The sequence below is a fragment of the Triturus cristatus genome, chromosome 10 (genome assembly GCF_964204655.1).
Source record: "Triturus cristatus chromosome 10, aTriCri1.1, whole genome shotgun sequence".
Taxonomy (NCBI): domain Eukaryota; kingdom Metazoa; phylum Chordata; class Amphibia; order Caudata; family Salamandridae; genus Triturus; species Triturus cristatus.
In genome coordinates, this window is record NC_140593.1 from 220,123,080 (window position 1) to 220,195,168 (window position 72,089).

The window sequence follows — 72,089 nt, forward strand, 5'->3', positions numbered from 1 at the left end:
AATCTACTAAATTACAAGGGTTGTCCATAGGGCCCCACAGAAGGTGTCTTTTGACTGGCAAATGTATACTTGTCAGTCTCTTAAAACTGCAGGCCATGTGACATATTTAAGTGGGTAATCTCATTAAGGTGACCAGAAAATTGTCCCGAGACGCAGCGTGTTGAATTATCTCAAGTCCACATACCCTATAGGAAGGTGTCACAATGATTGTATGATGCCATCATTAATGTCATTAATTATGTCATTTGAGATGTTATCAGTGATGTCATTAATGATGTATTTTAACATGTCATGAGTAATGTAATGTCTGAGGTCATAAGTAGTACATGGTGGGGGCTCAAGTTATAGTTAGTTCAGTAAACTATAACTGCTGAATTTCAGTAGTTTCTGTTACAGTTTTAGGTGGTATTTTTGTGGTATTTCAGTACCTAAATAAATAACATCACTGTAACCTTTAAATTTATTTTTATTTAATTTATAGGGGTTTTTAACGTAAACTAAAATCATATTACAATGCTTAACATAATGTCACTGTAACCATGTTTTTCTGTGAATTTCTGAAGTTTCTGTTAATATTTGTTTATTTTAGTGAATTTCTGATGTTTTTTTTATCACATTCATCGAACTCCCCTGCTAAGAACAGCTTTTGACCATGAGCAGTGGTGGGTTGCTTGCAGGGCCTACCCAACCCCTGCTGTGGATGGGAGGTTGGCAAAAGGGCATGGCCTACAGCCACACCCTGCAGCCAACACCCTGCTTGAGGCCAATCTCCTGCCATGCACAGCCTTTGACCACGTGTGGCATAGGGTTGGTTTCAGAGCCTAGGCTGCGACCAGGCCCTGCGCCAACTCCCATAGGAGACCAACTACCCACCATGCACAGCCAACTCTCTGTGGATGCCCACATCCCTTTAGCTTGAGGTGAACCCCCTGCACGAGGCCAACACCTGGCTACACACTCCCACCAAGCCATGTGTCTAATCTCCCACGAATGGCCAACACCTATCAGGTACAGCTTTCACCCAAAAACCAGTAGGAACTCACTCCTCACCAGCCAGGCCATGTGGCCAACTCTTACGGGAGGCTCGCCCCCTACTGCGCATGGCCTTCTGCTGTGTGCAGCGGGTGTTTGGTTGCAGTCAGGTGCTGCAACAAAAAATAACAGATGCCAAAACTCTGTCACAAATGGCCTTGGGCTGTGTGTAGTGTAGAATTGGCATCCAACCACGCACGGGTGCCAAACCCCTACAGCGCACAACTTTTGGCCATGCACAGCATGGTTTTGGCTCTTGAGGTTGGGTCCCTCTGGGCCCCTTCCCCACACCCAGGCCACTACCCTTACCCCTTATATGTTGTTTAGAAAATTACTTGATGGCTGCAACACTTTTCTTGAAATTGCAGCCAGCCAATCAGAGTACTCTATAGTGGTGGGCGAAAAATTCTGCTCCGCCGGTGGAGTTTGCTGAGTTTTGCTCTGCGCTTAGCGCGGAGTTCCGCAAAGCTCTGTAAAGTGATGCAGAGTGGTGATTTGTCTCTCACATGGATTGCCAAAGTTAAGTTGGTGAGGGAGAAAAATCAGGTGCCTGACCTCCTCCCAGCGAGATTTTACAACGACGACGGTTGCAACCGCTCGCATTGAGCAATCTGCAGCTCGCATTGAGGAAGCTGCCTTTCAAGTACAATATGTATTTGAGTGGCAGACAGAAGCAGCGCGCTTTGGCACAACAAGTAGTGCCTTTTTACGATGAAAAATCAATGCGAGCAGCGCGGCTTACCACACTCTGTGGAGCGTGGCAGAGCTTTTTCAGCACTTTATGGAGTTTTGTGGAGCAGAACTTTACCCAGGCCTAGTACTCTGTACCAGTCCCCGGTACGGTAAAGGTTGATTGGGGGAAAAGCCCTCTCAGCCAATCAGAACCCCTTATTTTTTTAGTTTACATTGCAGCAGGACTACAGTGGGACTCCTGTAGGACCAACTATCCAGATATTACCATATTTAACCCCTTCTTGATCACCTGTGCACATTTTGAAACATACATTTCTCATACACTACTGAATCAATTTACATCAAAAATAAAAAGCACAATTTCTGAGTAAAGTTCTAATTTTCGGCCTAATTTGTTATAATTCTGTTAAGCCTTTTTTCTATATTGCATCCGAAAATTTCCTATGAGAATTAGCATCAGAAAATCATGTTTTGGAACCCCCTTTGTTTTGGCCCCTGCTTCATAGATTGCCTCAGAACGTTCCAGTAAGAAGCTGAGGTGATTAACTTTTTGGGGGGGAAACTTTTGTGGCAATCTGTCAAACATGCCAAAGTTATTAACAAAATAAAAAACGCTCTAAATATAGAAACGCTGAGCTAACTAAAGCTACACAGTTGCAACCGCCACTGTGTAATTAATATACATATATATATCTATATCACTCTAGATGTCTTGCCGAGCTAATGCAACTGTCTTATTCAATTACTGATTTTTCAGTGCATGAACATGATTATGGCAGTCTGAATCTTTGTTCCTGGCACATGGATTTTCTTTGTTCCTGGCACATGGATTTATGTTTCATACATGATTCTGAATGTTGACAATGAGGGGATTGCTTTTACATCCCAAATCGTTATCGCCCAATGTGGTACACGAAAATGTTTGTCACTGCTTTGAACTGCAAACTTTGATCTTGCAAACCAAAGATGCTAATACGTTGATAGACCATTGTGCTTACATTTTCTCATAAATTAGTGACAAACATGTCAAGCAGTTCAAACTACGAAGAAGTCAATGTTTCTACCCATAAACGTAATGAATGCCATAGTATGCACCAGAGCAAATAGTTAAAAATCATTTATGTAGCCTTCTTGAAACCACTAAATGGGTAGCGTGGATCAAGTACAATCCTTCAAGGAATCAGCTAGTTGTAGGTGTAGACACTCTCGGCAGTCACATGAATGACTGACTGAGATGTGTGCAATGAGAATGCAATCTCTAACTAGACTAAATGAACACTAAGCTGACCATCCCTTTCTTCTTGAAACGCTCAGATGAGATGTGCATGGGTTGGAACAGCTCCTGAAAGTGTAGTTTGGATTATCTGGACTGATCATGTTCATTGTCTTGAAAAGACCGCTGAAATGTATCAAGTTGTTTGTTCCTCTACAAATGTATTGCAAAGCCAAAATCTGTTTGCAATGTGTTGACCACTTTTTGTACTCACTGTTCAGCATGTGTTGGATGCCTTTGCACTGAGACTTTATGTAATAAACTGTTGTTAAACCCACAATAGTTACATATTGAGTATGCTTTTGATGCCTTTGACCAAATAATACAACGCCACAGGTGTAACAATTTTAATCCACCTAGTCAATTCATTGTTTTTTTTCTTTGAAAAAATGTATCAAGTGAAAATACGGGATTGCTTTCCTGTTCATTCCACAGCTAGGCGCTTTTACGTTCTCGCCAGAGACAGCGCATGTGCTGTCACATATGAGACATTTTGTTAGTTTAGGGAGGGCTTAGAGCCCTCTCGCTACTTACCATTGGTTGACTTTATCATCACTCTCGTTTGCTGGCTCCTCTTTGGTCAGCGCGTGCCAGCTTCTCTTCTTCTTTTTTTGTTAACACAAATTTTATTCAATTTTTAATTAATGCATAAATATATGATGATCAACAGCAGTTACATCAGGTGAGGTTTCGAACACAGGCATAAATTGCCAGGATTGGTATCAGTGTTCATTTGACTGATAATCATTACAGGTGATCTTATACAGGCAGGTGTGAAAAGAAAGGCTTGCATACAGTAATCAGGATATACATTTTAGGTAAGTAAGTTTTAGACCCCTAAACTTGTCCCCTCACACACCCCTCTCCCACTAAACATAAATCCCTCCCAAGAAAAAAGAGAAACATCAAAACAATGCTGCTGTGATCTTGGTATCCACCCTAGTATACATCCCTGCAGGGGGATCAGTCTGGGGCAGTAATGGTAGAGCGAGGGGGGGGGGGGTACAGAATCAGTACAAGACATAGTGCTTAAATGTACTCTGGTGCCCAGGCAAAGAGGCACAGGCAGAGAAAACTAAGAGGAAGGGAGCCCCCAACAGTCCCTCAACCCAGCTTCCCTTCCTCTTAGTATGTTTGTCCCTTCCCTGGAGATTGGCCCAAGTGCTGCTACCTTTGCCACAGTGTGTTCTCCCTCTGCTCATGTGCTTTCTGAGGTACTCTTTAAATATTTGTGTTACTTGTCCTGTTTTCGTTGGGAAACATCCATTACAACGCAGTCATTACAACGGCCTACCTTTACAACGCAACTGTTACAATGCAACTGTCTTTACATTGCATGCTATTACAATGCATGCCATTACAACGCATGTCACTACAATGCATACCATAACAATGCATACCATTACAACGCATGCCATTACAACGCATTATAAGGTAAGTACTGGAGATTTTTTTTGTATTTAGTAGTATTAGGGTGGGTACGGGTTTTGGGGTACTTGGGAATTTTACCCCTACACTAGTCAACACTTTCCCTACTGCTGCACTCACTAGAGTGGGAATAGAAAATGATACCACAACACTATCCAACACTTACCTTACTGTTGCCCTAAATGTATTATGCGTTGTAATGGTATGCGTCGTAATGGTATGCCTTGTAATGGTAGTTTGTAAAAATGCATTGTAATGGCATGCGTTCTAAAATTATGCAATGTAATGGTAGTTGCGATGTAAAGACTGCGTTGTAAAAGCATGTGTTGTAATTGCATGCGTTGTAACATCATATATTCGTTTTTGTTGCTTGCCTCTTCATCATTTTGCTTGCCCTCTCATCGTTTTGCTTGCCCTGGTGTCGTTTGCTAGCCCCGTCGTTGTTTCTTGGCCCCTGTTGGTGGACTTGCCTTGTCCCCGTCCCACTAAAAATAAAAAGAACTATGACATGGTGGCGTCATAGCATTTTTTTGTTGCTTGCCCAGTTCCTCCTTGGTTTTTTTTTAGCCATGTTGAATAGTATTGTACATCAGAGTGGCTTCTGAGCATCATGGCTGAAAGTTAAATAATGCATCATGATGCGGAGCACTGCTGCGTCATAGTGCCTTTTTTGTACATTACAGCCATGTTGCACAGCAGCCGCCCTGCCGTACAACATAGTTAAAAATAAAAATCACCCCCAAAGGGTTGCCAATACTGTAGGGGGCAAAAGAGTTAATGGGGACTAAGGGTGGAGCCATGAGTTTCACCTGAGAAATTAGGAATTGCTGGGGGGTAAATCTGTAATTCCAGATCCAGTTTTCCATGAATCCATCATTCTTCCCCGGAATTTCAGGCGGAAATTTGGGCTGCTTGCAGATGAAACGAAAAATGTCTATCCTACAAAGTCCTATGGGGCCGGTGTCTCCAAATTAATTCATTCCTCGTAAGGTGTTTAAAACTGCTTGCACTTGTTCTGTAACGCTACACAATCAACTTGTATTCGATAAACAAACATGCACATGTATATTTCAGTTAAGCAGAGAAGATTTCTGACACGTCAGCATTATTAAGTTTGAAAAAATACATTTTAGCGAACGCTTCAAGGACTCCTTGAAGGGAGAGTGTTCAGCCAGCTGTTAGACTCATTTTCTGGCAAAAGTCGGTGTTTAACTAAAAGCATATGTGGGAGTGTCTGTCTGCAGATGAGAAAATACTGCAAACACTTTAAGGCTGTGCTGTAGAAACGAAAGGACGTGAAATCAGCATAGCTCACACACCTCAACGGGTTAATGCAGTGGTTCCCAAACATTTCCGACCTGTGGCTCCCTTGACCCATTAGCCATTGCCCGTGGCTGCCCACTGTTACTTTTTTTGGAGGGTGGGGGGGATGTAAGCTGGGCCTCTGGAGTACTTGCATTTTTGTCCCTGAAAATAATTGAGATGATGCTGTTGAAGGTATTCTAATCATATAGGTAGGGTATTTCATATTACTAAGGTGGCGCCTCTAATAAAATATTCCTAGTTACACTTCTTTGCTGATGCCTGTTTTTTTAGAGTACCCTCTCAAACTTTGTTGTCCCTCTTACAGTGCTAGATAGCACCCCTATACATGTAGGCCCCATTGCCAATGTTTCTGCGCTTCAAGAATATTTGCATGCATTTCCATTTCTACCCATGTCGTAAGTGCCAACACACCTGTCTCAGCAGAGTGACTCACAATTTTTGAAACCACATACAGCTTTATTTTTTTCTATCTCCTCCCTAAAATTGCCTCCAAATCAATGCAAATAAAATAAATTACTCAGATTTTTGTGTGTTTTTAAGCGTCCCTCTTTCTTGATTCCAAATGTTGGCATTATGCCGTAAATGGTGTTTTACTTCCCTGTGCTCAAGGAGAGAGCAGGCCTGTCTGGAAATGTGTGTGTACTGAAAGACGTGTACTGGAAGTACCTATGATTCAAGTGCAAATGTCAATACTTAATAATACTTAGTGTGTTTAATAGACAGGACAACTCTACTTTCATGATAACCTGCATTGGTGTAAAATGCATTTGGACAAAAAAATGAAACTTTTAACGGGTCTAACAAAATTAATCAGGCATCTTCTGCTTACTTTGAGAGTGTTGGATGTGGGGATCCAGTGAAATATGAAGGTCATCTCCATCGACATGCCATCAATTAAGCACAACGTTTACAGCTTTAGGCATGTCACTTACATATCATCAACATCTTGCGTTCAAGTCTAATTAGTTTAACTGAAGCCAACAGACCCTTCAACATTAAATGCATTAAAGAGCTTGGTGCGCGGCTCCTCTGGCTAGTATTGACGGCTCCCCAGGGAGCCACGGCACACAGTTTGGGAACCACTGGGTTAATGTCAACTAACTACTTGCCTTCATGTGAGTAAGAGCTTGGCAATTGCATTCCTGTCATCAATTCAGTGACCCGACCCTAGAACACATTATATGGTCTGAGCTTACCTCTTTATGCATTGTCCACTTTTTCAGGACAGCAGTCAGCTGAAAGAAACATTAAACTGTGGATTTAACAGTGTTTATAAAGGCTTTCTCTGTTCGGAATCTCATTGTTGACTACAAGTACTTACGAAAATGTGTTTTGCATGATTACAATCACATTACATTTGGAATTGGCTGCTGGAATCCTTTGGCCCAGAAATGATGCTCTTTATAGGCGCTTTATATTGAACCTTTGAATATCAAATATGAATTTGTTTATAAATGAGCAGCATAAATATTCAAGCAGAAATGTCGTCCTAAAGGACAATAAAGGTACAAAACATGATGGACGGATAGTGTGGAAAACATATACCAAGTGTAAATGTCCCTATTTGTAGTACTTGATACCTTGCAGTCGAGGTTAAACAGTTCCATAATGGGTCCAGCTTTGGATGAATTCATCATAAGAGAGATGGGATGTGTGATTGGACTTAGGAAGAGAAGGTTTAGACAGAGGATATTAATGTGGCATCAGCCTAGAGATGGTAGGAGAAGTCAACTGAGAAAATGACATACCCCAGTAAGGACGTGTAGAGAGGGAATGTGAGGGATCCAAGGGATGGCCCTTGATGGAGCTCAGCTGGCACATGTATTGGGGTTGATCTCTTGGAACCCGACTCCACTGAGAAGAGAGGGAGAAATACTGCAGAGCAAAGTCCTCAATTGGAAGTTTGGGGGTGGATGGAAGTAATGCAGGGTGATCTACGGTGTCACATGCTTTCTTGCTGGAGATCAGAGGGACCACCTGGCAGTGAATATTGGCCCATTTTCAGGATACCCATAGATTCAGTCCAATTCCTTTTCCCTTCCAGTATGTATGTCAGCCTACAGGGGAGAGCATCAAATGATATCAAGTGTGCTCAATTGGAAATGCTGATGGGACACACAATTATTTGTCTTTCTCAAGCACACACAGCGAAAATTGCATACTATGGTGAGTGAATGAGTGAATGAGTACAGGGACTTTGCAGTGCAGTGCAACATGTCAAATGACGCTTTTTGGGCTTGAGAGTTAATCGAAGGCTTCTTCTAGAAGATCAGAGCATCTGCCTTGGATAGAATAGCAATAGACAGTTAATTGCTGAGTACCTGCACTACGATAGTGTGAGTGTCATCTGAGCTTTAAACTGCTATTGATACGTTTTTTTCTGATTTTATTCACACTTCCATTCATTTATGTAATGTACATGGTACCTTACTTTAAAGAAATGGCAACTTTCATTCAGGCTACATGGAGGTTCATTAATATAGTGTTAGGCTATTAAACTCCTGTTCTACTGGTATGAAATTAAAATGTCTCACTTCCCTAAAAAGCTCACAGATAAAAGTCATAGGCAGTTACATGACCCATACCACAGACCTTAACCATGGTTTTCAAATACATGAACCTTAAAATATGGATCCATTTTGGGGGGTATTTTAGCACAGCCTTGATAGATGTTAATGAATGGGAGGTTATCCTGGTACCCCGGACAGTCAAATAACTTGTTTGGGTGGAAGGAAATATCTCATTTAGTATAGCATAACAAACCCTTATTACTGGCATACAGTTCTGAACTTTAGCATTTAAGTGAGGCTCTGGTGTGACCATCACAATCATTGTATTACTCCATGTTTCACCCACTCCATATTTCACCCACATATGCACCTGGAACCTGAAGCTTCGTCTTGGACCAGGGTCTTGCTGCAACACAAAATGAGCATGTCGTAAACTGGTCAACTGTAGATCTCAATGCTATACTAGTAAAATGGTTGTACGCTCTTTATCTGCAATGGAAAACATTTGTGTGGCCCAAGCAGACTCTAGTTATTATTCCAAACCTTTGTCAATACTCTGATGATCATTAAGACCTGATTACAAGTTTGGTGGTGTGAGAGCAGGCTGCCACACCACCACCCCCCTCCCACACTGCAAAACAGGGCTGCCAGCCACCCGCCATATTAAGAGTTTCTTCGTGGTCTGGCAGGCAGTCCTTTCAAAACGGCGCCGCAATGGGAGCACCAAAGCTTGTTCTGGGACGGACTGAAATGAACAATGTTGGGATGTGCAGGAACTGGGGGTGCACAGATACAGGGAGGTACAACACGTGCCCCCTGTATGCACTCCCCTGTACAAAGGCAGAGGCCAGAGTTACCTCACCGCCACCCTTTCCATGGCGGGCTCACCACTGTGGATAGGATCGCAGTGAGGAGACTCATAATATGCTTGGCGGGATTTCAGTGATGGACCGTGATAGTCCGGTGGACTACCACACTCGTAATCAGGCCTTAAATTCTTCCTGGTGAAGTAATTTTGAAACCAGGATAATTTTGTAGTAAATCTATCTACTCAGAAATTAAACCCAGTTATGATCTTCAACAATTGAGTCGTTATTTAGAGTCTGGAAGAAGGCCCACGGCCTACCAAGTAAGCTGAGGCTTTGGCTCCTCTTTCCCTGGTTGAGGACATCCTTCTAGTTTAAGGGCCTGATTTAGAGTTTAGTGGAAATTGTGCTTTATTAGAAATTCAACAGTGTACCCTACCACCAAACCCTCAGTTCACTTACCTCCACCCACCTCAGATACATATAGCAAATCTCTCTCAAGAATTACATAAAATCTATTGCATGTAGTGTGAATGGTGTGTGACTGTGGCAGGCAACATCGGCAAATATAATCAGGCAATATATACTGGGGAAGATTGAGTTTCAATCGAGACAAATCGAACACTAAGAACATTAAGCGAACATTAAGAACTTGTTTTCTGTGGTTGATACTTGCAATTTGGTCACTAACAGTGATGAATATATTGTACTTATTCAAATATATGTAATGAGTAAAACATACAAATGATATAAATGAGCACATAAATGAGCACATAAAAGACCTGAATCTGGGCATATTAGAAAAGCTTCACCCATAAAAAGATTGAAATAGTGAATAGTGATTTTGTAAGAAAAGGTGTTGTAGAAAAATACTAAGTCTCACATATAAAATAAATCAGGTTTAGTTCAGTATCAAAATTATTAGAGCCTTGATACATAAGACATCAGGTTTGAGCCTTTTCAAAGGTCAGGGAATACAGATGTTTAGTTTACAGAAATATACTATTGGTATTAATTTCGCTTTCTTAGTACTAGAGGAAAATGTAATAGAGAAGAGAACAATATGATGATAAATGTGCATTAACGTAATATGAGAATAAAAAGCTTCACCTGTAGAAAAGATAAGGTTTAGCTTAGGGTCCGAATCGCTAGGGTCCTGATAATCAAGTTCAAGCCTTTCCAAAGATTAGAAAATATGGATATTTATTTACTTTTTTAAATATATTTGCATTTTTTGTTTTAAGATGTGCAAGTTTACGTCAATAAACATTAATTTCAGGTATATAATGCTGGAGGAGAGTTGAATAATTAAAAATTAGATTGTGGGTTGTCACGCAAGCATTTAGACTTAAAAGGAACCTTAATTTAGCTTCCCCATCCTGGTCGAGTCTTATGGAGTTCTGAATGGTGAGAGATTCAACAAGGTCTAAAAGGAAGATTCTAAAATGGCATACAACACAACCAGAATGAGTAACTTTGGACAGTGGTAAGACAATGTGGTGATTAGGAAGAAATAGTGGATTTGATTAAATCCACCTACAAAAGTAATGTTTTTTTAATTAATTTTCAGAAAAAGGAACCTTAAAATTAGAGTTTGGACGAAGAATTCAATATAAACTGAAAAGTCCAATGAACTCTGTATACAGAAATATGAGGTACAAAGATAATCTGTTTGAGATATAATATACAAATACATTTTCAAGATCTCACCAAGATAGCTGAGGGGATTATTTAATTTTTATAGTAAAAGGATTGACAAGCTAGGAGATAAAAATAAGTGGTGAATGCTGATCATTAGAACAGTAACACAAAATAATACCATTAAATATCTTTTGAAAGGTGAACCTTACAACAGTATATTGACATCTTTAATATATTGACATCTACTAGATACCTTATCATAAGAATCATATATATAATCATGGGCAAAATATAAAATATTAGATTCTGAGGAAATAATAACATGTTTAGGCTGATTATTCTGTTTTAATACAATGATTTGATTCTAGGTTAAAAAAAATCATTACAAAAAGTTTAAAAAATCATTGCTTTAGTGAGATATTGCTACAATATGTGACTGTATTCCTGAATATTTACCAGATATTATGAGAAACATCTGAGGATGTGATAAAAAATTATATATGACATAGACACAATATGTGATGTGAAACCGATCTGTTCACTACTGTTAAAATAGATTATAGTATGTGTGACGATTGATGATGTTATGATGAGAAGTTTAGAATGGACATGGTTATAGCTGCTATTTTGAGGCATGGCAGACTTTTGTATTCAGAGACTGAATCTCAAGAATAATGCTTTTATGAATGTTTTTAGATACAGGTGGAGTTATGTGATACATAAACCTTCTTTTTAACTATAGTTTTGTTAATTCACTTTTTAGATATCACATGCATAACGATTTTGAAAAAAGAAACTTTCTTATGATAATTAAGTCTAAAAGAAGCAAAGACGAAAGGTTGTATACAATAATTGAATGTGTTATGCTAATGAAAATGTTGAAAAAGAAACTTTCTTATAAGAATAAAATCTCACAGAAGCCACAAATCTACTGGTGTTGTGTGCTTAGTTATGAACTTGCAAGTTTGGAATTATTTGAAGGATTGTGGACTCTAGAAGAGCATATGTATAAATTCCTCAAATCTGTTTAATATATCTACAATGTATATTTACATAAGCGCCTCATCTGAAGAAAGATAAATACTCATCTCATGCTTTATACCCCTACAGCTTTGCCTAAATTAATGTTTTCATTTTTTTTTGTGATCTCTCTTAATTATTTCCTTACATATGAAATGTCTTATTTTGATATTGTCAGACCTGTCAGTCCTAGGGTGGTCTTCCCTCAAACCTTTTGCCTTACTCCTCTATTTTTGCTGATCTCATTTTGTTTGGCCCCTTGAATGCTGACCAGTGCTAAAGTGCATGTGCTCACTCCGTAAAACATGGTACCATTAGTTTCGACTCAATTGGCACATTTAATTTATTTGTTAGCCGCTAGTAAAGTGGTAGTACCTGCACCCTGGGCCTGTAAATTAAATTCTACTAGTAGAACTGCAGCATCTGTAGTACCACCCACTTAAGTAACCTGGTAAACATGTCTCAGGCCTGCCATTGCAGTCTGTGTGTGCAGTTCAACCTGGAAAAATAACTCAGTTGCCAAGTCTAAACCTTACTTTGTAATATATATGTCATCCCTAGGGTAGAACCTAAACAGTTCATTGGGCAGGGTGAATTCTATTTAATATGTGGGACATGTACTTTAAACTTTTAAATCTCCTGATAGTGAAAAACTCTTAACTAATTTTTGTTTACTGCAATACCTGCCTCTCTCATAGGATAACATTTTGATACCTTATTACATATATGAAGTGAAAACTGTCAATTGGGAGCAAGTAGGAATGCCAAGTTTAGTGTCTTAACCCTCTTTGATAAAGTTGGATTTTCAGTCACAATTCTGAAAATGGCACTTTTAGAACATTTGCATTTTCTTGTCTCAAACATTTGGTGCCTGCAATCTGTATCCTGGGCTAAATGACTAAGTGTAGCTGGAAGTTGATCTTGATGCTACCAGACAGTCAGACAAAGGGGGACTAGGTGTTGGCAGTATGGGCCATCTCCGACTTTATGAAGGGAGGAGCTGTTATCTACCACACTTACACATGACAAAGGCTCTGCCCCAGCACACTCACAAAGAGTTTCACACTAGTCTTTTGTGCTCTCAGACAAGCTGGGACCAGGGCAGAGAGGGATGAATCTCCAGATAACTCAGGGTCAAGGGGTGGAGGCCTCTTGAAACGTTTTCTAGTTCAAAGCGTGAATCAAGTATTAATATTGGACCCTCAGACCCAACTCTTCAGTCTACACCTGGACCTGTGGAAGACTCAAAAGAGCGACTGATGAGCTGCTTTGCTGCACAAAGGACTGCAACTTTGCTGCCCTGCGACTCTGCTGTCCTGCTGCCTAAGTGAGAAGGACTGGATCTGCATCATGAACCCAGGGCTACCAGAGTGACCTCAAGGGTTAGTTGGCTGGCCTCCTGATCAGAGCCTCAGGAACAGAAAAGGCTCCAAACACCTTGAAACCTGTAGCTGGACTCTGCCTGCTGTGAGTCATGCCCCCAAGTGGTGCGACCCGAATCCTGGACCCTTGGAAGTGGAACTGAATGTGCTCCGCCAGTCCAGCTGTGGTCTGCTGGGCAGAACCGGTGCAACACAATGCATTTTCTGGCAGTACCGCATCAGAATTGTCACGGCACGACACATCCCTGATGCAGGACTACAAAGCTCTTTGGAACCACCGCTGTGTGATGCCCACTTGAAGCAGGACCTCAAATCGCAGCCCCGCAGGTCCTCCGAACTGCCGCTGCATGGGGGTGTGGAGCTTGTCTAGCTGCAAGATGGCCGCTAGTTGATCGAGCTCCGCCATTCACCGCAACTATCCTTCATTATCCGCAGCCTTTAAGACTCCCGACGAGAGTACGGCGGTCGGAGCTGAGATCCTGACCTCCCGATGAGTCCGCCGATGCGATCCAGCATTTTGAAGTGCCTCTGGACCTGAGGATAAGGATTGCCGGTGGCTCTGCCAGCGCGCGGCCTGGAAGCGTGGCCGGTGTGCACGTCCCCTGAGACGGGGACGTGAGGCGCGTTGCTGCAACCCGGCCCCTACTGACTCCCGTTGCAGATCGGCTTTGGAGAGCCATCGGCGCTTGCCATCCTGTGCGAGGTATCCTGTGGAGCTCTGACGGCTGCGGCCCTGGGACACTCTCCCCGTCATGCGGTGGACCGCAGACCCGCGCTGTGGAGCCGGCACTGCATGGCGCCCGATGATCGCCTGGTGAGCTGAGCCATTGGGAGTCCAGGGTGGTGATCATTGGCAGGCGTCTACACCACTGCTTCTTTTTGCCATTCACATCATTGCCTGTGTCCCGTGTGCTGTGTGGCAGCCTAGGTCATGCTGCCGGCGGTTCCCTGGGGCCAGTTGACAGAGACTTGTTAGGGTTCTGCACACCATGGGCACTACTTTGCAGTGACACCGGGACCGCTGTCCAGCTGGAGGTGGGAGCTTGTGGTCCTATGCTGTGCGGTGTGCTCTGCCTCACCTACCGTCATCACCTGCTCAGGCGCAAGATAATAACTGGGGCCACATTGACTGTCTGGTTTTTGCACTGTTTCTCCACCCTGTTTACTGCGTGATTCCTGGTCTTCCTGGGCCCCTGATCTTGAGTTTCGAGGGGAGGTAGACAGTGTCTTGGACTGCACTTTCAGGGCGATGCCAGTAGATGCTCCCTGCGCCAGCATGGGTAAGCTGGATAAGTGTCAGCCTAAACTAACATTCGAGCACCGCAAGTCGAAGTGCCATGAGGAGGCGGCGAACTTCGCGTTGGTAGATTCGGATAACCCTACCGATGACCCAGTGAGTGACATTAAGCAAATAATAGCTGCCATGCAGAGTGGTTTGACGGCTATTGATGCCAAGATAGACACCCTGGTCTATAGGATGGATCGGATGGCGGAGAGAGTCGACAAGCATGCGGAGCGCCTGGATAACGGAGGAAGCTCAGACCGATGCTAACAACACGAAGCGGCAAGTAGAGAAAGCGCTGGTTGCACTGCAGGATTGCGCTGAAGATTTGGAGGCCAGGTCAAGGAGATGCAACCTGTGAATCACGGGCCTCCCTAAATCCACTTCCACGGGGCCCATGGAGCATTTCATTGAACAGCTTCTTAAAAAGCTGCTGGGGGCTGACACCTTCTCTGCTATGCTTGTATTGGAGAGGGCACATCGCTCGCTGGGCCCGCGGCACCGTCCTGGTGCTCCCCCCGGCCCATTATCGCTAAGCTCCTCAACTACCGGGATAGGGACGCGGCACTTTGCAGAGCAAGAGAATTGGGAACATTGCCGTATGAGGGCTCCTCCCTTTCCATCTTTCTGAACTTCACCATCAAAGTTCAGGAGGACCGAAGGCAGTTTGTCCCCCTAAAGCGCAGGCTGTCGATCACCGCTATGCTCCACCCAGTGCGGTTGAAAGTGCTTTTTGATGGCAAGCCAAGCATCTTCACTGATCCGCAGTCGCAGCAACAGGTGCTGAAGTCCTGGGAGGTGGCGGGCAAACGAAAAAGAGCGCAGGCCGAAGGCACGGATGACGATTCTTCACCGCATACTGTGGATGACAATGACTGAATGTAGGAACTGGGTCTCATTTGTTTCTTCATGTGTACTTAATTGGGCTACTCATTGCTCCTTTGTCATTTTTTCTGGCCAAAAAGGGAGGGTGGAGACTCTTTCCCTCATAATATTGATGTCCGATGATTGTGGTATTGCTTTACTGCTTGACGTTCTTTCATGACTGTTTGCTTCTGCAATGCTGTTGACATTTACCCCCCTCCGCAGTCCTTCCTAAGTCCTTGAGGCTCCATATCCTTTCAAGGTGATATGGTTTTTGGAGTCTGCAGCTCGAGATTGCTGGGTAACATCCGCCCCTAAGCATTACCCGCTGTCATTGAAAATGTTTTGGTGTTTGGTGTTCGGGGTTTCCCTTCTCCTTATTTTAAGGATGGATAGGGTTAATTTTTTCTTTGGGAGGGTTGAATGTTGCTCTTGCTTGGTTGGGGTATGCAAGGCGTGGGTGGGGGATTGTTTTGGGGGTGTTTTTCTGTATGTTTATGACTTTTTCTTTATGCAGGTCACGCAAGATGATTGCCATTTCTTGTTCAGGGGGCTGGGAGGTCCATTAAGTGGGGGTACAGCACAGATAGTGGCTTATTCTACATCTTAATTATTTGACCGTATGCCTAATTGGAAGTGTTTGAAACTTTTGACGTGGAATGTGAGGGGTCTTAACAACCATAAAAATATGAGTAAAGTCCTTGCCTATTTGAAGAGAAAAGAGGTTAACATCCCTCTATTGCAGGAGATGCACCTCCATCCTAGCTGTAGTCTGTAACGTGGTTTTTTTTCACACTGCTGGTTTTACCTCACACTCCAGGGGTGTTTTGACCTGGGTTAATCCTGGTGCGAAGCTCCAGATGGACTGTTGTGAGACCGACCCCTCTGGCAGATAGACCATTACGCGATGTCACAATTCCACTATAGATATACTGGTGGTAAACTCCTATGGCCCGAACTATGACAATCCACAGTTTTATCATTCTCTCTCCCGGGCTATTCAATCACTTGCTCCTTCTTCTGTGGTGTGGGGTGGGGATTTCAATTGCGTGTTGGATCCACTGTTAGACCATTCTAAGGTTCCCCTGAGGCCACCTTCGACTGCTGCCAGAGCGATTGTTGATGTGTCTGTACAGTTGCAGTTGGTTGATGTGTGGAGGGCTCGTTCGAGGGAAAAAGGTGGGTTTACACACTACTCAAGTCAAGTCAAACAAGCTTTATTCGGTGCAAAATGTACCACCATAAAAGCATTCTAAAAGAAGAGAACAACCATCACAATTTAGAGATAATAAAAAGGATATACAGATAAATTTAAAACAGCAAAAGATCATACTCAATTCGATAGATCAAGGTACAGTACAAAATTGCATGGTATGTAGTGCAAATAAGCAAAATAGCATATAGTTTTTGTACACAAAATGTGCTAATGCATATCCCAATATAGGGTACAGTACAAGCTAGTCAGAAAGCCCTGCATCATATAGGTACAGAAAGTGCATAGTGCTAATATATGTACCTAAAGATGTACATGAGATGACTACATGGTCAATAACAGATAGATCAAGGCAATAACAAATGATGTTGAATGCCCCGATGCGGGACATAATAAACAAGAGAACCTAAATCATGCAGAGGCATAAAGTGCATTGTGCCATCATGAATCCTAATGAGCAGATCATGAAATAACTACATACACTCTTCTAACTCTTGGGATGACAGTGCTTCTAGGTGTGAGTAGATCATTCTTCTTCTTGTTGCAATTGCTAAAGGATTTGAAATTGAAAGAATTTAAAAATTAAATTTAATTAATCAATAAATAAGATTTCAGAGAGGAGTCATTCTAGAACTTTAAACACGAAACACAGCAATTGTAAAAGTTTAAAATTATTGGTTCAATTGCTCCATCTAGGAGCATTAATTGGATATTTTGATTTTCCTTTAATATTTTTTGGCGCTTGGTCCATGCACAACCTAAAAACTTGGCCACCCCACAAACCAGTGATGGAGTGCCATCTGTTTTTAGAATTCAGATAGCGGCTAAATGCTTAGTTATCCCAAGGTTTCTGCAAACTGGTTTTAACCATCTTGCCCTTGCCGATTTATATGCAGGGCAGGCAAAAAGGAAATGGGCAATGGTTTCCTCCGGGGCAGGGCAGCATGGGCAAGATTGTAGGGGCGGTTTTGATGAATTCCATTTAGCTGTGAATTAATTTAGAAGTAAAGAGCCTAATCTAAATTGGATGTACAGGGTTCTGTCTCTTGGGACTTGAATAAAGTCCATGTATGGTTCAAGACAGCTATGTTGTTTATGGGAAAAATATTCCTCAGTTAGTTTCCCCAAATGGGGCATTCTCATTTCCCGTTCTGCTACCCAGTTCCAATAGATCGATTTAAGATCTTCTTTTGAGGGAGGAATCTGGCTTGCCCATGCCTCAGACAGCCCTAAATCAATGAGCAGTTTCTTAAGATTCCCCAACCATTTGACTTTGTTACCCATATCCAGTGACATTACCTCTGAAAGTGCAGCTGCATACCCAGAGAGCTCCTGTGTACGCCGGAGGCGTGCCCAAAAAAACAGGGGACGGGACCTGGCGATAACGCTAAAGGAGCGCCTACCCATGTCATGTAAAATTGGTCTCAAGGGAGTACTAGTAGGAAGTGAAACTAACTCTCTGTAAAATTTGTGTTCGGACTTAGAGATATCATCTGTGTTATCAAAGCCCCAGAGCTCCGCACCATATAGGGCTGAGCTCACTGCTTTGCTCTCATAGACTACCAAGGCAGGAGCGACCGGTTTACTTAGTGATAAGCTCTGAGCTTTCCTGATGGCTCCTGCCACACGCTTGTGGTTTAATAACATTTTGTCCAGGTGATATCTCCAGTTCATCCCATCAGAGAGTCGAACCCCCAAATAGTCGAAGGATTTGACTCTCTCTAGCTGAGTACCATCTAAAATAAGGCTAGTTCTGAGGTTTTTGCAAGGATTAAAAGCCATAAACTTTGTTTTTGTAGTGTTTATCTTGAGACCACGGGTTGTGCAAAAAAGGTGGAATCGGTTTAATAGCTTCTGCAGACCTGCTGGAGTTTTGGAAATAAGCAGTGTATCGTCTGCAAATAGGAGGGTCACGATTTTTTCGCCAACCAGGATGGGTGCATCGGCAGGATCTTTCCCCAGGAAATCAACCACCCCATTCACATACAATGAGAATAGGGTGGGAGCCATGACGCACCCTTGACGGACCCCCCTACTGACGATGATCCTATCGGTTACTTGGCCCTGGGCGCCCCATCTTACACGAGCATAATTATCCTCGAGTAAGGAAATCAGTAGGTTCAAAACTTGAGGCGGGGTGCCCATTTGAACCAAGACTGACCACAAATTAGCCCTGGGTACCAAATCGAACGCGGACTTGAGGTCGATAAAGGCAAGGTATAAGCTGCACCTACCGATCACTACCACTTTCCAATAAAGGAGGAGCAGCCGAAACACCTGGTCAATAGTCCCGGTGTTCTTTCTGAACCCCGCTTGATATTGGGAGATGATGTTACCATCATCTATCCAGTCCTGAATCCTGTGCAGGAGAACCCTGCCAACCACCTTTTGGATGGCATCAATCAGGCTAATAGGCCTGTAATTGGCAGGGTCCTCCCTATCCCCTTTTTTATATATAGGAACTACTTCGGCTCCTTTCCAGGAGTCTGGGACCGGTGCGCCCTTTGCGATTAAATTAAGCAAAAGCAAGATGTAATTGGCCCATCAAACTGGATCTAATCGCAGTAAATCCCCCGGGATGCCATCCGGTCCTGCTGCTTTGGCAGGAACGATGCAATTAATTGCATCTACAATTTCTGTGGTATTAAAAGGTACGGGGTCATCGGCAGAGTGTAAAAGGTGTACGTTCTCTGGGATCTGCTGGTTATCTGAGAGATCCTGACAAGAGTATAGTCCAGAGAAGTGGGCATGCCATTCTGAGCTAGTAATATGATTAGGTATTGTGACAGTGCCTTTAGAATCAGCAGCTTTGATCAGATTCCAAAAGGTTGTAGAGTCCCTTGGGTTACAAGCATCTTTAAGTGCCTGCCAGTGTGTTTCCTCCCAATCGCGTTTAGCTTTTTTGATGGAGGCATTATATTCTTTCCTAGCTTCACTAATTTTGGGAAGAATTTTCCTTTTTAGGATGAGGGTTAAAGCTTTCTTTTTTAATCGGCAGTCCTTAGTGAACCAGGGGTTAAGTCCCTTTTTATTATTAGATTTACGATTGGAGGGTTGCCCAGACTGAAAATGTAAGCTCATCTGGCTAATGGTTGCGTCATAAATGAGAGTTGCCTTGGATGTTGCTAATGAGTCTTTTGTAACTTCCTCCAGTTCTTTGGTTCTGGACGTCAAAATTTCAAAGATAGAATGAATTTTAAAATCTTGCCCTACAAACTTAGACCACTTCAGGAACCTACCGGAGTTGGAAAGCACAACATCTTTAGTGACTAAAATAGGATCGGCTCTTAGGGCTTTCTCGGGTCGTAACCAAGAATTCTGCAGACAGCCAGACAAAAAATTGTGGTCGCTGTCCACAGTGAAGCCAATTACCATACTACTCAACTCCTCACGATATACATACACGGATTGACTACTGGCTCATTTCGCAGTCCTTGCTGACCACGGTGCAGGATTGTGCGGTGTTAGCGCGGACGTTTCCGGATCACTTGCCTATACTTTTGACTCTATCCATCCCTCCTCGCGGTCCCCCTCCCTTCCTCTGGCGGTTTCCTCCACACTCGCTGCTGGACGCAGTCTTCAAGGCAGAACTAAGTGTGGCTATATCGGAGTTCTTCGAGATGAATATTGGTTCAGTTGATTCTTTTGCCACAGTCTGGGAATCATTTAAGGTTTACATCAGGGGCATAACCATTAGTAAACATGCGTGGGTGCTCCGCTCCATACGGGGTAGACTGGCGCTGTTGGAAACTCGGATTGGCGCGTTGGAGGATGAGCTGTCTCGGGGGTCCTCTCCACAGCTTCTTGACCTACTGAAATCTGCGATAGCTGAATTCAGTGACTAGGCAGACGCAGAGGTTAAGCACATAGGAAAATATGCTACGGCGCGGGTCTATGGGGAATCGGATCGGCCGGGTTCGGTCCCGGCGGCCATGGCTAGGTGTAGGGTGCACTCCAGTTGTGTCCCCGTTCTGACTTCAACCACTGGCTCCACGGAATCGGACCCAGTGATTGTTACTGAGCAGTTCTGGAGGTATTATCAAGAGCTATACAGCACTAAGGTCTCCCCCAGTGATGTAGACATTGTACTGTATCTGTAATATATCGAACTCCCTTGGTTACAAAACTGGCACAGGGAGTTTTTAATGCAACCTATAGAGCTACAAGAGATCCGACTGGCATTGTACTCTATGACGAAAGGTAGTGCGCCTGGTCAGGACGGGCTAACGGTTACGTTCTATAAAGCCTTCAGCGATTTACTGCTTCCCCGCCTGGCCATGCTGTTCCAGGAAATAGGCGCAGTTGGGATCATGCCACAAACATTGCGGGAAGCCTTGATCGTCACCTTATTAAAGCACGATAAAGATCCCCACCTGTGTTCCTCTGATCGTCCGCTTTCGTTGCTGAATGTGGATGCTAAGATTTTCTCCAAGATCCTCGCAAACCGTCTGTCTCCACTGTTGCCTCAGTTTATTGGCCCTGAGCAAGCCGGTTTTATCCCCAGTCGCACTCTTTCACCCAATCTTCGTACAGTATTCGGAGTCCTACAGCATACACGTTCAGATGTGCCAGCAGTGGCGGTCTTTTTAGATGCCGAAAAGGCGTTCGATTCTATCTAGTGGCTGTTCCTCTATGCAGTCCTGAAACATGTGGGGGTTGGCCCTGTCTTTTTACTTCTGGTTGAGATCCTTTATAATAAGCCGGGGGCTCGAGTTCGGGTGGGAGATGTTGTATCTGATCCTATTGTCATCTCCAGAGGCACCAGGCAGGGATGTCCCCTATCCCCGCTACTGTATGTGCTGGCTGCTGAACCCCTGTTGAGAGCCTTGAGAGAATATCACGGCCACAGAGGCCTCCGCTTCCCTAATTACAATTTGATAGTATCGGCCTATGCGGACAACACTCTTCTGTACATAAGAAATCCGGAAGTGCATCTCCCTCCGATTATAAGTGAGGTGTTGCGTTACGTGAGTCTATCGGGTCAGAACATCAACTGGGATAAGTCCTTGTTCTTCCCGCTGACTCCCTGTACCACCCCAGTGGAGCTTGATTACCCTTTGCAATGGACTTCGGATCTGGTCCGCTATCTCGGAATACAGGTTCATTCGTATGCAGAACTGGTAGTCCGAGCGAACTACGGCAGTGCAATGGCAAAGTTGAGTGATGACGTGGACCGCTGGATTCGTCTCCCGTTGTCCCTGGTGGGGAGAGTCTCTTTGATGAAGATGGTGGTAATGCCTCGCCTGCTATTTTTATTTGTGAATATCCCTATTGTTGTCCTGCGGCATCTATTTAAGGAATTGCGGGTGCTGATGGTCAGATTGGCTTGGGCGGGCAAGGTGCCACGAGTCTCTATGGACACTCTTATGTTGCCATGTTCTGCTGGTGGATTGGGTGCTCCGGATTTCGAACTTTACTATAGAGTCGCTCAGGCGTCCCACGAGCATCCCTGGGTTCATGGTCCCCACACTCTACCACATCTTCATATAGAAAGAGTTGCAGCGGCTCCCTAGCCAGTGCCTTGGCTCTTGACTAAATCTCCGGATCAGCGTTGTGGTATCCTTGACTCTGAAAGTTCTGTCGCCCACGTGTGGCATACTCTGCTCGGCATGTTTGCCGGAGCCCAACTGTATTCGCCGGGAATGCTTATAGAATGTTGCCAATGGTTTGTTTTTAGCTCAGACAGGGGAGTGTTACGTGCCCTGAACAGTCTTGGATTGTCCGACATGGGTGACATTTTTAAGGATGGCAAGTTGGTTAATTGGGATGATACTATTACGAACAAGGAATCACCTTCTGCACTCACAGTTTCAATTTTTTCGCACAAAGCACGCATTGCGCAAGGTATTGGGAGAGGAGCTGGCAGAGCCTATGGAATCCCCTCCTTTATCCCTCTTACTCCGATCTCAATCCCCAGTCAAGTTCAATCAATCAATCATGGTATTTGTAAAGCACGCTACTCACCCGTAGGGTCTCAAGGCGCTGAGGGGGGGGGACCGCTACTGTTCGAAGAGCCAGGTCTTGAGCTGCTTCCTGAAGGCGAGATGGTTCTGGGACAGCCATAGGTGGGTGGGGAGGGAGTTCCAGGTCTTGACCGCCAGGTAGGAGAAGGATCTTCCTCCGGCGGTGGTCTTGCGAATGCGTGGGACGGTGGCAAGAGCGAGGATGGCGGAGTGGAGCTGGCGGGTGGGCGTGTAGAATGTGAGGCGGTTGTTGAGGTAAGTGGGTCCCATGTCGTGGAGAGCCTTGTGTGCGTGGGATAGGAGTCTGAACAAGGTACCCTCGGGTGCTGGAAGCGCTGTTTGCTACTGGTGCACGCTGTTATTGCACAGGCTCTGCTGTGGAGTATTTTAAACTTACCCCTTCGTTTTTTATCTGTGTTGGACTTCATTTGTTCTGCCCTGTTTTTAATCTGTGGCATTGGGTGTCCGAGCTATCTCCCCAGTTACGCATTTCTTGCACTCTAAATCGTTGCATCCACCGCTTTTAGAGCGGGTCCTTGCCCGGTAGAGTCCGACATTGCCGCCATATTGGGGGTAGGAAGGTCCGTTTTGGAGCGCCATTTTTGTCAGCGCTCTAGCGCTCCGGTGGCCAGGTCGGCAGCCTACTTAAATCCCAACCTCAGGTGGGTCAGCCTGAACAAGGTACCCTCGGGTGCTGGAAGCGCTGTTTGCTACTGGTGCACGCTGTTATTGCACAGCCTCTGCTGTGGTGTATTTTAAACTTACCCCTTTGTTTTTTATCTGTGTTGGACTTCATTTGTTCTGCCCTGTTTATAATCTGTGGCATTGGGTGTCCGAGCTATCTCCCCAGTTACGCATTTCTTGCACTCTAAATCGTTGCATCCACCGCTTTTAGAGCGGGTCCTTGCCCGGTAGAGTCCGACATTGCCGCCATATTGGGGGCAGGAAGGTCCGTTTTGGAGCGCCATTTTTGTCAACCCTCTAGCGCTCCGGTGGCCAGGTCGGCAGCCTACTTAAATCCCAATCTCAGGTGGGTCAGCCTGAACAAGGTACCCTCGGGTGCTGGAAGCGCTGTTTGCTACTGGTGCACGCTGTTATTGCACAGTCTCTGCTGTGGTGTATTTTAAACTTACCCCTTCGTTTTTTATCTGTGTTGGACTTCATTTGTTCTGCCCTGTTTTTAATCTGTGGCATTGGGTGTCCGAGCTATCTCCCCAGTTACACATTTCTTGCACTCTAAATCGTTGCATCCACCGCTTTTAGAGCGGGTCCTTGCCCGGTAGAGTCCGACATTGCCTTCATATTGGGGGTAGGAAGGTCTGTTTTGGAGCGCCATTTTTGTCAGCGCTCTAGCGCTCCGGTGGCCAGGTTGGCAGCCTACTTAAATCCCAATCTCAGGTGGGTCAGCCTGAACAAGGTACCCTCGGGTGCTGGAAGCGCTGTTTGCTACTGGTGCACGCTGTTATTGCAGTCTCTGCTGTGGTGTATTTTAAACTTACCCCTTCGTTTTTTATCTGTGTTGGACTTCATTTGTTCTGCCCTGTTTTTAATCTGTGGCATTGGGTGTCCGAGCTATCTCCCCAGTTACACATTTCTTGCACTCTAAATCGTTGCATCCACCGCTTTTAGAGCGGGTCCTTGCCCGGTAGAGTCCGACATTGCCGCCATATTGGGGGTAGGAAGGTACGTTTTGGAGCGCCATTTTTGTCAGCGCTCTAGCGCTCCGGTGGCCAGGTCAGCAGCCTACTTAAACGACTCATAAATACGCGCAGCGGTCGAGCCCAGCGGGAGCGCCGTATGTGCGCCAGAGGTAAGCCAGTTTGCGCCCGTTCGCGCACGGTCGGGCTCAGGGCTTGGACCCTCTGCCCCAGTATGCATGCTGCCTCTTGTGTATTCACGTCAGTCTCTATTATTATTAAAGGGTGACTTACCCCCGATTTGCTACCATTCGTTAAATTTAGCCCGTGGACAATCCACGTGTACTCATTGTGCATTCGGGGTTACAGAGAGTGATAAGTCGAGAAGCCCATGTGAACGGGACTTAAAAATGGCACTAGTAAATTGCCGCTCATTGCCTAAGCATGCTGTTGAGATTTCTCTCTTACTTCTCGACAAGTCTCTGGATATCTTGTTTCTTACGGAAACTTGGTTGAGCCCTACCTCAGACCCTGATATTGTTCGGTCGTTGCCCCCTGGGTATCTGATCCAGCACAAGGATAGAGTCATAAAAGCGGGGGGAGGGGTTGCCATCATTTATAAGGATTACATTACATGTCGCTTACTTGAGCTCTCAATTTCGGATAGTGAGAGTGCACACTTTGTCATTACAACATCCCCAGCCACCTCCTTCTCAGGTTTCTTGATCTATCGCCCCCCGGGCCCTTTGGGGCTTTTCCAGGAAAACCTGGTTGAAACAGTGATGGATGTAGCCACTACTGTCTCTAATTTTTTGGTGCTGGGGGATTTCAATCTTCATTTTAATAAACACTCGGACTTGGCTGCTTCCGAAGTTATAAAGGATCTGGGGAGCTATGACTTAAACCAAAAGGTATCATATCCTACTCATTCGAAGGGCAACCTTCAGGAACCTATTTTTTGTAACATTCCTGGCCTCATCACCGAAGTTCCTGTCCCGGTTCCCTGGTCTGACCATAAGGTGGTTCCTTTTAGTTGGAAGATGGCTCAGCCTAATTCTTTCTCAACTCCTCATAGAGGGCTAGCTAGGCATTGGTCCAAGCTTGACCTTTCTAAATGGGTAAACATCCTGAAGCACACTGAACCCTTAGTCCATTCGGACGTGGAGAGAGCCAATCAGGAGTTTAACCTGTGGATAGAGCGGTCCTTGGACAGTCTGGTGCCAAAAAAAACGATAACAACCAAGAAAGGCCTCACCAAGCATCCTTGGTTTAACCAGGAGCTGAAAGCTCTTAAACAAGAGTGTAAAAGTGAAGAGAGGCAATGGAGGAGAGAGTTTAGTGATGAAAAAAAAAGCAGATACAGAGCGGTTCTAAAGAAATATAAGACCGCCCTGATCAATACTAAATCTGCTTTCTTTGCTAGTAAAATCGAGTCCTCCGCCAACGCTCCCAGGGAGATATTTAGAATAGTGAAGTTGTTGATTAAAGTCCCCGACCCGTGGCCTGATTCGGTTGAAGCAGGCAGTCGATGTGAAGAATTGGCGACTTTCTTTTGCACTAAGATTAAAAAGATCATTGATACGCTTCCCCCAATATCTTCAATCGACTCTCAAGTGTTACCTGCTATTCAGGACCAATCGGATCATCCCAGGCTCTCCTCCTTCTCTCCTCTTAGGGAGTATCTCTTGCCTACTCTGCTGAATGCCATAAAGAGTGGCTCCCCATGCGATCCCACCCCGATGAGCATTTTAAACGCAGCTCTGCCCTCCATCAGCAAATCAATTGTGAATATGGTGAATGCCTCTTTGAAATCAGCTATTGTGCCTAGAGAATGGAAGATAGCAATGGTCAGGGCCTTGCTTAAGAAACCCAGTTTGGACCCTGGGGACCTCTCCAACTATCGCCCTATTTCTCTACTACCGGGCATCAGTAAACTGACTGAGAAATTTGTCAATACACAATTAGCTTCCTTCCTGGAAACTAATAATTTGCTTCATCCATCGCAAACTGGGTTCAGTCAATCAATCAATCAATCAGTGACACTTATAGAGCGCGCTACATACCCGTAGGGTCTCAAGGCGCTGGGGGTGGGGGGGGGGTGCCGCTACTGCTCGAACAGCCAGGTCTTCAGCTTCTTCCTGAAGGAGAGGTGGTCTTGGGTCAGGCGCAGGTCGGTCGGGAGGGAGTTCCAGGTTTTGGCGGCCAGGTAGAAGAAGGATCTTCCTCCTGTAGTCGCTCTTCGGATGCGGGGGACGGCGGCGAGGGCGTGGTTGGCTGATCGGAGGTGGCGTTTGGGAGCATAGAAGTTGATCCGGCTGTTGAGGTAGCTCGGGCCTTGGTTGTGTAGGGCTTTGTGTGCGTGGGTGAGGAGGCGGAAGGTGATTCTTTTGTTGACGGGGAGCCAGTGAAGGTTTCTCAGATGTCCGGTGATGTGGCTGGTTCGTGGGATGTCGAGGATGAGTCTGGCTGAGGCGTTCTGGATCCGCTGGAGTCTCTTCTGGAGCTTGGCGATGGTACCGGCGTAGAGGGCGTTGCCGTAGTCCAGTCGGCTGGTGACGAGGGCCTGGGTGACGGTCTTCCTGGTCTCGGTGGGGATCCACCGGAAGATCTTCCGTAGCATGCGTAGGATGTTGAAGCACGTCGAGGAGACGTTGTTGACTTGCCTGGTCATGGAGAGGGAGGAGTCCAGGATGAAGCCCAGGTTGCGTGCATGGTCTGTCGGTTTGGGTGCGGTGCCCAGGGCGGGAGGCCACCAGGAGTTGTCCCAGGCGGAGGGGGAAGAGCCCAGGATGAGGACCTCCGTCTTGTCAGAGTTCAGTTTCAGGCGGCTGGTCGTCATCCACTCGGCTACCTTTTTCATCCCTTCGTGCAGGTTGGCTCTGGCGGAGGCGGGGTCGTTGGTCAGGGAGAGGATCAGCTGGGTGTCGTCGGCGTAGGAGATTATGCTGAGGTTGTGTTTGCGTACGATGGCCGCGAGGGGGCTCATGTAGACGTTGAAGAGGGTGGGGCTCAGAGATTATCCTTGAGGGACGCCGCAGATGACTTCGGAGACCTCTGACTTGTACGGTGGTAGGCGGACTCTCTGTGTTCTTCCGTCGAGGAAGGAGATGATCCATTCCAGCGCCTTGTCCTGGATTCCGATGTTGCTGAGGCGCTGTACTAGGGTGCGGTGGCAGACCGTGTCGAATGCCGCGGAGAGGTCTAGGAGGATGAGGGCCGCTGTTTCTCCATTGTCCATCAGGGCTCGGATGTCATCGGTGGCGGCGATGAGGGCGGTCTCGGTGCTGTGATTGGCTCGGAAGCCGGACTGTGAGGGGTCGAGGGATCCGTTCGTCTCGAGGAAGGCGGCCATCTGCTTGTTGACGGTCTTCTCGATGACTTTGGCTGGAAACGGGAGGAGCGAGATGGGGCGGTAGTTCTTGAGTTCGGTGGGGTCCGCTGTTGGTTTCTTGAGTAGAGCGCTGAGTTCGGCGTGTTTCCAGCTCTCAGGGAAGGTGGCGGTGTTGAAAGATGTGTTGATGATGTCTCGCAGGTGGGGTGCGATCACAGCGTCGGCCTTGTTGAAGACGTGGTGAGGGCAGGGGTCGGTCGGTGATCCGGAGTGGATGGAGTTCATCGTGCGGATGGTGTCTTCGGTGCTGATCGGGGTCCAGGCGTGGAGGGTGGTGGTGGGGGGTGATTGTTCGGTCATGGTGTGCGTTGGTTGGTTGTTGAAGCTGTTGTGTATGTCCGCGATCTTGTTGTGGAAGTATGAAGCGAGGGAGTTGCAGAGGTCTTGCGATGGGGTGATGTCGTTGAAAGGACAGGGAACAGAAACAGCTTTGTTGAGGGTGGTGGAGGAGGCCAGGAGGATTCTGGACGATGGTGGCAGCGCAGCCATTATCCTCCTGGACCTCAGCGCCGCCTTCGACACGGTTAACCATCATATTCTTGTCTCCCGTCTCAGCAATATGGGAATCACGGGCAAGGCTCTTAAGTGGCTGGAATCCTTCCTTGAAGACAGATTTTTTAAGGTTTTTGAGGACGACTATTGCTCTGGTCCGGTTCCATTACAGTGTGGGGTTCCGCAGGGGTCTTCCCTCAGCCCCACATTGTTCAATGTGTATATGGCTCCTCTGGCGGAGATAGTGGCCCCTTTTGGGGTCCAGTTGGTGAGCTACGCCGACGACACTCAGCTGGTGTTTTCCCTGAATCAGTTTAGATAATCTCCGCTGCAGTTGCGTAACTGTTTAGAAGCCGTGGCATGTTGGATGGACCAGTCCCATCTCAGACTGAATGGTGGGAAAACAGAGTTGCTGTTGCTGGGACGACAGGCCAGCTTTGACAATGCGACTTTCTGGCCTTTGTGTATGGGGCTGGGCCCTACTCCCAAACCAGAAATTAAAAGCCTTGGGCTCTGGCTTGATGCGGAACTAACGTTCAGAACTCAGGCTAGGAAAGTTGCTGCTACCTGCTTTGGGCTTTTAAAAACCATGCGAAAAATTCTCCCACAACTGCCGGAAAAGGCCAGAAAAATTCTAATACAATCTCTGATCCTATCCAGGATAGATTATGGGAATGCCATGTATTTAGGAGCGCCAGCCTCCACGACTAAACGACTTCAAGTCGTTCAGAATGCGGCGGCAAGACTTCTAATGGGCGTTAACCACCGCACATCAGCTAAACCCGCTCTTAAAACTCTTCACTGGCTTCCGGTGAAAGAGCGGGTTCTCTTTAAATCTTTGTGTATGGCACATAAACTCCTCCATGGGAAAGGCCCCCCCATTTTGGAAAATTTGTTCATTCCCTATAAATCCCCCCTAAATCTTCGCTCCAATGATCAGAACTTGGCAGTGGTCCCTCAAATTAATAGATCTCGATCTGGTGGCCGTCTTTTTTCATTAAATGCATCCAAAATCTGGAACTCTCTTCCTCTGGTCCTTCGCCAGGAGCCTTGTCTGCTTGTGTTTCGGCAGAAGTTGAAAACTTGGCTCTTTCCGAGGACTTAGAGTCGCGCTTCTGGACTAGTCAATGGTATTCCTATTGTCCTTGGGTTACCTTTTGTTGAGCGCTGGGATGCTTTCGAGTAGCCATGCGCTATATAAGAGCTTCTTCAATTCAATTCAATTCAATTCAACGTGATCCTCTTGCTGATGGGGAGCCAGTGCAGGTCTCTCAGCTGGGGGAGGTGTGGCTGAAGCGGGGGTGTCCAGGACGAGTCGTGCCGAGGCGTTCTGTATGCGCTGGAGTCTTTTCTGTAATTTGGCTGTGGATCCAGCGTAGAGAGTGTTTCCGTAGTCCAGACGGCTGGTGACCAGTCCCTGGGTGACCGTCTTCTTGGTGTCGGTGGGGATCCAACGGAAGATCTTTCGGAGCATGCGCAGGGTGTTGAAGCAGGAAGATGAGATGGCGTTGACTTGCTTGGTCATCGTGAGGGAGGAGTCCAGGATGAAGCCCAGGTTGCGAGCATGGTCTGTTGGCTTGGGTGGGGAGCCCAGGGCCGGGGGCCACCAGGAGTCGTCCCAGGCGGAGGGAGATGATCCTAGGATGAGAACTTCCGTCTTATCTGAGTTCAGTTTTTCAGCCGGCTGAGCTTCATCCATTCCGCGACGTCTCTCATTCCTTCTTGGAGGTTGGCTCTGGCGGTGTCGGGGTCGTTGGTGAGGGAGAGGATCAACTGGGTGTCGTCGGCGTAGGAGATGATGTTGAGGTTGTGTTGGCGTGCGATGGCTGCGAGGGGGCTCATGTAGACGTTGAAGAGGGGGGGCTGAGCGATGATCCTTGCGGGACGCCGCAGATGACTTCGGTGGCCGTGGAGCGGAACGGGGGGAGGTGGTCACTCTGTGTTCTGCCGGCGAGGAACGAGATGATCCACTCCAAGGCCTTGCCTTGGATTCCGATGTTGCTGAGGCGCTGTACTGGGGTGCGGTGGCAAACGGTGTCGAAGGCTGCTGAGAGGTCCAGGAGGATGAGGGCAGCTGTTTCCCCTTTGTCGAGCAGGGACCTGATGTCGTTGGTGGCATCTATGAAGGCGGTCTCGGTGCTGTGGTTAGCTCGGAAACCGGACTGCGAGGGGTCGAGGGATCCGTTGGTCTCGAGGAAGGCGGAGAGTTGCTTGTTGATGGTCTTCTCGATGACTTTGGCTGGAAAAGGGATGAGCGAGATGGGGCGGAAGTTCTTGAGGTCCGTGGGGTCCGCGGTGGGTTCTTCTGGAGGGCGCTGAGCTCGGCGTGTTTCCAGCTCTCCGGGAAGGTGGCAGCTGTGAAGGAGCTGTTGATGATGTTCCGGAGTTGGGGTGCGATGATGGAGTCAGCTTTGTTGTAGATGTGGTGTGGGCAGGGGTCTGTAGGGGAGCCGGAGTGGATGGTGTTCATCGTGCGGGTGATGTCTTCGGTGCTGACCGTGGTCCAGGAGCGGAGGGTGGTGGTGGGGGGTGCCTGATCGGTGATAGGGTTCGTGGTCTGTGCGCCGAAGCTGTTGTGTATGTCGGCGATCTTGCGGTGGAAGAACGAGGCGAGTGAGTCGCAGAGGTCCTGCGTGGGTGTGATGTCGTTGTTGCAGGCGCTGGGGCTGGAGAGCTCTTTGACGATGCTGAAGAGATCCTTACCGTTGTGGGAGTCGTTGTCCAGGCGCTCTTTGAATGCAGTCCTTTTGGTGGTGAGGATCAGTTGGTGGTGTTTGTGGGTGGCGTTCTTGAGGGTTGTCATATTATCAGTAGTCTGTTCGTGGCGCCAGGCTTTCTCGAGGGTGCGGCAGGATTTCTTGGAGATTTTGAGTTCGTCGGTGAACTAGGGGGCTTTCCTGCTGCCGTGTCTGCTGGGAGGGTTCTTCAGTTGGTGAGCCACTGCGTGAGGTTGCGGGCTGCTTCGTTGAAGTCCGTAGTGTTGGTGGGGGGGTTCTGGCTGAGGGAGGTGGTGAGCAGGACGGCGGTGATCTTGCTCCATTCTCTGCGGGGAACCTGTTGAGGGTGGTGGTGGGTCGTGGTTCTCCTGAAGTTGAAGTGGACGCAGCTATGGTCTGTCCAGTGTAGTTCGGTGGAGTGGCTGAAGGAAATGTGATTGCTGGAAGTGAAGATGGGGTCAAGCGTGTGGCCGGCGTAGTGGGTGGGGGTGTTCACCAGCTGCTTGAGTCCGAGGCTGGCAAGGTTGTCCAGCAGGGTGGTGGAGTTGCTGTCGTTCTTGTTCTCCAGGTAGAAGTTGAGGTCTCCTAGGAGGATGTAGTCTGAGGAGGTGAGGGCGTGCGGGCTGACGAAGTCTGCGATGGCTTCGCTGAATTGTGTGCGTGGTCCTGGGGGTTGGTATATGAGGGTGCCTCTGAGGGTGGTCTTGGGGTTGGTGTGTATCTGGAAGTGGAGGTGTTCGGCGGCGGTGAGGGAGTCGTCAGAGTTGGTCGTGATTCGGATGGAGTTTCTGTGGACGATGGCGATACCTCCTCCGGCTTGGTTGACGCGGTCTTTCCGGGCGATCTTGAAGCCCTCCGGGATGGCTGTGGCGATGTCGGGAGCTGAGGAGGCGTTCATCCATGTTTCTGTGAGGAAGGCGACGTCAGGTGATGTTGTGTCGAGGAGGTTCCAGAGTTTGACGGTGTGTCTGTGGACGGAGCGGGTGTTGAGCAAGATGCACTTGAGGTGATTGTTGCTGGGGTCTGGCTTTGTGGGTGCGGTGCAGGTGCAGGTGAAGTTGGAAGCATTGCAGGTGAAGGCTCCGTGGGTGCGCTTCGGGGTGGCTAGGTAGCAGGCTGGCTGTCGGCCGGTGTTGAGAGCGAGGAGGGTGGCGGCGTCGTATCTCTGTTGTGTTGGCTGTGTCCGGCGAGGACCAGGGGTTCTGGAGCTGGGCGCGGTCCAGACGCGGACGGGTGTAGACACGTAGATTCGGCACGCAATCGGCGCGCCCACTGCGCGTGACCGCTGCACGTTCACGTGGTCCCCGCCATAAATGGCGAAGTGGGAGGGAGGAGCAGCTGGGAGGCGGGAGCGGGGTGGCCAATGGGAGAGGGGACAGAAGTAAAAGGGGGCGGGCCACGGGGGAGCAGCGGCAGGGAGCGGGGAGCGGGGTGGAGCAGCGGGAAAGGCGGCGGGATTACAAAAAAAGAAAAACCGGGGCACAACAGTAGAAAACAGCAAATACAGAGTCAGGGGCAAAACAGTGGGGAAAAAAACAAGAAAATACAGGTACAACAACAATAAAATAAAAGACGAGGGAAAAGAGAACCTCAGCCGCAGGGGCAGCGGCGAACAGGCGGCGGCAGCACTGGGGACCGGGTGCACTCAGGAGGAGCCACGCGGCGGGTGGAGCGACCGGCTCTGACGAGGTCAGGTCAGGTCAGGTCAAGTTGGTCTCTAAACTGTATGTTTCGGCCTTACAAACTAAGATATCTCCATACACAAAGGCTTGGTTGGCTTGTCAAACTGAGATCAGGAGCACCTTTTGGACGCCATATGGTTTTATTGCTGCGAGGTCACTAGGAAAATCTTTTTAAATGGAAAGGCATAGACTAACACACTTTAAATTCCTCAGCAGGGTTCATTATACGATGGAGCGCTTGCACAGGTTTGAGTTGTGTGAGTCTGACTGCTGTGATCGTTGTGGCTGTCCAGGTGCGGGTTTTTATCATCTGGCATGGTCATGTCCCCCTGTGGCGGAGTTTTGGTGTCAAATCTTCTCGACTCTGACTGCTATAGTGGGCTCCCCTATCACTCCTGATCCACTATTAGCCCTACTGGGGTATACGAAACCCCTGCAAAAAAAAATGCGTAAGTTGGTAGCCATGGGACTACTCTTAGCCCCACGTCGGCTGGCAATGAGGTGGATGCGGGGGCCTTTACCAACACTGGCTGAGTGGGAAAGAGACATGGGGTACTGCAACACCCAGTCAGATTTGTACAACGAGCTGGTCCCACCTTCTTCCCGTCCCTTAAGTTTATGGGGCCTTTTCACTCAATATCAGGAAGCCATTCGTTCTGCCGACGGTGCACAGACAAACTAAAATTGTGTGTATATAATTTATAATTTATCTGCTATATCATTATAGCTGCGTTGTCATTGACTCATGAGATGCAAATGTGGGGAGATTGCTTATTCAACTAGTATATGTCCCTCTGGAGAGTACGCCACTGTTGTATTGATGATGCTGGGTATAAGGAAGGTTAACTTCCCCTCTTCCCCGCCTCTATATTCCTTCAGTGGAACTTTGTGCATTGTACGTGACCTGTGTATCATTTTTTTTTTCTTTCCTTTTTTACTGTAAAAAGTGAATGTGTATTTTTTTTTTTAAAGTTCTGTAAATCAATTAATTTAAAAAAAACTGTAGCTGCATGATGCATCCTTGACGTAGGACCTTGCATTGCAGGCCCGCAGCTCCTCGGAACATGCTGCTTCATGATTCATCCTCGACACAATTTTTCGCATTGCATCCCGTTGCTCTTGGGAACCTATGCTGTGCAATGCATCCTCCAAGCAGAATCTCACAACATTCTGAAACCAGGAAATATGGTAGTTTGTTCAAATGGCCTAAATTGGTCCCTGTATCCGGCCTGCTCTTCATCGCTGTCAGCGTGAGACTTGGCCTCCTCTGGCATACCTGAAATCCCCAGTTGACATTTTTGGATTTTAAGCACTATTTTTACTGAAATGTTTACAATTGCTTATCTCCGGTTCTTCTAATTGGATGTTTGTTGTTTGGGTCTGAAAACATTTATAACATTTATTAAATATTGTTCTATTTGTCTAAATTGGTGTGGAGTTTTTCTTGAGTTGTGTTTTCATTGAGTCATTGTTTGAAGTGGTGCATAAACACTTTGCACATTGCCTCTAAGTTAAGCCTAGCTACTAAGAGGGTTAAGCACAGGTTAATTTGGGGGTTTGCTATTGACTAGACCATAATGAGAATCATGGTTGCTGCTTAAGGAGGGTTCCACCCCCCTCAACCAGTAGCTTAATTTCTTACAGATATTGCCTGTGTATCTTCCCCTTATATTTATGACTGTAAAGTAGTGTGTTTATATCATATGTAGGAAGCTGGGTTTCTGTTGCAGTAACCCCCCTTCACTTTTTGCCAGATTACTAATGCACTTTGACTTGATGTGCCCTGGGTCCCTGCCAATCATGGGTACCAAGGGCACTGTGGCTAGGGAAGGCCTCCAAGGATTGCAGCATTTATTGCGCCACCCTTAGAGGTCCTGTACCTTTACACACACACACTGGTACCCCTTTAGCTGGGTGCACTATACCAGTGGGGAGAGTACAGGTGCATGAGCCCTGTACCCCTACAGTGTCCAGACAAATTCTTAGACATTGTAAGTGCTGTAATGTCATTAAGAGTATTTGGTGATGGGAGTTTGTCATTACGAACTCCACAGCACCATAATGCCTTTACTGAAAACTGGGAAATTTGGTATCAAACTTCTCAGCACATTAAACCCAAAATGATGCCAGTGTGGGATTTAATGAAAAATGCACTCAGGGCCACCCTGAAAAACGACCAGCCTCTGGTGGATTCCCTGACTGGTACAAACCAGTCTGCCTCCACGAGACATGTTTCTTGACCCCTGGGGAGGGAGCCTTCACTCCCTGAGCCAAGAAACAAAGCCTTTCCTGGGCGGAAGTGGTCACACCTCTCCCAGGCCAGGAAGAGCCATCTGTGGCAGGGGAGCTTCAAAGGCCTTGCCGCCTTTGTAACGCGACCCCATGCCTCTCCTGCTATCAGGAGCAGGCCCCCTTCCTGTCTCCCCTCCTTTTCGGCAGGAAGTAAGGCAGGAAAAGTTAGAGCAGGCTAGAAGCTGTGCCCACCAATGCCAATCCCACCCCTCAGGTGGGGGAGGCGAGGTGAATCACACTCTTCAGTGCCCGCCATCTTGCAGATGACAGGCAGTCTCCAATCAGGATTAGGGATTGTGCCGTCTCCCCCACGTGGAGTTAGCACACCAAAGGTGTAGTCACCCTAGGGTCAGTACTGGTCTTGACACCCCTAAAACGCCCCCTAAATACAGTATTTAGGAGGCAGCCCTGAACCAAGAAGACAGATTCCTGCAACATACAAAGAAGAAGGACAAAAGAAGACGCCCAGCAGAGGAGACTGCAGAGATTTACTGATTTAGCCCCAGTCCTACCTGCCCACCTGCAGTTTCCAGAGATCCTGCAACAAAATTCGCCATGTCCTGCAGCCAGTGACCTCCAGAACCCTGGGAGGACTGACTGCCTTCAACAAAGACCGGATCTCCTTTGAACAGCAGCTCTGTTCAAAATAAACTTCCAAGACAAACTCTGAGCCTGCAGAGGACAAAGAAACCCGATGCCTGGAACCACCACTGCACCCGTCACCTACGGCCCGAGTTCGGGTGACCCACCAGTCCCAGAGAGGTGCCCCAGCACTCCTGAGTCCGAGGCCACTGTGGGTTGACCCCTCCAGGACTCCCCAAGGTCGCCTGCTGCCTCTGCACAGAGACCCCCCCAAAAGGGAGTGCCCTGGTAAAGAGAAATCTGACCTCAAAAGACACCCCTGCATCCAGCCATCCTGCGCCCAATAGAAGAGAATCCAAGGTGCACCTACATCCACAAGCCCTCCAATTTACCTGCCCAGCTATTTTTCCACCCGGAAGTCTTCTTGGACCGAGTCTGCAGCCATAGTCCAAAACCGGCAACTCCCATTGAAAACAAAGGGGCACCCGACGCCAAACCAGCACCCCGCACCCTGCCACCCCTGCGCCGCTTAGGGTGCACCTTGTGTGCTAACTCAGAATCCCCTTTGCCCTGAGCCTAACACCAGGAGCTTTGCTCTTACAACCTTGTGGCCTGCTCGTGAGCAGCCACCAACCGGAGGCTCCCCATCTCCCATTGGATAATATTTGTCCTCAGCACTCTTCACCTGCCCGCTTCGAGTGCCGCTGAGGGGGTTCTGAGAGTGCATCCTCAACCCTGGGGGAACCCTGGTTCTAACCCCAGAATAAAAACTCCCACAAACAAGCACTTACCTACAAACCGTTAACTTCATTTCCTCCCATAGGATTGCATTTTCCTTGAAAATTCTTCCAAGTGTGGAGTTGGTTTGTATGAAACATTGAATAACTGCATATGTGTAAAAACTGAATTACTTACCTTTTGTCTAGGAAATGTTTCGGTGTGATATCTAGGTATATCACACTGATTAGCAAAAGTAACTTAAAAAGTAATCCAATAAGTAACGTGCACATTAATATGTAAAGCAACTCAAAAGTAATTTCAAACTGTTGACTTACCTGTAAATCAACCAACTGCAATTGAACCTGCAACTGTAAATCACTGCATAATATTGTGCAAAGTATTATTTCACTTACCTGCACCTGGCTTGGCTTGGTTCCAGAAATAAATAACTACATAATATTTTTGATACAAATAAATTGTTCTGAGTTCAGTCTGTGAGTGTGGGACATCATTTCTTGCCTGAGTGTGTACAACAAATGCTTAACACTACCCTCTGATAAAGGTTTACTGCTCGCCCACACTACCACAAATAGAGAGTAAGGTGCTTGCTACTTTTACCTTTGCCTACCTTTGGGGTTCCACTGGACTCTGTGCACTATACCACATTTTTGTATAGTATATACAGAGCCAGTTTCCTACATTATGCCTGTGCAATATAAAAACTGGAATCTAAATAATAAAGGAACAAACCACATAATCTCCATTTGCATTTTGAAACTCATCCACAACACCCTGCCAATCCACTCCTACTGCATGTCTCTCCAAACCACCCCAGTCGAGTTCGAAGCATGCAATCCATGTTCTGATATCCATGTTCTTGTCATTCAACCTGAACTGATGTTTGGAGATGCTGTAGTTATTCATTAGCATACTTTTTTGTAGTGTCTTCTCATTGTCCGCTATGTAATTGTTTTATGGACTGTTTTTTATAGCCTGGACCTATTGGAGCAGACGAAGGTTTGATCTGCATAAGGCAAGTTCCTCTATAGTGTGGCATATTGAGCAAATTATGGATGGACTAGATTGCACCTCTAGTAATTACCATTGACTCATTACTTTCTTGTTTTCCTAGGTGACACGTCCTAAGTGAGTAACACATCTCCAGTCTTTTTGTGGACTGCTTTTCTTATGCAAAGTGACATTCATATGTGAGATGAAAATTTGATATATGCCAAGGACCATGGCCAGTTCATTCATCATAATTTGGTTACTAATACAGGTTACAAAGAACTATCTTGGGTCTAAGAGTGAACAATGATCACAAGTGACAGAGGTTAGTTACGGTAAACTCCCACTAGGAAAAATCCCTTTATAGGACTGGAACCCTCACTCACCCTAGGTGACATGCTTCATCATTGGGTTCTTTCTCCCGATGGAAAAACCTAGTTCCACCGAGGGCTACGACTCCCTCACTGTGAGGGAGGAGTCCAGGGATGTTATATGTAAAGATGAGGCTGTATACAAAGGAGATCCTTTTTAGTCCTTTATGCGGTGAGTGGAGTGAGAAAACAGCAGCGCAAACAATAAGCTAATTTAGGAAAAGGGTGTGGTGAAGTTACTAATGCAGGTTACAAAGAACTATCTTGGGTCTAAGAGTGAACAGTGATCACAAGTGACAGAGGTTAGTTACGGTAAACTCCCACTAGGAAAAATCCCTTTATTGGACTGGAACCCTCACTCACCCTAGGTGTGTAAACAATAAGCTGCTGCTATTTGGTGCTCAGACAAACAAACAATACATTTTGATACTACACCAGTAATCAGTTCATATGTCTTCGGTATTACTGGGTATATCCAAATAGTTGGATATCCACCCTCACCTCAACCTGGTAACAACTCAGGGAAGGGGGGCCCCGCTCTCTCCGTCGGTACCCCGGACGGTCATTGAGCTGGAACCGGAAACTATTTGGATATACCCAGTAATATCGAAGAAAGCCCGGATACTTCTCTACAGATTTATAGGGCTGAAACATGTTGACCTTTTACATCGAGCAGTTTAAAGCTCTATACTGCTCTATTTGCACTGCTTTTTAACCCTGATGGTGAAACCTACAAAATAAAAATATTTTGGTTCTCACCACTCAGTTTTAACTTCACCACACTCTTTTTCCTGAATTAGCTTATTGTTTGTGCTGCTGTTTTCTCACTCCACTCACTGCATAAGGGACTAAAAAGGATCTCCTTTGTATACAGCCTCGGAACTAGGTTTTTCCATCGGGAGAAAGAACCCAATGATGAAGCATGTCACCTAGGGTGAGTGAGGGTTCCAGTCCTATAAAGGGATTTTTCCTAGTGGGAGTTTACCGTAACTAACCTCTGTCACTTGTGATCATTGTTCACTCTTAGACCCAAGATAGTTCTTTGTGTTTTGTAGTAAACTTGATTGGCGATTACTATCTTGCAGGTCTATAAACTTTTCTCCCTTGGACCCTCCGCCATTGTTGTGTTTTCTACTAATACAGGTCGCCAAGATGACAGTGTGGCAGTAACAGATCTTTCTTTCCACACAGTTCAGGAAGGCAAACAACTATATTTTTGCAATGCTCTCTTGACAGCATGAAAAATTGGAGGTGATGGAAGTGTTGAGCTGCACAGCAGTTGCTGACTGAATCAATGAATCTGGCACTGTTAAATGCCAAGTCATAATCTGAATTAGTTAAATTAATCGTATCTTCTTTTACAGCATTACTAGGTCAGGTGTGATGGTCCCAAGTCTGTTGTCTGTGCTACAGGCAGTTGTATCTGGACCATTTGTGCCGGCATTTTCATCTTGCATCAGAGTGGTGATATGCTCCACAGACCATATTCTTCTGATAAATGAGGACAGACTACAGTGACATTGAAACAAGTGCACTTCTGTTCAGACACCCATGTGCACCATGTGGCATTTTGACATGAGAATGAATTGTTCCTCCATTGCCTTCATTTGTGATTACAGATGCACAGCATATTCCCATTATCAGACTTTGCTGTTGGTTTGTGGTACATTCCCTATGACCTTTGTGAATGCCCTTTCCTGAATGAATTGTTTCTTTGGTTGCCTTCTGATATTTGAACCTTGCTTGTTCCACACTTCAATTGTATTGGGCCTCTTAACAGAATAACCTGCATATGAGTTTTTGAAGGAATCCTATTTGCCATGTTGTATCTGGTATGGCAGAGTCTATGGTTGTAGCTCATGTATTTGTATTAGAATTTTATCTTCAGGGGCATTTTGTGCATTGTTTACTGCTGCCTAGCTGGTGGTTTGAGTGGGTGCAGTTGTTTCCTGAGCACTTCTTGCACTGTTAAGTTAGGTTTGACAAAGGTTATGTTATATACTGGCAAATGTTGTTTTGCATAGCCCACTAATTAACTGTGAGGGAATCCATTAACTTGAGCAGGTGTGTAGGTGCGTGGACTCTGTGAAAATATTTTATGCCTCTTGTAGAACTCCATATGTGAGGAAGAGTCTCTGATGTGTCGTAGAAGGTAGTTCCATGTTTTGGGTGCGATGTAGGAGAATAAGAGATCTCCTGCTCTGCTTTTGTGAATGCGGGGTGTGTGCAGGTTAGAGTGAGGCTGAGCGTAGGTGATTGGCAGGCTGGTAAAAGTGTATGCAGTTGTTCAGGTATTCTAGCTTCTTGTTGTGCAAGACTTTTTAAGTGTGTGTGAGGAGATTGAATTAGCTGATTTGTGAGGTGAGATGTGGGTGCCGTGTGGGAGATTAAATATGAGTCTTATGGCATCTCGAATGGTCGTTGGGTGTTGGTCCTAGTGCCACCAGGTGGCATCTGACAGGGAGGTCCAGTTTCCAAAGACCAGTACTTCTGTCTTTTTGAAGGTGAGCTTCAAGCAGTTGACTCATACATTCCATCTGATGGGTGAGGTCCAGTTTCCAAAGACCAGTACTTCCGTCTTTTTGATGTTGAGCTTCCAGCTGTTGACTCATACATTCTGCTACCATGATCATGCAATTATTGAAGTTTTCTCTGGTGGTGGCTATCTTGCCCATCAGGGAGAAGAAGAGTTGAATGTAGTTGGCGTAGGAGATGAGGTTGATGCCTTGAGATCAGATTATGTTGGTGAGCGGAGTTTTGTAGACATTAAACAGAGCAGAGCTGAGATATGATCCCTTTGGTCAGGTGGCCGTCTTGGTTGGTGAGGGGCAGGTTTGGGATGAGATTGCTGTGGTCTGGTTGGTGTACACATTTGCTGTAGATGTTTGCAATTTTATACTGATAGTGTCATCTGGACTGAGGAGTCGAGTGCTGTTCAAAAATGTTTGAGTCAGGTGCTGTGCTGAAGTTTTGCTTGTCCCTGAATTCTCCACACATCTTAAAATGTTTTCTGAGACTCTCTGTCATTGGTAACAGGACCTCCATTTGTGATGGGCCCTTGTAAATAATGGAGTACATAACTTCTTGATTTGATGATGGGCTGTACATATGAAGTATGCTGATTGTGACTGGCAGGTGTAAAATAGATGGAGCTTGCTCTTCTCAGTTGGATGCAGATTCAACAGGTGCCTTGTGCCTTTCCCTTCCAGGTAGCATTTACATTTGAATCTTTTGTAGATTGCATTCCTGAGTGTGAGATAAGACCTATATTGAGACTGAATTCTGATGTGTTTTCTCCATTTTTCTTGGCTTCAGATTCCACTTTATCAAGGCAATGGGCTGACTCTTTGTAGCTATTTCAGACAGTGCAAATCTGAAATAATGTTTTAAAAATGATTTTTAGAAATTATTGGTTTTAATGACTTAAAGACTTGTAACTGATGAATTATTGGTGATCCACCTGAAATGAGTTTGCTTTATCACACATTATTGTGTGAGATGCCATTATTTTTAAAATGGATATAGTTTTTTGTGTCCTGCTATTCTGTTCCTGCTCTTTTCCCCCTGCCAATCAGTGTCGAGATGCAAACCATCTCTCCCCTTGTCTCCGTGGAGCATCAAATGAATGACGTCAGTGCTTTGAAGACGGGCAACTGTATTAGAATGCAAGTATTGTGAATGAATCTTCAATGGTGTACCAAAAGTAGTTTTGTCAAGAACTTCTGCAGGAAGTGTCGCTGTGGACTCACTGATCCTAAGAACCATTTTTTGAGAAAGGTTTCATTTGGGTTGATCATCTCTGGGATGCAGTTGCTGAGGGGGTAGGTGGAAGATTTCTATTAACTTAAGAAATATGTTTATTAACGGTTTTAATAATTATGTGCTGTTTCTGATATGCCTGTGCTACCTTAACCATGATCATACCATGCTGAATTTGCAAAATCTACTGATAGCTTGTGTGATTTGTCAATAAAAGCTCTGGGTTTCTGCTGTCATTGAGGAATTTCCATTTTCTTACTGAGACTCTGTTTGTTCCTAAATTTCCTTTTGGGATGCTGTCACTACTCTTTATGAGTTTGACACTAGGGATTTGATTCACAAAGGTAAACTTACACATTTGTGTAACTTTACAATTGTTTCCTATTCACAAAGGTATTTTATGAGTAGTATCTTTATGACTGCAGAGTCTCCGCCCATAAACAGATAGGACAGTCCTATCTTTTTTTGTGTGGAGCCTCTGTAGTTGGCCAACCTGTAAGTGAATGCCTTTCTGGCATTCTTAATCAGAGTTCCATGGTGCCTGGTGATGACTCCCTTCTGTGTGTTCATTCTTAGATTGTTTAGGGTTGAAATTGCTATTACAGTTGAGTTGCTTGAAACTGGTGGAGCCTCTGTCTCATGCTCCACAACCGTGTAGCCACCAAATAAACCTTCACAACTTACCTTGGCTCCAGAGTCGTTACTACAAATTGTTGGCGACGATCTGGGTCCCCGGAAGAGGAAGAACCCTCTGTGTGCTGCATGCTGCAATGCCTTCATTTCTTCGGCTGGAATCTCATCTTGGCTGTCTCTTTCGCTGCGTTGTCTGCTGCTGAAGGTTCCTGTTGACAGTCTGCCTTGTGGTGCTGTCGGGCCCCGTTTCGTCGTGGGCTGCTGCGGTCTTGTCCTGTGGAGCGAGCTATGCGACGACTCTGGCTGTTGTTTGAATTGTACTTCCAGCGCTGTCTAGCTGATGAAGACGAGGAAGTTTGCCATCCACAATGTGCTTGGGGACAGACCCCTGGTGAGATCTTTCAATTTATTTTGGGTTTTGCGCTGTTTGGCTCACTGGGTGGCCCCTGCCGATCGTGACTTTGCTCGTACTGTTGTCTTTATGCATGGGCATTGGAATTGTCAGCTATTCCTGATAAGGCCATGTGTGGACTCTGCTCGCGCAGTCCTTTTTGCGTGTCAGCCTCATAATTCTCAACCATTCCTGATGGGGCTGTGCATGGACTCTGCTCGCACAGTTCTCTTTGAGCCTCATCATTTTTTACCATGTCGGTTTCTCTACTCTGCGGTGCTTACGTCAGTGCTCAGCCCAGTTCAACGTCTGCGCATGCCTGCTAGTAATCCTTTGGATCAATACTTTTTTCCACGTGGGAACGTCAGCAGAAGCTTTCGTATTTCCTAGTAACGATACGTACATCCTTGGAGCGTCTTCATTTGAATACTTTTCGCCAATACGCACAGCATGTTCCTTGTATTTTTTCATGCTGTGGGTATTCACCTAATGCTCCTGAAGTACAAGTAATTTTCAACAGTGATCAAAAATCGGTACATTTTCGCTGATGTGCACAGCTTTTATTTAATTAAAGAAACATACAATCATTTTCAGCAACCTTTTATTTTATCTGCCCATCTTCCCTGATGTGCACGGCTTCATCTGTTCATCACCAGCGTTAATTTCTTACGTGCTTCGCCAGCACGCACGGCTTTTATTAATCCTATTATATAGATTTCACGATTTATCTTCATTCGGAATGCATGGTTTCACTACTTCAAGTTGTGTTCAACAACATAATTTTACAGCGTGTTACTCACTATGTGTTTTCTTACATGCATGTTTTTCCTCCTACACTAGTAACATCTAGCATTTTCTCTATTCCGTGAATTTAGGAGCTTCCATTTCTATTCTACAGAAGTGTACATTTTCTCTTTTCACCAATTTAACCTCCTTGTTATTAACTTCTTTTATTTGTTTCCAATGCAAGCTGTTACTTCACCACCATAATTTCAAGACAATCCTGGTGAACCACCGGTACTATGAGACTTATTTGAGTGCCATTGGGGCATCCAGGTTTTACGCTGAAAGGAAGAAATATCTACACTCTCTTGGTTTTTAGGGTAGATCAATATTCAAACATCTTCCTGACATTCTGAGAACTGATGGTGACAAAATTGATGAATATCAAGAGACTCTTATCAAACTCAAAAACAGGTCTGACAAACAGCCTAGTCTCATGGTGCTTCGCCACAAATTTGTTAAGAGAAAACAAAATGATGGGGAGGATGTTGATGCTTACACAGCTGTTTTAAGGAGGTTAGCAGCTGTGTGTTTGTTTGAAGGATTCACAGATCAACAAATTTGCGATCAATTTGTTTGTCAGTGCATGGACAAACAAATTAGACAAAAGCTGTTAGCTATGGGCAACCCATCTCTCGAGAAAACTATTAAGGTTGCCAAGAGCATAGAAATATCTATATTTTCTTTAAAAGAACTTGAGGATAAATTATTAGAACCTGTCAGTGCCATTTCTGTCAGAAAACCTAAGCAAAAGAGTGTACGTGCAGTGAATGGTGTTTCTAGCAAATTTAAACCTAGTACTTCTTCTAAAAATAACATTTGTATGCGATATGGAAATCCACCACTTCCCAAGGGTGTGCGGTGTCCCACATCTAGTGTCACATGCAACTACTGCAAGAAAGTTGGACACTTAGCAAAAGTATGTCTCAAACTAAAAAAATCTAAGAAATCTGTTGTTTGTACACTCAAGTCTAAAGTTGTTTCAGTTATTCTTGACAATCCTGTGTGTAGTCAGAGTAACTACAATACATCTGTGTCTTGTGAGTCTTCTAAGTGTGTTGATCCTGTTGCTGAAGTCGTGGTTGGTGGTAAGACTTTGAAATTATTTGTTGATTCTGGAACCAGGATCACCACGATCACGCAGCAACCTTTTGAAGAAACTTGGAATGACAAAATGTTAGAACCTCCGGATCGATGTCCGGTTTCCTACGAAGGATGCCACATTGATTTACTGGGATTTTTTTAAGATGAAATGGAGTTTAAGGGGAAGATTATAAGAGGGAAAGTTTATGTAGCTTTCAAGGGACTAAATATACCAGGATGCTTTCACCAAGGTCTTTTCGGTATTATCCTAAGGCCGGGTACCAAGGAACAAATTTCTATTGCTAGTTGTAGTGAAAATGGCCAAAAGCGGAAGGAAAACTTCCCTTTTGTTTTTGGGGATAAATTGGGTAAGATCCTTGGGTTTAAACAAAAAATCATTGTTAAAGAGAATGCCATCCCCATAAAACATAAACTAAGGGGCATTCCATTCAGCGTCAGAGATGAGCTGGACAAGTAACTTAAGGGTCTTTACGAGAAAGGTATTATTGAACCCACAGAATCTTCTTTGTGTTTGTCCCCTTTAGTAGTAGCTCGTAAAAGGTGTGGCCAGCTTAGGGTGTGTGTGGACTTAAGGTCATTGAATAAGGAGATCTAGGTTGATTACCATCCCTTATCTAAGATCAATGACATGTTTGCATGTATCAAGGGAGCCAAGTTCTTCTCCAAATTAGATTTAGCCTGCGCTTACCACCAGATAGAACTTTATCCTGAGACTTGCCACCTGACTGCTTTCATTTCAGCCCTTGGAACATTATAATACCGGTGTATGCCATTTGGATTGGCATCCGCTGCCTCTGTGTTTTAGAGAGTGATGCAAGAACTTTTTAAAGATATTGATGGAGTCCTAGTTTTTCAGGACAATGTCTTAATTTTTGCTAAAGATGGTTGTTCACATGACACTATTTTGCACAAATTCCTCAAACGGTTTGAGGAAAAAGGAATTGTTGTAAAGTCGGAAAAATGCCGTTTTTTTGTTCTGAGGTTGAATATTTAGATCATTTATTAACCCATGATGGTGTTAAACTTAGACAAGGTTTGGTGGAAGCCATAGTCAACGCTTCTGCTCCCATTGACAAGGTTGGTGTCAAGTCCCTTCTTGGCTTATGTGAGTACAATTCACGTTTTGTTCCAGATTTTGCCACTATAGTTAGACCCATCAGTAATCTGCTTAAAAAGGGAGTGAAATTCATGTTTTCAGACGGGTGTGCATCAGCTTTCGGTCTCATTAAGTCTGTGCTTAGTAAGAGCAAAGCTCTCAAACTTTTTGACCCTGATTTACCTTGTTGCATTACTGTTGATGCAATCAAAGTTCTTCTTGGAGCTACTCTTACACAAAAACATCATGGTGGTGAAGACACTGTGGGCTTTTCATCGACAGTTTTGAGAGATGCTGAGGTACACTATTCAGTTATCGAAAAATAACTTTTAGCTTGTTTGTGGGCCATTGAGAAATTCCACCCGTATGTTTGGGGCAGACGGTTCATACTATTTACTGATCACAAACCGTGGGTTTCTATTCTTAGTGCTGGTATCAATAACTTTCGCACACCTAAGATTTTAAGGATGGTCTCTAGACTATTACAATATCAATTTGACATCCCTCATATTTCTGGAAGAAAGAATATAAGAGCTGATTTCTTATCTCGTTTTCCTCAAAAGACAGATGAAAGTGAGGAAGTTGTGTTCAGTGAATTGTGTGAAGAAGACTGTGATGATTGTTTTGTGGCTGTTTTAGATTTACCTACTTCAACTGTAAGTTCTGAAAAGGAATGGAGAGTTGCTTTAAAAGATGATATGTTACCTCAACAAGTTTGTGAATTTGTACACAGTGCTGGCCCAGAGGGAAAGTCTTATCTCCCCTTCTTCAGCTTTATTGTAAGGTTAGGTTGAGGATGAGTTGTCTATTGAGGATGGTTTGCTGCTAAGATGTGATAAACTTGTTCCACCTCACACTGCGAAACAAGAAATCATCAGAAATGCTCATGAGGGGCATTTGGCGGCGACTCTCACTAAGCATTGCATTTGAGATAGCCTTTGGATGGATGGTGAAATCGAAGAATTGTTTGCCAATTGCTGCGTATGTTGTGCTGCTGATAAGGGACTAAAGACTGTATCTCCTCTTTTACAGCCTATTGTTTGTCCTTCTGGTCCTTGGAATAAAGTGGGCATTGATCTCATGGGTCCATATGATAGGTTGTCGGGTGGACACAGATTTATTCTTGTACTCATGGACTATGCTTTCAGGTGGCCCGAAATCAAGCTTGTGAAGGAGGCCAATGCTTCTTCCATTATTTCTTTCCTAAATTAAGTATTTTTGAGAGAGAGTTTTCATGAAACTCTTGTATCCGACAATGGGACTCAATGTGTATGTGAGCAGTTTAAAGATTATCTTGCGTCTTGCGGGATTAAACATGCCAAAAGTTCTCTATACCACCCTCAAACCAATGGCCTCATTGAGAGGATGAAGCGGTGGTGGGAGTTTGCATCAAGTGGGCAAAGTCTGGGATCCATGATCTTGTTAAATCCTTACATAGTATGTTGTGGTTCTACACGACCACTCCCCATTGTTCTTCTAAGATCTCTTCCTTTGAATTACTTAGGGGACGCAAGGCCAACACGAGTTTCAGACCTGGTTGAATGAATACATGGCTTAAATCGGAGACTGATTTAAGCAAACTCATGGAGATTGTGAGATTAAATATGTCTGAATCTCAGAGTAAACTTAAAACCTGGTTTGATCAAAAGAAAGGTGCCAAGACCATTCCATTAGTTGTTGGAGATTTAGTCAAGATAAGTAAGTAAGTAAGTAGTAAGCTTATAAAACGAACGAATGCCGAGGCATCTTGGCGCTGAGGGAGGACACAGGTTTAGCACAGGTGAGGGACCTTACTTCTGCCTCGCAAAGAGCCACGTCTTCAGTGACTTCCTGATCAAGTATTCTGTCCATGTTAAAAAAGGTGATAGGGAACATGTTAGATTGCAACCACCACGGCTCCGGGCCTTGAAGTTTTTGGATGATGTAATAGCTCCTACGGAACCAGGGGGTCTCTGGAGACCTGCGGATGGTTTACAGTATACGCCCCTTGCAGCCACCCTTCCGGAAGAGAGGACCTCGCCTCTGGAAGATTAAAACCCACAGCCTCCACCTGATAGCAATAGTGGAGCCCACACCCCTTCCTCCCCGCCAAGCTTGCTTCCTTCAACCCTGTACTCCCTCCTCTCTTTTCCCTTGTCCTGACCCCCCCAGTTGGTTGGTCGCCTCCTTGGCAATCTTTGAGGCAGGAACGATAGCGGATTGCCCTAGCGCTGCCACAGTGTAGTGAGGGCAGAGTGCTCAATCTTTTGTTGTTATCTTGTAGTGACCTGCCTGCTGGTTGCCGAATTATATAACGCCCTGTATGTCATTGATGAATGCTATTTTGCCTACACAGCACTAAATCTAGACAATATCAGCCTTCTCAAGCGGTGCCTGTTGCAGTACATGATTGGGGCGCCGTTGAGGGCTCATTTATGCGCTGCTCGTTCGGCTAGACTGTGAAAGTTGGGACACACTGCCTGAAACGGTTGACTTGTCCACTATATCAGACGAAATCAGTGCAGGTACAGCTCAGCCCTAATGGGAAATGTATAGCAGCTAGGATGCCTGAGATCTTTATGATAAGGGCACATGGGCCCGTGAGGGCGCGGTTGGCGAAGTTCAATCTGTACAAGCTAACTTGGCAATGGTGCAACTGTTTAAGCGTGTCTGCCGGGCGGGAGGCCTACGTAGGGCATGGTGCCTCTAAGGTGGGAGATTCTGTTTGTTGATAGCTGTACATGGACCTGCTTCTGGGTTCCAGAAAGTTCCTCTTGTTCTCCTTTATGTGCCTTTGCTTCTGGCACTAAGTAGTTTTCTGCTGCCGGCCTATATGGTTTCAATAAAAGTTGGTTTAAATAAAAAAGGTGATAGCAAGTTCAGCAAGTCTGTTAAAGTTGTGAGAATTTGCAATTATGCTGTTCAAGTTTCGGGGGGACATTGGTGGAATCTTGCTAAAATTGTCAAAGTGCGGACTGGTACCAAAGTTTGTACAGACAATAATATTGTAAATAATAGTTCTGGTTCTGATTCTGTTCTGGTTGGGATAAGGAAGAGTTCATGGATACGAGTCATTCCCAAGAGGTTTCGGGAGGGATTGTCTTGTTAGATGTATTCTTTGTTTTTCTTTTCTTTTTTTTTCTTTCTTTTTTTTGTTTGTTGTTTTTTTATATAAGGAGAAGGGGAGGTATGTAGTATCCTACCTGTAAGTGAAGGCATTCTTCATCAGAGTTCCATGTTGCCTGGTGATGACTCCCTTCTGTGTGTTTATTCTTAAAATGTTCAGGGTTGAAATTGTTATTACAGTTGAGTTTCTTGAAACTGGTGGAGCCTGCTACACAACTGTGTAGCCAACAAATAAATCTTCACAACTTACCTTGGCTCCAGAGTTGTTACTCCACATACATATACTACTTGTAAAATACCTTTATGATTAGCAAACAATTGTAAACTTACACAAAGGTGTAAATGTACCTTTGTGAGTCACGCCCTTAGAGTTTTGTCCAGATTTGCCTAACTAGATATTTTATTAAGTTTTCATGGAACTTCATACATTTTTTTCTCTGGTTCACATATTTACCAATTCTGTAAAAAATTGCTTTTTACCATATTTTTGGTCTTGAATTCATTTTGATAGCCCTTCATATTTATCTGCTAAATTGTGTCTTTTTTTATGACGAGTGTAGTCTCTAACTACTAGATCAACTTGGCTTACTGAAGCCAAATTTGTTAGGTAACAATTGGGGTGACTGAAATATTGGGGCTCTAGTGTGAGGAAATATGAATTTTATGATCAGTTATGTCCCCTATCTTAGACCCCAACGGCTCCATGTACATGCTACAAGTACATGTATGTTCCCTCCAGTTCCAGTTATGAAGACGCAAATACATGTGCGTCCACCGTCAACATGTCCTCTTTCAGATCCGCCATGAATGGGTCAGATATTCCATTCCTAAGTATGAAAGGCCACCGACTTTATGTGGTTCACTTTCCACATTTTACAGATTCAGGCGAGTAGGCCCTGAATTCTGCCATCAAGCCTTTTCCTGCTTTCTGCCTCTGAAAGCTCCAGTCCGAGCCTGCATCTGTATCCATGAACTTTGTCCTACTCCCTGCGCGGCTAACGATGCCTGATCCGGCCCGTTGCCTGCCAAAAAACTGTATTTCACCTTCAAGATTATCTGCTCCGCTCCTCATCCGATGCATTCCTGTCTAGTAGTTTAGGTAAACATTCTTCCAGCTACCGAGCAAAGGGCCAGGCCTCACTGTCCTCACGCAAGTAATTCATAGCCCCTGTTACTATGGAAGATTCCTGCCCCCTCGCATCTCATGTAGACACTTAGACGCTTGTACACGCACTAACAGTCAGTATAGAATAGATTCCGTCCGAGAGACCTTTCCTTTTGGATAATACAGTTCTTTAAACATAAGATATTAGATATGATTTGGGATTAGGTTGACATGACCCCTCAGACTTCTGTCTCCACATGTAGAGCTAAATGTCAAGTCCCCTTCACCCTCTAGTTGCACGTCAATCACACGTCATGCGGCTGCGCACGCATCTCTGTCAAGTATTTCTGCTGACATTGCAGGATTCTCTTATGGATCCACCCACTTGTGACATCATGTTTAATGACGTTTCTAGTTACGCCTATGTTTACGCCTTTTTCCATTACGTATGTGTACTATTATCTGTATTATCAGCTGTTACGCCTCCTGCATCTGTCTTAATGTAATGCTTTTCATATAAATATCTTTACTTGTCAATAATGTATTGCCTTCCCTTCCTGAACCCTCGTGGTGATGGAATTTGATGCCTATGGTTCGAACCATAATTCCTTTGTAGAGGAATAAAGCCTTTCAGAACCTCTAATACCACGGATTCTGCCTCTTATTTATACTGAGTTATTCTTACTAGACTTTACCGCATAAAAAATAGTACCGGTAATAAAATATTTACCACATAAATTGGCGCCCGAACAGGGACACTTTCTCATCTCACGCGCCGGAGGTGCGTTGCAGGCCCGGTCTCCTGCCACAGCTGGACGGACAACAACGCGTACCCGCAGGATTTCCTGTATCTCCCTCCGGCCAAGCGGGGGTGACTGAGGCTGCGATCAACACCCAGACGAGGCGGTGAGAAGTGCGAAGTATCCCGACCAGAGCCTAGCTGAGAGAGCAAGATCCGAGGTATACAGAGGCCCACCAGGTTCCGAAGTTCCGAGTCGAGTCGAGTCCAGTCGAGTCCAGTCCGGTCCAGTTCAGTTCAGTTCCGAGGCCTTCCGTTCCGTGCTACCCGGTGAGTACCGTTGCCGGGGAGGCATTCAGACGTGCACATAGGTTGTGCCGGTCAAGACGGGTTTGGGTACACAAATCCGGTCTGCACTGTTTCAGCAGTGTATCTGTACTGTTTAGCAGTATATCTAGTATGTCTTGCATATAATTCAGTATTATCTAGTGTTAGTATTATGTCAGTAACTAGTTTCCTATTAGTTATCATCGTTCGTTAACTGTTAAATGTTAAATGTTTTAATACGTTCTACATATTGTGGTGTGAATGATTGTTCATTATTGTGTTTATTGTATTAAGTGTGTTCAAGATTAAGTAATAAGGTCTAAAAATGCCGCTCTTTTCAAAATTAAGACAGATCAAAACCAGAAAAGGGGTACTCGAAGAAGCTGTTCCCATTCCACCTAGGGACACTCCAGGGTACTTTATGTATCATAAGCATGGCCTAGATGCCGTATTATTTCTTGATTTATGGGTGGACTACACCAAAGATTTACCAGAAAGTCAGAGATGGCCCGCAGCTGGGACCTGGGATGCAGATTGCATCATGAGAGTAGAAGAAGTATTATGGAAAAATAAAGCCAGACAGTCACAGAAAGATGCCATTGAATTATGGCGTAAAGAATCATATAGACGTACAGAAAAAGCGCTCAGACAGGAAGAGAAAAGTAGGGAGAATTCAAATAAAGCCCGAGAAAATATATTAGTTGAGGAAGGTACCCGAGTAAAAGCAGAACAAGTAGATAGACAACGAAACACCCTTATGAATGGTATGTATCCTCTTCTGGCCGAAGGGTTACCCCAGGCCACCCCGGAAATACCGAAAGACTTGACGCCTCCATTACTCCCGATAAAAGCACATCCCAAAACAGCAAAAGACGTTTTCCTTTCTTCCTACTTAGATGATGTAGCTCCTGAATATGCTAATGCTCCGCCACACGCACCGCCCATCGATGGTGCTCAACGCCAAGATCATCCGTCTGTATCCCCGCAACAACAAACTCCTACGCACATTCCCACAGGCCCATCTGTTTCTACCGCTTTTCCTACATCTACAGTTTCTATCTTACATCCAACAAATCCTTTCGTGCCTAGCACCTCAGACGGTGCGACAGGAGGTACGACAGAAATTTTTGCCACGCCACCCCGAGGAAATAAATTATCCCTTAGAGATTTAGCATACGAACGTACACCCCAACTAGCAACTTCCGACATGTTTAAAGAGCATCTAGTGGATTGTAGATATGATCCTGTGCCCGGTAGACGGGACGGTATGCTGCTGTCATCACTACGTATACGACGAGCTTCAAGGTATTTAGCGACGTTACCAGGAATGCTGGCACATTTAGATAATATATATCACTTTGTCCAATCAGGGCGAGGCCCTGAAAGTATTGACGAAGCCATGGAATACCAGAAAGTGGATGTACAGAGACAACTGTTACGCTTCTTCATAAACTGTGTGATCAGAAATCAAGACAGGCCTGAGGTAGAGCAGAAGGAAATACAAGTACTTACCAAATGGGGTCAGAATATATCAGAAGGGAAACACGATAAACAGACATGTATAGTAGTTATGTGCCGAAAGATCCGCAAAGAAGTAGAACGAATACATAAAGAAAGATTAGAGACAGACCAACATGAATCAGAGGGAGAGGAGGACGAAGAATCAGAAATGCCCACAGGACACTTAGAGACAATGGCTTATGTAGGTAAAGGAAGATCTTTTAATAATCCCAGATGCTTTAATGATCCGATACATCCGATACGTCCAGAATGTAACAGAAATTTTCAAGCCCCTATGTTAAATACAAGGTCTCCTGAACACCTATTCCAGGCTGCTGATAAACTACTCCGAGACCGAAGGGGGTACCATATGCTCGATTCCATGGATGAACAAGAATTGGCCAGGTCAGCAGTACAATGGGCTGACAGTCCCGGCAAATACAGTGAAGATGCACTAGCACACACGTTTCTGAACCTTACCCCATACGAACAGCGTTTAGCTGGTATATACATGATTCAACACCTCCTCATATTATATAAAAGCCAACACTCCGATCCTGGACCCTTACCTGACATATTGACCGAATTACTCACGAATAAATGGAGAGGGTCAGGTACTGATTTAATTAAAGAAATTCTAGAATTTCGAAACCAGTATATAGTTTTCGTATGCCCAGAACATGTTCCAGTTCCCACTATGGGAAGAAAAATGTATCACATAGATAGACAGAATCCCTTACGCGAAGTACACCCAATCAGAGGTGAAGATAATACCTTTAAACGCGTGTTTGTGTACACGCCCATAACTAAAATTGAATTATTAGAAATGAAGAAGGTAGTACCCAGCCATGACAAGGATCCAGCAGGTTTCCACCGTGAGATAAAAGACATGTTACTCATGGGAGAGTATACCTACCCCGACATTATGAAAATATTAAAAGTATTAATGCCTGCCGGTATTTACGAGAAACTCAAAGAAAAGGAATGGGAGGTGGGAGACCAAAAGATAGAGTGGACAGCATTAGAAAACGAAGAAAAGGCTCGAGCTGCAGGATCAGGGCTTGGGGAAAAGACTACAGCACTACCAGGATTACTAGTGCAGGTACTGCCACGTTTATTAACTACGAAAAAGGAGGACTGGGGTGCAATCTCAGCCTGTAAACAAAAGCAAGATGAAGACACTAGTGATTTCTATTCTCGATTTGAAAAATGTTTTGGTATAAATAGTGGCATAAAAGCAAGTAGCGAGTCATATCCACATCTGTTTGTGACAAAATTAGTTGAAAATTCCCTACCGCAAGTTAAGAATAGAGTATTGAAATTTGAGAGTACCTGGCAAGGTAACACCCCGTCACAGATGTTACAGATGTTACAATATCACCACAATAGAATTAGAGAAGAACAAGAACATGAACAAAGACGTATGAAAGACACGAAAATGAAAATGCTTGTGGCTCAGTCAGTTCCAGCTGATGGTCATAAAAAGGGTGATTCCGCAGGTCCGGCGAAAGGGACATGCAACTATTGTGAACAACAAGGTCATTATATACACGATTGTGCAGTTCTGAAACATAATATCGCCACGGGTAAAACACAGGAAAGACCACGTCCACCTAGACAGGATCAGAACCAACCACAAATCCCTCAGCATGCACAATCTAGGCCAGTTCCGCAACAGGCAGCTCCACAACAGACCGTAGCCACACCACAGCAGCAGCCTATTGCTGCAACACAAGCAACAACACAACAGATGTACCAGTATGCACAAACTGATTATCCCGATTATCAGCGATACACATGAAATAGCCTAGAGAGGGAAGTTGGCTTACCCCTTATTGAGGTTCCTGTAGATCAAGAGGGACCTTATGTACATAGTGAACTATTAGGGGAAGACAGAAAGTTTTTACTTGATACAGGGGCGAGCAGAACAACTATACGACGCAGTGAAGTTCCAGGGGCACCCCTCTCAGGCTCACAGAATATTTCCCTTGGATTCTCAGGAAAGCCTATCATTAATGAAGTATCGCAACCCCTACCACTTACGGTTGGTCCATTGACACGAACTACAGACTTATTGCTTACTAAATCATGTCCAGAAAACTTGTTAGGTATAAAAACATTGAAAGCTCTAGGAGCTATAATATGTTGTTCTCCGGACGGAGTACGATTATTTTTACGTGACTTCAAAGGTCACTACGTGTCCAGAGACATGGATCACCGGCTGCAGAATTTACCTACACATTTATGGGCACAAGGCCCCACTGATGTTGGTTGCATGAACATTACACCATATCGAGTCACACTAAAAACAGGAGTGGTACTACCACGAATGCGACAATACAAGTTACCACCCGATGCTGTTGTGGCTTTACTGCAAATCATTGACGAGCTCATTGCACAAGGAGTGGTTGTGGAAACCGACTCCAATGTATGTAATTCACCGATAATTCCGATTCTTAAAAGAACGGATCCAAAAGCACCACCAGTATATCGATTAGTTATTGATCTGCGCGAATTAAATAAATGTATTGTACCACAATACCCTGTGGTCCCAGATATCTCTTCATTATTAACAGCTATTGATTCAGAAGCAACGTTCTTTACTGTAATTGATCTCAAAAACGCCTTCTTTAGCGTCCCAATAGATCCGGAAAGTCAATATTTGTTCGGATTCAGTTTAAATGGACGAAGTTTTAAATTCACACGCGCACCTCAAGGATTCACAGAAAGCCCCAGCATCTATAGCCAAGCACTGAAACGAGAACTTGACAGTATCCACATGCCAGTTAACACTGCCTTGCTTCAATATGTCGATGATCTGCTGATCACCGCCCGAAGCGAACCTGAATGTGAAAAAGCGTCACTGACGGTTTTACAGTTTCTGGCCGACAAGGGGCACAAGGTGTCCCCTTCTAAGTTGCAATTCTGTGTCCAGCAAGTTGTTTACCTTGGGCACTTGCTGTCCAAGGAGGGAAGACAGCTTACACCCGACCGCATCCAGTTAATTGCTAACATGCCACCACCCAAGACACAAAAGGAGGTGCGGGCTTTCATAGGTCTCACTTCATACTGTAGGCAGTGGATCCCTCAATATGCATTTCTAGCAAAACCACTCATTCAGTTGACAACACAGGAGGCAGCCACATCGACTGTCCTCCCTTGGACTCAAGAACATACGCAAACCTTTGAAAGCTTAAAGAAAGCTTTATGCCAAGCACCTGTTTTAGCAACACCATGTTACAGTAAGCCTTTTACACTCTTTGTTACAGAACGCGAAGGTACTGCCTTGTCAGTACTCACTCAAGAACAAGCAGGATCACACAAACCATGTGCTTATTTTTCTAGTACATTAGATCCCGTAGCTCAGGCTCTTCCTGCGTGCCTGAAATCAGTGGCAGCAACAGCTTTAGCAATCAGACAAAGCGATGCCATAGTGTTAGGACATCAATTGACAGTACAAGTACCACACGCAGTAGAGGTTCTCTTGAACCGCACACAAACACAACACTTGACTATAGCAAGACTCACCGGTTATGAATTAACATTGTTTCAGCCACACATAGAAATCAGACGTTGTAATACATTAAATCCTGCCACACTTTTGCCAGTAAATGGAACAGATCCATTAGCACATGATTGTATTGAAGTCATTACCATCACGACGAAACCCAGACAAGACTTGACAGACATCCCCTTATCAGATCCGGACCTAACATTGTATGTAGATGGTTCATGTATGAGAACAAGTACAGGAGAGTTAGTGGCCGCTTATGCAGTCACAACAGACACTGAAGTCATTGAAACCAATTGTATTAACACTTTGTCAGCTCAAGCAGCAGAGCTCATCGCTCTGACACAAGCCTGTATTCAAGCAAAAAATAAGAAAGTCAACATATACACAGATTCACGTTATGCATTCGGAGTCGTCCATGACTTCGGCGTACTGTGGCGAGAGAGAGGTTATTTAACTTCTCACGGTGCCCACATCCAACACGGACCCCTCATTCAAGCTCTATTAGACACGATTCACCTACCTACTGCAATATCGATTATGAAATGCAAAGCCCATACAAAAGTTACCGATATCATTACTCAGGGTAACGACCTAGCTGACAGAACAGCTAAACAGACTGCTCAGAACCAGACTCATACAACTGACACGACAAAGACAATAGTTCCGACACCAACACATTGCATGACAGTTAAGGATCCCGCCCTTGATGTAATTGACATACAGACACATGCTACACCAGAAGAAATAAAGAAATGGACTGAATTAGGAGGGATCCAAACGGATCAAGGATGGATGACGAAGGGAAAATCTATATGGTTTCTTCCCGATACCATGGTTCAAGTCATCATTAACACAATACATAGTCCAGCACACCTAGGAGAAAAAGCTATGCTAGACAGCATTCAACACATTTGGTTCAACAAACACTTGAGAGCAGCAGCCAAACAGAAAGTACGTACTTGTATGATATGTTGTCAGTTTAATCCAGGTAAAAGCATTCCCGTAGAGCAGGGTGGATTTCAACCTCCTGATCACCCTTTTGAAGTCCTCCAGATGGATTATATCCAGATGGAACGATGTCGAGGATTCAAATATGTTCTCGTAGTTGTCTGTGCTCTTTCCCGTTGGACAGAAGCCTACCCGGTTTCAGATTACACTGCCCCGACTACTGCCAAACAGCTAGTTCGAGAATTCTTCCCACGATACGGTTTGCCACGTGTTGTATACTCAGATAACGGCCAGCCATTCTCATCCGAACTAATGAAACACGTTTCACTTCTGTTAGGTTACCAATGGAAATTTCACTGTGTCCGACATCCCGAGGCAGCAGGTCTCGTGGAACGTCATAATCAAACTCTGAAAATTAGATTGTCTAAAATATGTAGAGAAAAAGGTGTCGATTGGATAGTAGCCTTACCAGTTGCGCTCTTTTACATGAGGATGGTAGCACATTCTCGAACAGGGCTATCCCCGTATGAGGTGATCTTCGGTAGACCGCCAAATATGTGGGGGACGCCTATACCTCGTAAAATCACTGATGTTGACTGTAATATGCTGACAGATTACCTGGCTTCCTTGATGTCTGCACTACAATCTTGTCGTTCACAGGTAGCTGCAGCTTTTCCCGATAACACTGAGGTGAAGCCCCATGACGTGGTTCCAGGTGACCTGGTTCTTGTGAGGAATTTTGACCGGAATACCCAGCTGGAGCCCAGGTGGAAGTCGCCCAAACTCGTACTGCTGACTACAAGGACAGCCGTGAAGATTGAGGGACGTAAAGGGTGGTTGCACTCGAGCCATATCAAGAAATTTTATGGACTACCGTCCGATGTGAACACTCAGCCCTGTATTCCCTCACAGACAGACTCAAAGCTCCCCTTGGTTGAAAGGTCGGAAAACGAACTCTATAAACTGAAACTAAGGTCTAGCAAGTCAGACAATTTGATTGTTTAAGTCCTCTCCAAGGTGAATCGGTTGAATTTGTCTCTGACATGTATCCTCTAGACCGAAATAGAGAGAGAAATAGACAGATACAGTTGAAAAAACATGCGTACTGTAAATCGCTTCGTAGTCACTGCATAATGACATTATTAATTTTGTTTTTTCTAAGTCTTCTGATCATCATTTCTAGTGTATTGCTACATATGTATTACCCTATTTCTAAGCGTGCTTACAATGCTACTGCTGAACATTCTTTTAGCGAACTACCTCCGCATGAGTTGTCTTATAGATTTGCGCTGCGCAACAACACTTTTATTAGTATGTTACATCATTCTCATCAGACCAGCAATGCTACCAATTGTTGGATATGTGGCCGACTCCCTCCCTATCAGAACTATAAGGGAGTTTTGCCTCTCTTTCCGTATCCATTCACACACAATGGCTCCTGTGGAGCATGGTTTGGTTTGATTAATTCCCTAGATTCAAATTCCGTAGTTTATCAAGACAACTGGGTATGGGGAAACCTGACCCTAGTTTTGCTTAAAGTCTGCTACCCTAACAAGGAGGGACTTCCCAAAAGAACAGGAACTGATCTAGAAAATGAAGTATATGGATTAGGTAACTTTACACTTAACCTCATGATTCTGAATGTTGAATCCGAAGCTACACCAATCTTGCCCGCTATGTCAGTATTTCCAGTTAAAGGTGAATTATGTGTAAGAAAGAATGGTTCCATACACCTGGGCCATAGTAAATGTACCACTGTGATAAAATTCAGTGATCAAGGCAAGTCTACATTCAGAGCATCTCGTCATTCCTACTTCATATGTGGCCAGACTGCATATATACGTTTACCTCTAGATTGGGATGGTACCTGTTACATAGCATTCCTTCTGCCACCTGTTTTCCTAGCCCCTCCTGATTATCACAGAAATACCCATTTAGTACACAATAGACAGCAGAGAGATCTCCCGATTGTCGATTACACTGAAACGGCATGGGAGCAATACACAGATTTCAATAAAGGTTTCTTTCCCTATATAGGTACAGTCACTAATAGTAAACTGATACGTAGATTAACTAGAACCCTTGAAGCAGTAGTGAATGAGACTACTTCCGCCCTAGGCAATTTAACAGAGGAGCAGTCTGCGATGCGGATTGTTGTGCTTCAAAATCGTCTTGTCCTTGACGTCATTCTGGCCGATAGGGGCGGAGCTTGTAGGGTCATCGGATCAAGTTGCTGTGTTTTCATACCAGAAAACTCGCCGTCAGTATATAAAGCCATAACTCGCCTTCATAAGATTGTAAGCCAGATACACCAGAGTCCAGGCACCTGGACTTGGTCCGGTTGGTTCTGGAGCGTGTTGTCAGCCTGGGGATGGAGGATTCTATCCTTCCTAGGTATTGGCTTTCTCATACTATTCAGTTGCTGCTTATGTCTACAATGTGGGCCAGCGATTTGTGGTCTGTGTGCCACATCGTGTATCCCGCCTTCAAGTTTTCGTTCAAGATCCCGGAAGAAGAAAGAAGAACAAATGATGCTATACGAACAGATTGATGGATTGATGAAGATCGATATCTCCTGAGGGTCCGTAGGGGACAAGGAGGGAATGAGGAAATATGAATTTTATGATCAGTTATGTCCCCTATCTTAGACCCCAACGGCTCCATGTACATGCTACAAGTACATGTATGTTCCCTCCAGTTCCAGTTATGAAGACGCAAATACATGTGCGTCCACCGTCAACATGTCCTCTTTCAGATCCGCCATGAATGGGTCAGATATTCCATTCCTAAGTATGAAAGGCCACCGACTTTATGTGGTTCACTTTCCACATTTTACAGATTCAGGCGAGTAGGCCCTGAATTCTGCCATCAAGCCTTTTCCTGCTTTCTGCCTCTGAAAGCTCCAGTCCGAGCCCGCATCTGTATCCATGAACTTTGTCCTACTCCCTGCGCGGCTAACGATGCCTGATCCGGCCCGTTGCCTGCCAAAAAACTGTATTTCACCTTCAAGATTATCTGCTCCGCTCCTCATCCGATGCATTCCTGTCTAGTAGTTTAGGTAAACATTCTTCCAGCTACCGAGCAAAGGGCCAGGCCTCACTGTCCTCACGCAAGTAATTCATAGCCCCTGTTCCTATGGAAGATTCCTGCCCCCTCGCATCTCATGTAGACACTTAGACGCTTGTACACGCACTAACAGTCAGTATAGAATAGATTCCGTCCGAGAGACCTTTCCTTTTGGATAATACAGTTCTTTAAACATAAGATATTAGATATGATTTGGGATTAGGTTTACATGACCCCTCAGACTTCTGTCTCCACATGTAGAGCTAAATGTCAAGTCCCCTTCACCCTCTAGTTGCACGTCAATCACACGTCATGCGGCTGCGCACGCATCTCTGTCAAGTATTTCTGCTGACATTGCAGGATTCTCTCATGGATCCACCCACTTGTGACATCATGTTTAATGACGTTTCTAGTTACGCCTATGTTTACGCCTTTTTCCATTACGTATGTGTACTATTATTTGTATTATCAGCTGTTACGCCTCCTGCATCTGTCTTAATGTAATACTTTTCATATAAATATCTTTACTTGTCAATAATGTATTGCCACCCCTTCCTGAACCCTCGTGGTGATGGAATTTGATGCCTATGGTTCGAACCATAATTCCTTTGTAGAGGAATAAAGCCTTTCAGAACCTCTAATACCACAGATTCTGCCTCTTATTTATACTGAGTTATTCTTACTAGACTTTACCGCATAAAAAATAGTACCGGTAATAAAATATTTACCACAAGTGATCAATGGGGTTCGGCTCTCACAGGGGTAAACGTTTATCAGTTTTATGAGTGTATTGAGTTTAATGTACATGCTGCTGGTGAATTGCAGTTTGGTGGACACTCCTTGTGGGTAAGTCTGTATGGCTACAGACAAGTAAGTGACCTTTTTTTTCTGTATGTGGTGTGGTTGTATTAATTTATTTGGTTGTTGAAAATGTGATTGACATTCCCCTGGTGTGCGCAGTATCTTGTGCATTGCTTCTGAATATGGGGATTGGCCGATGTGTGTGTATATGTGTTTGTGTGTGCCTGTGGTGGGGTAAGGTGAGCATGTTACATGTTATAATGTGACCGTTGGGTGACTTTCGATGTAACCTAGCTGTACAACAGCAGTGTGATCCTGTGTTGGCGTCTCTGCACTGAATATTGTGTGTATGAAGTTCCAGTTGTGTTCCATTTCACGCTGGAAGATGTTGTATCTCTGCTCTACTACCCACTTAAGGTGGAAGATATGTAGTCATGTTGTGCTGTGATTCATTCAGAGTGATTGGTTTTACGGTTGAGTCCCAGATTGACAGTTGCTAGAATGTTGTTGTAATTTAGCATCTTTGCATGCACTTCTAATGCCTAAAGTAATTCTTGAGATTCCGCAATTTAGGCATATCTTCTCATGTTGATATTTGACAATGTTTATTTTCATGGCTTTTGGAGGGTCTCAGAATGTGTATCATTGTTTTGTTTGATCAAGTCACCTGTGAAGTATCTAATGATCTATTTTCTAAGGTACTCAATAGTGATGCAATTTTAGCCAGCTCAGAGGAGAAGCAGAGGTTACAACGCCTGTCTCCAAGGACATCATTGAAAGTGACATTTCACTTATGTTGACCGTTATGGATGGTGTTTGACTATTGTTTTGGGAAATTTTTTATTGTACAACCTATTGATACCAGGCTTAAACACCACTCTAAGACTAAAAACAGCTTATGATATAGCTCCTATTCTGACGTATCTCACAGGCCAAAGCCTCCAAGTTTCCATCCCCTCCTTTGTAGCTGGTTCAGCAAAACACCGAGGTGATCCATACCTCCACATCTAGGCGAATCCCCTGCTCCCATACTAAGTAAATTTGCCCATTTTTTAGTGTCGACATCAATTTATTTGTTTACATCAGCACCTGGAAGACACTTGTTATGCTTCTATGCACAGCTATGTGAAGATGGGCTTGTACCTGCATCTGGACCCCATGGTAATTTTGTTGTGTGACCAGCTTTTCATGTTCTAACATAGTTGCTCAATTCTCAAGATTATATCTTCGTTCTTGCTTTTTCTCTGAGCTAAACGACGGACCGATAGCACTCAGCAGACACACTTGTAGTGATGATGTACTTGCACAAATATTGTTTCTGTATCTTGACAATGATGCAAGCAAGTGTATGTAGTGCAACCACACTGTCAGTAGCCGAATATCGGCAATAAGCTATGTACTGGATAGCAATTGTTAAAACGCCCAAAAATAAGTGGTAAAAAAAATATGATATATTTTGTTGTTTTTTTAAGAACAAAATACCAATCCTATAGCCCCGTGATGTATTATGTACGTTGTGAGCACTACACCGATATCTCAAAGATTATATTTCACAGGAGCTGCAAATTAGCCAACAAGGGGAGCAGGCAGAAGTGCAGGAATAGTAAATACCATCCTTATATGGCGTCCCCTATGGATATGGACTAAAGGAGATCTACCCCCAACTGCTCTTCGTCTATCACCAACGTATGGGATATATTTGTTTAACCATTTTTTTACCTAGTTCATAGAATGCTTGGATGCAAAAGCGTCATACTGCGAGCGAGGTCTATTAGCGGAATTGCAAACTCCTACGCCAGATGCAAGCTTATGTTTTTTCTCAGTTGGTGGAACGTCTTGCTGATAATTAAATGCAGACTTTTTAACGAAGAAAACGACACGTGAGCCATCCTGTTTGACACGAGAGGACCTAAGTGATGCGTATCCGCGAACTTGTAAGTGAATTCAGAGGGTCATTAACTCAAAATATCGACGTGTAAACGTCACTTGTTATAAATGTACATTCAATTATCATTCATCGTATAATTATCATAGAAGGCATGAGCCTACTCAGCTGAAAAGAACCCGTTATGCTTTAAAATCTTCAGTTTTAGGTTGGTACAGATCCGGTTTCTTAAAGGTAGGGGTCAAAGCAACCTCTAAATTTGCTTTGAGTTGTTGTTTTATGAGCCTCGTGCCAGGCATGTGAAGGAAATGCCATAAAACACTGTTTTGAAATCCCTGCTGAGAGCCTGCGAAGAGCAGACCTGGAATGGTGCCAAGAGCCATAGTGGCGTCGGGCATGGCCTCAATTTGTCCTCACTTTAGTTCCTGACCCCTGTCGTTTATTCATGCCTGTGACTTGCAGAAGGGGCTGATTCACAAGGTGAGTAAAAGCCCGTGGAAACGATGACCTGTGTACCTGAGAATTCCCTTATATTACCCTCTTACTAAGCAATAACAAGGCAAGTCATTAAGTCAGCGAGTACACGTATTGTATTTGTGTGCATTGCTTAATTGTCTTTGAACGTCATCCGAAATGAGTATGATGTACACATTAGGGGGCATATCAACAACAACCGGCGATAATTATCGCTCAGCGCTCTTAGCGTGAGGATAATTATCGCCGGCTAGCGTGAATTTTTATCACTGAGATAGCGTGCTATTAGCAACGCTTATCTCAATAGCGATAAAAATCTACACGCTAACAGGCTAACGTGAGATTATCGCTGGAAACCCAGCGATAATCACACGTTACCTTGTTGATAGGGACATGCTAATTTAGCCACGATATCCTCCTTCCATAGGATATCATGGCTAAGTCTGAAAATTAGCAGACGTAAAAAAGCAGCGTTAACCGCGGTTAGCGCTGCTTTTTTTGTCTCTAACAGGGTTAGCGACATTCTTGATAATAGGAGAAATGTCGCTTAGCGACATTTCTCCTATTATTTTACTCTGGAACGCCCCCTTTGCATCTCATTAGAGATGCAAGGGGAAGCGTAGAGTAAAAGGGTGCTAACATGCAAATTTGCGTGTTAGCACCCTGTTGTTGATAGGGTGCTAGTTTTATCTCTGCTTTTTTGCCTTTTAAAGCCAAAAAAGCAGAGATAAAGCCCTTGTTGATATGCCCCCAAGTGTTTATCCCTCCCCTGGCGCATGGACACCTTACTGCTGTCTTTCTACTTCTCATTTTTCAGGTGCTACATTTTCCTCTTTGTTGCAGCACTCTGTGAGAGTGTGCATGTTTCTTCTGTCTCGCTCATATTGGGGCATATCAACAACAACCGGCGATAATTATCGCTCAGCGCTCTTAGCGTGAGGATAATTATCGCCGGCTAGCGTGAATTTTTATCGCTGAGATAGCGTGCTATTAGCAACGCTTATCTCAATAGCGATAAAAATCTACACGCTAACAGGCTAGCGTGAGATTATCGCTGGAAACCCAGCGTTAATCACACGTTACCTTGTTGATAGGGACAGGCAAACTTAGCCATGATATCCTCCTTCCATAGGATATCATGGCTAAGTCTGAAAATTAGCAGACGTAAAAAAGCAGCGTTAACCGCGGTTAGCGCTGCTTTTTTTGTCTCTAACAGGGTTAGCGACATTCTTGATAATAGGAGAAATGTCGCTTAGCGACATTTCTCCTATTATTTTACTCTGGAACGCCCCCTTTGCATCTCATTAGAGATGCAAGGGGAAGCGTAGAGTAAAAGGGTGCTAACATGCAAATTTGCGTGTTAGCACCCTGTTGTTGATAGGGCGCTAGTTTTATCTCTGCTTTTTTGGCTTTTAAAGCCAAAAAAGCAGAGATAAAGCCCTTGTTGATATGCCCCTTACTTCTCCCCTTACCTCCGTTGTCCGTGTGCTTGCCCCAACCCATCCTGCCCACATCCAGTGTGTGTGTGCGAGCCCTAATCCCGTCCACCCTCTATTGTCTGCCTGCTTCTCCTAGCGCCTCCCACACCACATATCTTGTCTATCTGCTTGGCCCCAGCCTCTCCTGCGAACTCTCCTAGTGTCCGTCTCTTTGCCCCAGCCCTTTCTGCACACCCTCTGCTGTCTATGTGCTGCCCCATTCCCTCTCACCGGTCCTGTCCGATCCACCCACACAGCTACAAATAAAAAAAAAACACTATGAAGAGTCAATTGCTGACCGTGTTCTAGCAATTTATTTTATTAGTTTTAGCCATGCTGCACAGAATGGCTACAAAACATTGACAAAGACCAATACCTCTCATAGGCAAGTAATACTGGTTTTGCCAATGCTTGTTTACTTTTTTTTCAGGTCTGGCTTACATGCAGCTCTAGGCAACAGACTCATTACTTCCAATGGATTTCCTTCTATTTTTATGTGTATCCATCCCCAAAGGAGCATTTTAATCTATCTCACCTGTGTTTTTGATCAGTGACTCTTAACCTTGCACGCCTGACATCAGTACCTTGCATTGTAGTGCACGAGAGACTATTATCTCGTCCTCTCTTTCGTCTTGTTCTCCCAGTTGCCCCCTCGCCTTTTCCACCCCCTCTCTCTTCATTTATGCTGCTGGCTCTCCACAAGCAATCTGTGCCCCCTGCGCTCTTTGAACTGCAGGCTGACGTACGGGCCACACCTATACGTGCACGTGCACGTTTGCTATCCTGTAAAAATTGCACTGGCAAAGGCAATAATTCTCCATCCGGGGTCAGAGGTGAGTCCTATTGGGTTTGGCAATACTTGTTCCATTTAATTTTAAATAGTTGTCACAGTAGCTATCTCTTCTTACTCAGACATACATTGAAAATATTACAAACTTTAGATAACTTTCTAAAACTATATGCAGAATGTATGCCTCTAGCATTAATGGCTGTGTTTGGAAAAAAAATGTTCTGGGTGGTTTGTGCCTGTATGCGATTATGATGCATTTTGGTATTATAGAAGGGGCCACAAATACTGCTGTAGCACCTTCTATAATACCCATCACACAAGTGCAAAGGGTTGGCAGCAGAGGACCCTTTAAAATGGTAGGACATACACAGCTATCCAACATTGACTATAGTGAAGCAGAACAAGCATGCCTGACGTTCATCAGATGGAGTATTGGAAGTTACGACAACCTGATGTTAAAAATATTATGCCAAATTGTGCATTTACAGCATAATTTTCAAGTAAGTAATCTAAAAAGTAGCAGGTTTCACGGTTAAATCGTAAGGATGACGCATGAAACATTTAAGTATTTCAACGCCGTGACAAGCAAAAGTGTTCCCCACCCCTTAAAAAACAACTTTGCATAGAAATGTGCAAAATGCTGTTTTTTTAATCCACTCTCCCAAAAACAGCAGAAAAGCATTTAGTTTTTTAAACAGTTTAATTATCTGTGCATGCAGTTTCATTCAGACACTTGTTATTTTTCAAGATGAATATAATATGCATGCTGAACTTCTTTCTCCACTTTCTTTCATTCTTCCACACGTCCCTTGCAGTTAGATTCTCAGTCATGCATGAGTGAGAATCCTCTTGAAAGGACTATGGCCAAAAAAGGAAAAGTTACGCATTTTAAAAATTCCAGGCAGTAAAAAGACCTATCACTTAGGATGGGCAGATATCACAGGTCCAGACTCCAGAGCAAGTTATCGGCTTACAGATAATATGTAGGTTGGAAGTTTGAACAACAGACACACCTATGCAGTCAAAATTTTTCCACTGTAAGGCATGACACAACAGCTAAAGGAGTAAGGAGGGACTGACATCAATTGGAAATACCATCAGATATTACTGTTCCAGAGTCAGCATGATTTATACATCAAATGCTAGCTTTAGATATAACTTGGAAATGCTCTGTGAAGCTTCCCAAATAGCACACCATTTTCTTCAAACGTACAGCTTTTGCTAACAAGTATTAAAATGTTTGCTTAGTGTGAATAAATTATTTAACCTTATTTGCCCAAATCATTTTCTAGTCCACTGTTGTGTGCAGATTTAGATTCCTTATATAGGTTTCCCGATTTATGCCCTTATATAGGTACAATTCACATTGCCCTTATTTGGACATAGAAATCCGGCCCTTATTTAGACATTGTCCATACAAACCAAATACAGGCATGGCCACCTACATCCATCCATCCTCGACACAACAAATACTTGGAAAACCAGACCCTTAAGCCTTTAGGAATTTCCCTGAGCTTGAATATCGATTTCTCCAAGAACTCATTGAGTATACTTGAACATCTATTCCTTAGGGGTTCATTCATGACCTTCCTCTGCCTGACTTTTATGCCAATACTGGCATTCCTAGACACCTTCAAGATATAAATATACCAGCACTTGCCCTGGCAAATTGCGGTTCCCAGAGGATTCGATCCAACCCAGACTACGCGGTTCGCCACAGCAAGTTCGGAAGGAGATCGAGTTCCAGCCTGATGCACTGAACTGACGCTGCCATCCTCCTCGCAGAGAATCCAGCTCCAGTGCTCTCTGACTTCCCTTGCGGGGGGTTAGACTATCGAGTCCAGAAAAGAGATTCCAACCTCTCTCATTCTCAGGTATGGAGCTGACTAGAACTTAGAGAAACTTTTGGCAACTCTTGGCTAAACTAACATATAGCTAGCTATACTTTAGAAACAGCACCTACTTCAAACCTCGTACTGCACTTAGGTTAGGTACACTGGGGTAGAAGAATTTAGAAGCGTCAGATAAGTATCACATTTTAGCATTGTTATTTATGTATGTATTTTGATTAATATATGTCATAGCTACAAACCATGCTATTGCAGTATTATTTTATCTTACTGCTAACCTCGTACATATTGTACCTCTGTCTGTCTTACGATTGTAGCAATTCATACCTCTTGCATAAGAAATAAGACTGTTCAATAAACCCTTTTATTGAAATGCCCGTCTCTCTATTTCTGTGCAACTCTGTAGAAACGAAGCATGCACGATTGACTAAGTGAAACTGTTATCTATTGTTTCTACGATTCTGAGACTGTTCTGATTCTAAAGGGAAACAAAGTTGTCATGTTTATGCGGTTGTCAGAGACTAATCCCTTCTTGTATATTCGAGAAGTTTCTAGTGACCTCTGGGTTAGCTGGCACACCCAAGTAATTAAGTTTAATATACTCGATAGAGACATACTGACCTCAGTCCTATGTCAAATCTATAGTGTATGTTATTCCAATGCGCAGAGCCTATCAGGGATATAGGAACTACACGTCATGGCACCCAACGGTTTGGTACGGCACTAATTTAATGCTAGATGCTGAAGTAACCCAGTCGTGCTTTTCCCAGAGACCCTCTACTCATAAAACTCCATAAGACATCTGGAGTGGGTAGGGATAATATCCACCATAGCTGAGTAGGACGAAAGTCCTATGTATTAGCTGTTTGGTTTTGTTCAACGTTGAAAGGATACAGTGTTCCAAAATATTGTGCACCTTATCTTTGTTCCCGTGAAACTTGCTCTGCATTTTTCATTTCAACATGTCCGAAAACGGCACAAACACTGATGCTGGTGGGGCTGTAGCCGACCAAGTTTGCAGCAGCTTTTAATCGTACAGGTTTTCAAGAAACCGACGAGGATGCTATAAACATCCATCCAAATTTAAGGAGAGCCATCACTCTAAAATTTATAAAACATGGTGTAACACCAAGAGGTGGTAGAGCAGTCTTCGTGATAGAGGCACATGAATCTCACCAGACAGAGGTATTCTACTCATGGATAGTATTCACAGAATCAAATCCAGTAACACACTTGTTTCACTTCTACAAAGAAGATGAACCACCTGAGGAATAGATTCCTCTCGAGGATATTGAAATTCCACTCACATACCAGGACCATGAGCTCTGGTTTAAAGGCACCCAAAAACATTACAATCACATTACCAGGCTCGGTCCACTAGGTAGACCAGGAGCAAGATGGCCGATTTTAGCCGGCTATACACCTGACCCTGACATTGAATCTATGTCAGACGAGGAATTACTTAATAACATACAAGAACTAATTGAACTATACAGTTAAACCACAACTGTCTGAAAGTCCTGATAAGGTCTTTCCTAAAAACACTCCTACATCTTCTAAAAAGAAGTGGGAAAATAGCAAACAGAATTCCAAAGAGAAGCGTTCTCATTCCCGAGGCAGGTCTCCTCCACAGAAGGAGCCCTCTGAAAGGAAGTACAACCTCAGGAATAGGGATAATTTGAGAAAACCTGACATATTTCAAGATAATGATACAGGTTCCTCTCGTACCTTTCAGATATCGTCACAGACATCCAAAAGAAGAGGACGGTCAGAAAACAAGGAAGAACGCGTGAAGTTCAAAGATGATCAACATGTTCAGAAAAATAAAGCAAAACCTCAATTCTCCAAGAAAAAGGTAGCAGGTCTGAAGATCAGATATGCCGAGAATACTGAGAACCCAACTCAGGAACGGAGAGTGGGCCCAGACCATGCTGGACAGTGCAGCAGAAGTTACAATAGTTCGCCAGAACCTGAAGGGACTTCTGGAGACAGTGGACTTGAATGAAGACATACAAGTCGAGACTGTAGACACCAGGGTTAGTTCGCCACATAGATTATATGAAATAACACTCCGGATGGAGGGAGACATACCAAGAAAAATGAAAGGACTCCTTTGGGAACATCTTTCAAAGGGTTTTGATATACTTCTAGCAGAACAGGACTGGCCACCAGAGTTTGTCAGGGAGTGCCCACATGGCGAGGCCATAATTATGCCTGTCTTCTCCAACCATATTCCAGTTCATTTAAAATATACATTAGGCCAGGAAATGGGCAGTAGCCCAAGCCCCAGCACTGTATAAAAATCATGTGGGATGGGATGAGGACTCACCTCACCATAAAATCCAGTTAAGAGATAAACCGACTGCACAAAGGCAGTACCCAGTTAAGCAAGAAGCTAAAAAACAGGTCAGGGAGATTTTACATCAACTTGAATATCAGGGGGTGATTGAAACATGCGCCTCATCAATGAATTTGTTTCCTGTATCCAAACCAGACAACACATATCGTCTAGTTTTGGATTACAGACACTTAAATTCTTGTTGCAAAACATTTGCAGTGCAAAATGCACATAGTACAGCATTAATGAACAACATTGTGCGTAAAAAATATAAGACCACATTAGACATTTCAAATGGTTTCTTTTGTCAAAATATTGCACCAGAAAGCAGATATTTGACCGCTTTCTCAATAATGGGGACTCAGCGTCAATTTTGTCGACTGCCCCAGAGATTCAAAAACAGCCCAGGGTTATTCTCAGCAAGAGTAACAGAGTTACTACAAACTTATGATGACGAGGCATTGTCATATATCGATGATATCTATCTGACAGACGATGACCTGGATAGGCACTTGAACAGAGTGAGCACCATAATATTGGGCTTCGCCTCAGAGGGTTACAAATTCAACTTTAAAAAGTCAAGAATTGCCCACCTCAACGTCCTTTTCCTAGGATATGAACTATCAAGTGAAGGCAAAAGCCTAGCAGCCAACTTTTTAGAAAAGTGTGCGCTGCTCCAACCTCCAAAAACGCCAAACAATTTACAGTCGATTCTAGGTTTCCTGAATTTTGGAAGAACTTACATTTTAAATTACGTAGAAAGGGTTAAACCTCTCTACGAATTAATCAAACTTGATTTTAAAATCACACATTGGACAGAAAAACACACAGAAATTTTGCGTTCACTCCAAACAGACATGTTAGCAACAAAATACGTGCAAACACGTGTAAACGTACGCAACTTAGTGATCCGAATAATTCCGGGTCAATGCGGATTCACCTACTTAACTATTAGCGAAGGTGCAAAAGTACCCATTGCATACAAATCCCACTTGTATACACAAGCAGAAATGAAATTCACTTCTGCCGAAAAAATTCTGACAGCAGTTCAAACCGCTGTAACAAAAGAAAGAGCCCTAGCACAGGGGAAACGCATTATGGTCGTGACTCCTGTACCAGCCTTAGAGGCAGTCACAAAGGCTAACATTCCAAATGCAAAAGCTTTACATCCAAGATGGATACAATGGGTTAATTCTCTTGCTGCAACTGATGTTGAATACATTTTTGATCCATATTTAAAAACACAAGCATTCCTGCAATATGAACATGAATGTCCTCTGCCTACTGAAATTCTCCCTCTTGACCAGTACGAATTTATAATTTATACTGACGAATCTGCACAGCCCGCTACTGGGAGTAAACAAACTTACAGTGCAGCAAATGCTATCGTTAAAGGTCGTATGCGAGATGGCAAATTCAGACCAATGGTCATAAAAACCCAATCTCTAGGGGATTGTACAGCTCAGCGAGCTGAACTACAAGCATTTAAGATGGCACTTGAAAATACGGATTGCGAATTCCCCACACTAATAGCGTGTGATTCTTTTTACTGTGTTCAATCCTACAATGAATATTTACAGAATTGAATTCAAAATGGTTTCAAAGTTGCAAAAGGCGGCACAATCAAGCACAAATTGCTTTGGGAACAAGTAGTTCAGTTGCGAAACGGACTACAAAACACTCACGTGATACACACGCTGAGTCACCAACGTGATGGCGTTCACGTTGAAGGGAATTGATTGGCTGATGAAGCCACGAAAGGGGTTGTGCAAACGGCTTCCGTAGCTGCAATCACTCATTCAAAAATAAAAATAGACAGCGAAATAATGCTGACTGTCAATGCATCAAGCAAATGCAAAAACAACAATTGATGGACAGAATGCAGGACAATGTCATACATTCACCCCAGTACAGAGATCTGGGCCTAAATCCATCGTTTTTTTGCTCACCATGCCATTCCAGTTTGAACCCAGCCATATGCAAATCAGTCTTGACCCTGTGCCTCATGGGAACAGTCCAGCCCGAACTGCCAAGCCAGGTCCTCCCTGGACTGGAAACAAGCATCCTAGGACCAGTTTCGGGGTTTCACCCCTCTTCAGCCAGGATAGCTTGATTCCAGTGGCATGGAGAGCACGGGACTCACGTCTGAGCATACCCGTCCCACTCGGGGTGACAAATGCAAAAACAACAATTGATGGACAGAATGCAGGACAATGTCATACATTCACCCCAGTACAGAGATCTGGGCCTAAATCCATCGTTTTTTTGCTCAACATGCCATTCCAGTTTGAACCCAGCCATATGCAAATCAGTCTTGACCCTGTGCCTCATGGGACCAGTCCAGCCCGAACTGCCAAGCCAGGTCCTCCCTGGACTGGAAACAAGCATCCTAGGACCGGTTTCGGGGTTTCACCCCTCTTCAGCCAGGATAGCTTGATTCCAGTGGCATGGAGAGCACGGGACTCACGTCTGAGCATACCCGTCCCACTCGGGGTGACAAATGCAAAAACAACAATTGATGGACAGAATGCAGGACAATGTCATACATTCACCCCAGTACAGAGATCTGGGCCTAAATCCATCGTTTTTTTGCTCACCATGCCATTCCAGTTTGAACCCAGCCATATGCAAATCAGTCTTGACCCTGTGCCTCATGGGAACAGTCCAGCCCGAACTGCCAAGCCAGGTCCTCCCTGGACTGGAAACAAGCATCCTAGGACCGGTTTCGGGGTTTCACCCCTCTTCAGCCAGGATAGCTTGATTCCAGTGGCATGGAGAGCACGGGACTCACGTCTGAGCATACCCGTCCCACTCGGGGTGACAAATGCAAAAACAACAATTGATGGACAGAATGCAGGACAATGTCATACATTCACCCCAGTACAGAAATCTGGGCCTAAATCCATCGTTTTTTTGCTCACCATGCCATTCCAGTTTGAACCCAGCCATATGCAAATCAGTCTTGACCCTGTGCCTCATGGGAACAGTCCAGTCCGAACTGCCAAGCCAGGTCCTCCCTGGACTGGAAACAAGCATCCTAGGACCGGTTTCGGGGTTTCACCCCTCTTCAGCCAGGAT